This window comes from Benincasa hispida, chromosome 7, assembly GCF_009727055.1.
Source record: "Benincasa hispida cultivar B227 chromosome 7, ASM972705v1, whole genome shotgun sequence".
Taxonomy (NCBI): domain Eukaryota; kingdom Viridiplantae; phylum Streptophyta; class Magnoliopsida; order Cucurbitales; family Cucurbitaceae; genus Benincasa; species Benincasa hispida.
Genome location: NC_052355.1, coordinates 29,933,778 through 30,005,866, shown reverse-complemented (window position 1 = coordinate 30,005,866; position 72,089 = coordinate 29,933,778). Strand labels below are relative to the sequence as shown.

Below are 72,089 nucleotides of genomic sequence, written 5' to 3'. Positions count from 1 at the left end.
TAAAGTTCAAGTACTCATGTAATAGCCACGGATCTTTTAGTTTATCGGATTTATTTCTAAAACGAAATAAGCAATTCATATATTCAATAACAACTTATTGAATTTTCAGAAACAAGTTTATTGTTTACAAACAACGAGTTTTAGAACATAAAACCCAAAATTATTACTTTGCTAAAATCTGATTGGGTTTAAAAGCAATTCACTAGATAAATTTTTTTTTATAATTTTAGCATGTTGAATTCTTCAAATTTACTCGCTTCCAACACTTTTAACGACAAATCAATATGGAAATCGTAATATACTCGCAGTTGATGATTTAGACTATGTTTTAACAGAGGAATATCCTTTATCTCCCAATTCTGCTATTGACCTAAAGGCACAATAAAGTAAATATGATTTACTTGTCATTGAGATATGTTTGGTGGAAAATGATAAGTTAACATGGACAATGGATTTAGGAGCAGTTAATCATATTTATACTTTTGCTCAAAAAACTAGTTCCTGGAGACAACTTACAGAAGGCGAAGAAACCTTTAAGGTAGAGACTGGGGAGGTTGTTTCGGCTAAAGCAGTGGGAGATATAAAGTTATTTATTGGAGATAGACACATTGTAACTTTAAAATGTTTATTACATTCCTTTTATGAAAAGGAATTTAGTTTCTATTTCATGTTTGCTAGAACAAAATTACAATAATGAAATGTTCATTATCTCAAAAGGTAATATAGTATGTTCTACAAATCTAGAGAATAACTTATATGTGTTACAACTGACTGAGGTAAAAGTTATTTTGAATATAGAGATGTTTAAAACAGCTGAAACTCATCATAAGAAAAGAAAATTTTCTTCAAATGCCTATCTTTGGCATCTAAGACTAGGTCACATTAATCTCAATAGGATTGGGAGATTGGTTAAGAGTGGACTTCTAAACCAGTTAGAAGATAGCTCTTTACCGCCATGTGAATCTTGTCTTGAGGGTAAGATGACCAACAGATCTTTTACTAGAAAAGGTCTTAGAGCCAAAGAACCCTTAAAGCTAGTACATTCAAACCTTTGTGGTTCGATGAATGTTAAAGCAAAAGAAGGGTATGAATATTTCATCAGCTCCATCGATGATTATTCAAGGTATGGCTACATTTACTTAATGCATCATAAGTCCGATACACTTGAAAATTTCAAGGAATATAAGGCAGAGGTTGAGAACCAATCAGGTAAAAAGATTAAAACACTTTGATCAGATCGAGGTGGTGAGTACATGGAATTAAAATTCCAGGACCATTTAATAGAACATGGAATTCAGTCACAACTCACAGCATCTGGCACATCTCAACAAAATGGTGTTGTAAAAATGAGAAATAGAACCCTGTTGGATGGTTCGTTCTATGATGAGTTATGCTCAGTTCCCAAGTTCTTTTTGGGGTCACGCAGTAGGAACTGCAGTGTATATATTGAACATGATTCCCTCGAAAAGTGTTTTAGAAACACCTTACGAGTTATGGAGAGGACGTAAGGGTAGTTTACGTCACTTCAGGATTTGGAGATGCCCAGCACATGTGTTGGTGCAAAATCCAAAGAAGCTGGAATGCCCATTCACAGGTATGCCTATTTGTAGGCTATTTGAAATTGACAAAAGGTGGTTATTTTTATGATCCTCAGGAAGATAAAGTATTTGTGTTGAAAAATGCAACATTTCTAGAGGAAGACCACATTAAAAAGCATCAACCTCGCAGTAAGCTAGTATTAAGTAAGATAACCAGAGAAACGACAGATAGATCAACAAGAGTTGTTGATCGAGCAGGTCTTTCAAAAAGAATTGTTGATGGAACTGGTACTTCACATCCTTCTCAAGGGTTAAGAATTCCTTGACATAGTAGGAGGGTTGTGCAACAGCTTGACCGTTACATGGTGTAACCGAAACTCCGGTCATCATACCTGATGACGGCTTAGAGGATCTATTGACTTTTAAACAAGCAATGGGTGATGCGGATAAGGACCAGTGGATAAAAGTCATGGACCTCGAAATGGAGTCAATGTACTTCAATTCAGTTTGGGATCTTGTAGATCAACCAGAAGGGGTAAAACCCATTGGTTGTAAATGGATCTATAACAGAAAACAAGACCAAGTTGGTGAGATATAGACCTACAAAGCTAGATTCATGGCAAAAGGATTTACCCAAAGAGAGGGGTGGACTCTGAAGAAACCTTCTCTCCGATTGCCATGATCAAGTCGATTAGGATACTCTTGTCCATTACCACTTTTTATGATTATAAAATATGGAAAATGGATGTCAAGACAACTTTTTTGAATGACTATCTTGAAGAGAGTATCTTTATGTCCCAACCAGAGGGGTTTATTGCACAAGGTCAAGAGAAAAAAGTAAGCTCAATAGATCCATTTATGGGCTAAAATAAGCGTCTCAATTCTGGAACATGAAATTTGATACTGCGATCAAATCTTATGGCTTTGAATAGAATGTTGACGAACCTTGTGTTTACAAGAAGATTGTTAACAAAACTGTAGCCTTTCTGGTTCTATATGTTGATGATAGTCTACTCCTTAGGAATGATGTAGAATTTCTAACCGACATTAAGACATGCCTAGCCACACAATTCCAAATGAAGGATTTGTGAGGAACACAATATGTTCTTAGGATTCAAATTGTTCAGAATCGCAAGAATAGAATGATAGCCTTGTCTCAGGCATATTATATAGACAAAATGTTGTCTTGATATAAAATGCAAGATTCCAAGAAAGGTATGTTACCTTTTAGGCATGAAATTCATTTGTCTAAGGAACAATGTTCTAAGACACCTCAAGAGGTTGAGGTTATGAAACGAATTCCATATGCATCAACAGTAGGGAGTTTAGTGTATGCCATGTTGTGTACTCATCTCGACATATGTTATATAGTTGGAATTGTTAGGAGATATAAGTCTAATCCTGGATATGCTCATTGGACTACCATTAAAAACATCCTCAAGTATCTTCGGAGAACGAGGGACTATATGCTCGTGTATGGTGCTAAGGATCTGATCCTTACTGGATACACTAATTCTGACTTTCAAACCGATATAGATTCTAGGAAATCTACTTCGAGGCCAGTGTTCACTCTGAACGGAGGAGCTATAGTGTGGAGGAGTATCAAGCAAAGTTTTATTGCTGACTCCACCATGGAAGCTGAGTATGTAGCTGCTAGTGAAGCAGCTAAAGAAGTGGTATGGATTAAAAAGTTCTTGACTGATTTAGAAGTCATTCCAAATATGCATTTGCCTATCACTTTATATTGTGATAATAGTGGTGTAGTTGTTAATTCAAAGGAACTTAAAAGCCATAAGCGAGGAAAACACAGCGCAAGTATCATCTCATTAGAAAAATCGTGCTAAGAGGAGATGTTATTGCGAGACAAAGAGATTTCTCTCACAGTACTCAACTTTGTTGTAACCCACTAGGATCAAAGTGAGAGTTTGTTGGGTTGTATGTCCTAAAACTAGTAGTTTGTAAACAGTAAACATATATGAAGTTTATTCAGACGAATATTGTTGAATGAAATTAAATTGATAACTCTAAATCCAATAAACTATGATTCCTTGGCTATTGTAATGAATACTTGAACTTTATATGGAGACATAAACTGGATCAAGTTCGAGTAAAATAGTCTAAATAGTCTATAGTACTTGGATTAGGATGGGTACCTGTTTCTGGAGATACTATTAAATATGACTCGCTTTATGATTGTTACAAATGTTGTAAAGTGTCATAAATGATGTGATCAGGTCGTTCATGTAGAGACATTTGAGCGGAGGTGTTCTATATGATGAGATTATGTAAGACTGACCACAAAATAGTCACTGTTACGTATTAACACTGATTAATTTCACTTCTTGATGATCTAGATAAATTGATCTGAACCCTAAACTATCTATGAACTCCTGCTTATTTGGGATTGTTCCTTGATCTGCATAGGTGAGAGTAAGCTCAACATCGCTGCTCAATATGCCTCCCATTTCAGGGATAAGACCGAATAGATAGCTGGGGACATAGAATTTGCAAGATGGAATTCACTCCTACCCATTTTAGGGATAGTAGAAATGTTGTTCCCTTAAGGGCTGATCCCGGATCTTGAACAAGGGGCCCCATCCTTTCGTTGGCCTGAGAGGGAATAGATTTAGTGATTAAGATCCTAAATCAATTGTTCATTAGAGGGATAGTGGTACTTAAGGAGAAAAGATGTAACTCAAGGGTAGAACGGTAATTGATCTAGCTGAGGTTAAGAACAACCTATGAAGGATCAACTTATCAATGACGGTTATATTAAATGTACACATAATATATCTACAGTGAGGAGAGTGCAACTACAGGCTATAGTGGACAGTTTTGTTAGTTAACGAATATTGATTAACTACGTTAAAGAGTTTGATCGGTTAGTCTTGGATCATTGAAGCCCATGATCTATAGGTCTATCGAGTCTTCTTGCTAGCTCACTATAGACAAAATTGAAGAACTAGGTGAAGTGAGAATTTGAAATGTTCAAATTCAGTCTTTAGGAAAAATTGTATTTTATGTAAGATAATTTACAATTAATTAATTATTTTTGGAGAGTATGTTTTAAATAAAGTATTGGCATGAAAGTGTTTGAAATTTGATTAATATAATTAATCAAAATTAGATGTCAAAGTCAATTTAGTATGTGATATTAAATTTGTTTAATTTTTTTCAATTAAATAATTTCTAAAATATGAAAATAGTATTTCATATTTTTTCAAAATTTTGTTTTATTATACATTTATTTTAATAAAAAGTTAGTTAATGGAAAAATCCAATTGTTAGATTTTCCCACTAACTAAGTGGGTTGTGAAGTGGTTTATGCTAAGCTTGACACCTACATTATTCATGCTAATGGAGTTTGAGGTAGAAGCCATGGAAGAAAGGGTTTTGCATGTGTTTTGTTTAAATAGGTTTTGATTTTAAAAAATTAAAAACGAATGCTTCCTTAATTTTGGAAATTAATCTTTCTCAAATTCTCTTTGACTCTCCAAATTAATTAATGAAATTCCTTTTTTCACTAAAGTTTTGGCCCCACGATTGTGTTCTTCAGTCAGAGAATAGCGAGGATTTATCATTGGTGGTACCGATTGCTCGTGGAGACGAAGTTTATCGTAGAAACTACAAATGTTGTATCTCTAAATTTCTTTGCATGCTTAATGTAAAACCCGAGTTTTAATTACCTCACTTAAGTATGTTTAAAGATAAGAAAGCGAAGAGTTTAAGTATGAGAATCTTGGCTCTCGGGTGTTTAATAAGCTAGCCTTGCAAAAAAAGAAAATTTGGCTAAGTGTTAGTCGTGGAAATGGTGGTTGATCATCGAACAAGCACAAGGCAGGCAGCGAGTAAATGCTGTCGAGCATCGAGTATGAGCGATCGAAGAAGGGTCGAGCGTTGAGTATAAGCGATCGAGGAAGGATCGAGCATCAAGTATCACATTGAGCATCTAATTCTTCCCATCGAGTATTCAGTAGAGAACCATCAAAATTTCCATCGAGTAATGACCCTTTTCCATCGAGTTTTTCTATTAAGGATTGAATTTGCTCAAAATGTGCAACTTTAAACTTTCTTTTAGTTATCCAGACAGATGGCTTAATCTGGGCCCTTAATCTCCATTAATGGGTGAGGTGACTTAAGGAGATTTCATGCATAAGGACAAAGTGGTAGTATTAAAAGGGAAGAGCACTTCAAGAGCTCGTTTTGGACGATTCCTTTGAGAAAATCAGACGAACTTGGTACAGTTGGAAAGCCAGTCATTAGAAGGAATTCTCGCTGAAAGAAGGTTGGAGAATGAAGGAATTATTGATGGGTTTCATTTTTGGGCGGATCCGGGCCGTCGACGAAGATATCAAGATCTAGGCTGAACCACATGGCTTTTAAAGCTTAAAATTTAAGGTAATATTTTTATAACCTTCATGAGTAAGTTTGTAGAAGGAAATTTTGCAAGATAAGGTTCGGAGTTTGAGTTACATATTTTGGAAGCTAAACTTAGAAAGTGTTGAACAAGCAGGTAGCTTTGCGGTTTAGGGCCATTGGGAAATATTTAAAGCTCCAGATCAAACCACGAAAAGTTTCATGCTGAAATTTTGAGATCACATTGTTAACACAATCCTAAGCATGTTTGAAGAATGAATTTTCTTAAAATGAGTTATGGATTTAGAGTTATTGAAATTAGAAGCTGAATCAGGAATTTGTTGGGCGAACAGACAATTACTTGCTAAACGTGGGTTTGGCACCCCAAAAAATCATACTAAGTACTGGGTGTGGGCATCAGAAAGGAGGTGACCAGATGAAGTTTAAGCCCTTTTAAAATTGACTAAGTACCCGATGCCCTAAGGTAAGTTACGAAGAATTGAAAGCGAAAGGAATAAATGTGAGCTTAATTCTGAAAACGAGTTTAAAAAGGGAAACCATGGCTAGTAACTAAAGTATTTTTATATGTTCACAGGGTTGACATTAGTAGGAGAAGCTCATCAATTTTAAAAGGAGTTCCCAAAGATTGTGAGTGACTCTAATGTTAACAAATGTTTATGAATGATTTAGCAAGTCATGCTTTAATGAAAGTTACTTATTGATAGCCAGCCTCAAGCGTTTCCCAAGCTATTTCCTTTACTGATGTTTGCATATGCTTGATAGATTAATAACTTATAGAGTATGGATAGGTATGGTACAAACATGATGTTCTTAAGTAATTAATGTCTAGTGCTTATGAAGTATGTTGCCCTAGACAAAGCCTGAATGGTTAGTGCCTGCTATTAGGGAAATCTAAGTCTATAAGATAAAGCTAAGTGTAATGTTTATGTGAAGGACTCCTAGTAAAGTATGTTTAGCTCAATACCTTGAAGTGGTAACCGAGCTTAAAGGCGGTTGAAGATAGGATCCTAGCTACGTACACATAGGGCCAGTGGTACTGGGAAGGTGATGGACAGAGGAGCCACATCCTAGGAGATGAATTCAAATTTCAGTAAAACTTGTTAATGAAGAATGCTATGCATTGAGTTGGTTCCGCATTAGCAAGAAATATGAAGAGTGATAAACTATGTGATTTCAATGATAACTATTGATAAGTTTATATGTTTTCAAGTTATTAAGTTTCATGAGACTCCTTAGCATTTTCCTCAAGTATGTTTTATCGCATGCATAGGTGATATGTTAGCCTTATTTCAGATTAAGTATTCTATGTTGAAGCATGCGTTCTAAAGACTATAGCTAAGTTTCTACAAATGCTAAGCTTAAGGCTATATTCTGAAAGATTCATAATATATGATTTTAAAGCATGAGATGTTTTTAGTAAGCCAGATATTGAAAGCATGGAAGGTGTCCAGGAAGTACCTAAGGTGTTGATGGTACTTAGTAACTCCACATGCACGTAGAAAGTTCTGAAGAAAAGGCCAAAGTATGGGTCTCTTAGGCCATATTTAAAAGGCCGAAGTATGAGTTTCCTAGGAATATTTCAGTAACCTGAGGCCAAATATGGGTCTCTTGGCGTGATATAGACGTTGGGAGCTTGAGCGATGAATGCTCGTTCTCAACTAAGATTCAGGAAGTATTCAGAGAATGTTATTATGTTTTATACTTCAAGTGTTATGGAAGTTGTTCGATGAGTTATAGTTAAAGACATAAGTAATGGTCAGAAGTGACACACCTCGACTAAGACTATAGTGGAAATTGGGTTGGAGGGTCCCTCCCCCAACCAAGCTTTAGTTCAGTAAGGTTATGCTCAAGAGCAAACCCGAGGAGTCACTCTCTTGTAAAGTTATTTAATGTGGAAGCTGAGGCCTAAGAACCTCCCAGAGCTGACTTTTATGATGCCTATGTTATGTTTAATTACTAGTAGAGAAGTTTTGTTTGACTAATTTCTCAGTTTTCAGCTATGCTTTTCAGTTCATGATCTATTTGTTAAGCATGATTGATATGCATGTCTTTTACGTTTCAAAGGTTAGTCATTCACTGAGCTTCTAGCTCACCCTGTTTAAAATGTCTTCTCCACAGGTAGCGGTCACTCCCCAGAAGATGACTCTGCTGTTGCTTTGCCACTCAAGACCAAAATGTTAGGAAGTCTAAGCGTGGGTTATGTATAAAGTAATACACATGTATTATTTCATGTAGGGACTAGTTGAGTGTGTTGGGATCACTGCTTATGTAAAGTGTATATGTTGTATTATTGAAGAGTAATGTAGAACCCTGTAAATGATTGTCATTGTCTTAAGTTATGGTTGAGTATCTATGCATTTCAGGAATCTAAGTCGGGTTAAGCAGGTTAGTAGGTAGAAAGTGCTAGCAAAAGGGTTGGTAACTGCTACAGTCGCACCTCCTTATAGGTCATTTGGGAAATCTAGGGGGTGTGACACTTAATCCTTAGTTAATTATTTGTAATTAGAACGTTATGATCCATTGCTTCCGCTGTGAATGCTTCTTTTAATTCCATAAGTTGAGTGGTAAACTAGCAGAACAACTATCTTCGGGGGAGTTTACCACTACCTGAGGGAAAAAGAAAACATTGGAAAGAGTGAGCTACTAGCCTAGTGAATCTTACTTTTAAAACATTCTCATTAAGCACTAAATATAACATCAAATTCAGAAATAACATGCATCTCTAAAATTCAGGGTTTAGAAACAATTGAAACCATAAATATGTGTAACATGTAAAACATTTAAAACCCTGAAAACTCAAATATCAACAATCCATTGAAAATCATCATCATCCAGTCTTAGTTGAGAAAGATCCCTTTTGCTTGATCCCTCAATGTCGAATCCTTAGTTGATGTAGATTAATCTCAATACAATCAGTGTCGATAGTATAGTACTTACATGAACGTGGTAAAGCCTTGGATACCACCATACCTTAGGTATCAGAGGACCTGGATACCTTTATACCTTCAATATCGGGTTTCCTTATTATATTATCATGAAACTTCGTTTGAATAAGAAATTCAAGTTTTGAAACATCAAGCATTCCAGAAAAAATAAGTCATAAGTATATTCATCATGAGAAAATAACATAACTTTAGGAAAGCTAGCTAACGCATGTTTGCAATAATCAAAACTCAAGTATGCTTCATAAATTTCTTTTTAAAATTCATCAAACTCAGTCTTAAAGACTAGCCTCAAATACTAGAAAGCATACTTAAAGTTAATAATAGCACTTGCTCAAAACATGTTTTATTTCATGATAAACCTCAATGCTTTGGAAAATATTGGACTATGCGTCCATACATCAACCTTCAAACTAAAACATGCACTGGAGTAATACTTAAAGAAAACATGCTTCACATTGGAAAACTCATCATAAGGCTAATAGCTGATGCATGGAACATTGTTTAGAAAGCATCCTTAAAATTTATGAATTCAATCGTAAATCATGCTTTGAAAACTCTTAAGTCAAGCATTCATCAAACTTATGTGTTGAAACCACTTAAAAGAAATCATTCATAAACTTTATCACTCATTGTCTTAGGCCACTTCCTCAAAGGATGATAGACTTCCCCTATTTGCATTTACCCTGTGACATCGATAAATACCTTTAGTTAATGCCACTAGCTCCTTTTTAAGCTTAACTTTAACATTTAAGTTTAACATCAAACTTAGAAATCCCTCACAACTCATCATCGCATAGCCTATCTCAATGTATCATCATACTTGGTCAAAATTTACCTTGCGCTCAGCTGGTAGGTGACAACACGCTCACAATGCTCACTTAGGCGTTAAGATACACCCACCATATCTATGTGTTGAGTGCTTGCCTACGCTCCCTTTAGCGTGCCTCAGCTGATGGCCTCTTCCTCTACGCAACCTTGCGCTTACCTCACACACACCGCGGCCAGCGTTTGCACTTATCCTCGCAAGTCCCTGCGTGCTCGTCCTCGCACAGCCGCAACCGTTAGTTGCTTGCTTGTCCATTGGATGCAACTGCCTGCTTAGTCATCCAAATATTCATATTCAAATTCCAGTCTTAATAACTTTAATTCTAGGCATTATCTCATAAAATTTCCTTCTAAGAACTTGTTCCTAAACATCTTAAATCTCTTACCTTAAAATTTGAGCCTCTGATTCCTCTTAACAAGCTTAGAATTCTTTAATCCTCTTAACATGCTCGAGCAATTCGAGAGCTTCTATCACTTTGGAAAAATCTTCAATTTCCAGCTCCAATTTGTGGGAATTTCTTCTCGAAAGCCTAAGGTAGTCCTTAGCACTGATCAATCTCAAGTTTGGCAACAAATCCTCCCAATTAGCACGAGTGAAAATGCCAAACCGTGTTCTTCTTCTTAAACTTCTTTTTATACTAGTGTATGCATGATCAAAGGGATTAATAAAGTGTCACCTAGGCCATTAACTCTTGCTTAAGGCTCTAAACATGCCATATGATTCCATAACCGGGTGATTAACCTATGTACTTCAGCCTCACCCAACATATAGTTGGACACCATCGCATAGGGTGGTATTCATCGCTTAGACCCCTCTCTCTCGGCCATTGCCTCACCAACCATTGTCTCTTGCGCCTTGCCGTAGGCACTTACATTGAGACTTGTAGCTCATCAAAGCTTCAGTTGACTTCTATGGCACACCTCATTGCCCCTCAAGCTAACATCTATTCCTTTGATCATCCACATTAACCTCACCTCTTTGCCCCTAAGTCAGTACATACCTTGCACCTTGCGGCCCGCTTAGCCCTTACCTTAGCACCCCTCATGTGCTCTCCTAAGCAAGTTTGGTTGCACACATACCGCATGCCTTGGCCTTCACTAACCTCTGGTGAAGTCAACACATCCTTGATAGGCATTCCCTCGGTAGGCTTTGCTAACCTCTTCATGGCCCTCAATGCAAGCCTCACACTTAGTCTTTTTTCTCTTTGAAACCTTGAACACATGGCATGGCAAGACCATCCTTAATCTATTTTATTTCTTCTAAGTACCACTTATACCTACTTCACCGAAGAGCCTCACTTTCAGAATTAAGAAATTCCTCTCACTCTATTAGGCCTAGTCTACGCCTAACTCCCCTTTTGCCTTTTTTTACTCAAAATCTCACTAAGTGTGGATCTATACTCCTACTGCCCAAGAACATCCTTCCCCATACTTAGAATAATTTTTTTCTTCCAAGACCTTTTAAACTTTTAATCTACTAATATGCAATTAAATTATTCATACAACATCACATCTAACTTAAACATGCTTACATTGTAAAGTAGAATCTAGAGTTTACAACTATGCTATGAGAACAAGAAACCATGTTATGCTATGAGAATAAAGAACCATGTTATGAGAATGAAGAGTTATGCTATGAAAATAAGAAACCATGCTATTGTAGAAGTATATCAGCATGCAGCAGAAGGAACTAGGATCAATAAGCATTTTAATTAATAAATTTTGTCGGTAAATAAAGCATGTCCATACAATAACAAGAGGATTTCAAATCATACCTTTGTAGAAACTCTTGAATCACGAATTCAGCTGCAAATCTTCTCCAATTCTGCTATTCTGTTGGAGTTTTAGATTGAGTTGTGGGACTCAAAATAAGTTTGAATGAAGGAAATTTGGAGAAGAACTCACTGTTGCGCCCACTTGAAGAAAACCTTCTTCAACTCAAATTTTTCTGTAAAAATTCAACTGATGCATGCCTCAATTCTACTTTCATCTTCTCTATTTATTGTAGGACATTCATGCAAAGAAGAAGGGTGCATGAGATGTAACTCATGCTTGGTGAATTGAACCAAGAGCAAGTGGGTTTTGAGTGAGCTACTTCATGAAGGTGAGTGGAATTTTCCAACTTTTGATTTTCCAATCTTTTTGTGTTTTATCCAATTTTGCTAATTTCAAATTGATTTCTAAAATCAATTTGATTTCAAAAATTAAAAATATTATTAATCTTACAAAATTAATTTCATAAATTAATTTTCTAATTAATAATAAATAATTATTTAAATAATTTAATTAATTCTAATTAATTTAATATCAAATATTAAATTAATTTTACACAAATTCCACCTTTATGAATTTAATATTTAAATGATTTAAATATTAATTAATTCTCCAATTCCGTTTAATTCCAAAATTAAACGTGTAATTATATCTCATATAATTACTAATTCCCTTAATTCTAATTTGAACGTTTCAAATTAACTTATCATGCTACCCTAAAGTTAATCCATTTACCAACTAGTAAGGGGACCTTGTGGACCTACAGATCATGGGCTCCAACGACCAAAGATTAATTGGCTAAACTCTTTACACTGAATTAACCCTCATTCGTTAATTAATGGGTCACTCCACTAAAGCCCATAGTTTCACTCCCTTCACTGTAGATATATTATGTCCACTCGATATAACCATGATTAGTAAGTTAACCCTTCACAGGTTGTTCGTAATAATGGTTGGGTCAAATGTCTGTTTTACCCCCGAGATTACCTCTTGTTCCTTAAGTCCCACTGATACTCTAATGAACAATTGATTTGTGATCCAATCAACAAACCAAGTCCCTCTCGGGCCAATAAGAGGGTGGGGTCCCTTATTTAAGACTCAGAGTCAACACTTAAGGGAACAACCTCTCTACTTTCCTTGAAAGCGGGTAGGAGTGAATTCCATCTTGCACCATTTGTCTCCAACTATCTACCCAATCTTACCCCATAAATGGAGGTTTATTGAGCCGACACTGTGAGCCAAACCTCATCTATGCAAATCCAAGGATAATCTTGAATAAACAGGAGTTCATAGTTAGCTCAGGATTAAGATCAAGTTACCTAGGTCATCGCTTTGAAATAGTCAATCTTTAAACAGTAAACGACATTATAAAGTAAAAGTGACTGATTTCATGGTCAGATCTTGTACAAACCCATTGCACAGGACGGCCCTACTCCTCATGTCATAATATATACGAATTAGGATCACATCGTCTATAGCACTTTACAACTCTTTGTAACAACTACATACTGGGCCACATCCAATAGTGTTACCAGAATAAGACACTCAACCTCATTCATATACTATAGATCATTTTGACTATTTACTTGAACCTGATCCACTTTTATGTCTCCACATAAAGTTCAAGTACTCATGTAATAGTCATGGGTATTTTACTTTATTGGATTTATTTCTAAAACGAAATAAGCAATACATATTTTCAACAACAACTTATTGAATTTTCAGAATAAGTTTCATTGTTTACAAACCACCAGTTTTAGGACATAAAACCCAATAGTTATGAACATGAAGATCAATGCTATGGGAATAAGGAACCATGCTATGAGCATGAGAAGCCATGCTATGAGAATAAGGAACTATGTTATGAGCATGAGGAGCCATGCTATGAGCATGAGAAACCATGCTATGAGCATAAAAAACCATGCTATGAGCAAGAGGAGTAGGGGCCTAATGGATAAGTCATCTTAAGTTGAACACATTGTAGAAAGTGAAGGAGGCCTTCGAAGCATATTATTGTGGAAATGGACTTACTTGGGCGCATACTAGGAAAATTTGGACGCATAGAAGAATTATCTTGGGTTGTCTAGGGTTAAGTGAACACATAGGGAAAGGATTGGTTAAGTATTGAAAAACCATGCGTTTAATTATGCACAACCAAGTAAAGAAACTGTTTGATACATAGTCCTTGGAAGGTGGATGCATGGGGCAGTCTAGGGTAAGAATTTGGCTAAATGTTGGGCAACAAATGACACAACAAGTGATGAAACTCTAGAAGATTGTATACTGAACGCATAAGAGGAGAGGTGAACACATAGTTAGCTTATGTAAACACTTAGGATATAATCAAGTGAAGAAACCATACTACAAGAAGGAAGCTAGAACCAAGAATGGAGAGTTGAAGGGAGTTAAATGCATGGGAGAAGAAACCATGCGCCCAAAGTGACTTAAAGAGGAAGAACCATGCATTGACTTGGTTTACTTGGGAAGCAAGGTACGTGGCTCAACCAAATGAAGTCTTGGATAACTTAAGCAGGAGGTGGATGCTTAAGAGGCAAAGTTGAGCACGCAAAACATGGAATGGCCACTTCAAAGGAGGTGTGCGTTGGACGTTGTTAGGAGAAGACACATCATGCTTGCATGCAAGTAGGTGGTGACAAAGAGTATGTGTTGGCTCAACATGAAGAAGATATTTAGATTTTATGCAAGGTGGAGGTGGCATGCATTGAAGGTAGGAGAGGACGACGAGGATGGTTTTTTAAGGCCTATAAATACCCCAAGGGAGTTTCATTTCACCTAACAACTCAAAGTTCTCTCGAAAAAACTCAAAAAAGGAGTGTTTGAGGAAGAATTAGGGTTACAACGACGTCAGTCCCAGATTTCGAACATAAAGGTTTCGTGTTTCTTTCGGGATTCACCAAAATTTCGTGTTTTCTTCAGGATTCACCAGAGGTAGTGATCTCCTTTAGGACTTCAACAGAGGTTTGTGGGTACACCTACTATACGGTAGAGTGGGTTCGACTATTCACTAGTTAACCATCCTATGGAAAGCAGTGGTTTATACACGTCCCACTAGAGAGTGGCATCTAGAGGACATAGATGCTTAGCCTGACCCCGATAGTGGGGTTACTTACTGAGAATTTTATACTCATCATTTTTTATATTATGTTTTTCAGGTAAGTGCAAGGACGTACCGATGAATGGCAGAATGAATTCGTGATTGTGCCATTGAGACCAGGGAGGTGGTTTTGCTCATGTCTCCATGTTTTAGTGTTTTAAATTCCAATCTTGATGTTTGAACTTAGAGTTCCATTGTTGAATTTTTTATTTATAAAAATTCAAGAAATTTATTTTGAACTTATATTTTAGAGGGACCCCGATCAAATATTTTCAGTTATTTAGATTTTACAAAAGTTATTTATGTAATAAAATTCGTTTGATTTAGTTAAATTTGTGAGAGGGTCGTTTTAAGATTTATGTATGCATGTAGTAACGGCCTAATATAAGTCCTAAGGAGTCGGGCTGTTACATAATATAACCAATAAAATCTTACACTTGCCCTAACTTAGGTGACTCATATCTTGTAGACCCAGACCCTCTAGATGACCCTTAAAAAACTTTAGCCATGAGAGCCTTTGTAAATGGATTAGCAATATTATGCTCTGAGGCAATCTTTGTGACGACCACATCTCCCCATTGCATAATTTCTCTAATAAGATGATACATGCACTCTATATACTTTCCATGTTTGTGGCTATGAGGCTCCTTAGAGTTTGCCATAACACTACTATTATCACAATAAAGTGTGATGAACAGGACATATTTGGAACAATTTCCAAATCTGTGAGAAATTTTCTAAGCCAGACGGCTTCCTTAGTAGTTTCATAAGCAGCTACATACTCAGCCTCCATGGTGAAATCCACAATACAACCTTGCTTAATACTGCACCATACTATAGCTTCTCTATTTAGAGTGAACACCGATCCTGATGTGGCTTTCCTTGAATCCTTATCAGTATGAAAATCAGAGTTAGTGTATCCTGTAAGGATCAAATCCTTAGCACCATACATAAGCATATAGTTTCTTATTCTCTTAAGATACTTGAGAATAGTTTCAACTGTTGTCCAGTTATAAAATCCTGGAATGAATTGATATCTACTGACTACTCCCACTGCATGGCAGATGTTGGGTCTAGTACACAACATGGCATATATAAGGCTACCCACTGTAGATGCATAGGGAATCCGTCTCATCTTCTCAACCTCTTAAGGTGTCTTAGAACACCGTTCCTTAGACAAGATAATTTCATGCCTAAAATGTAACAACTTCTTGGAATTTTGCATCAAATATTTGACAAGCCCTTTGTCAATATAGGATGTCTGAGACAAGGCTAGTGATTTTTTCTTTTGATCTGTTATAATTTGGATCCCTAAAATAAATTGTGCTTCATCCAAATATTTCATTTGGAATTGAGCAGCTAGCCATTCTTCAATGATAGTTAGGTAACCTACATCATTCTCAATGAGCAGGATATTATCTACATACAACACGAGAAAAGCTACTGAACTGTTGATGGTCTTCTTGTAAACACAAGGCTCATCAACATTTTGATCAAAGCCATAAGATTTGACTACAACATCAAACCTTATATTCCAAGATCGCAATGCTTGTTTCAATCCATAAATGGATCGATTAAGCTTGCAAACATTTTGCTCTTAACCTTGTTCAATGAATCCCTCTGGTTAGATCACGTAGATGGCTTTGAAGATTATCATTTAAAAAGGCAGTCTTGACATCCATTTGTCATATTTCATAGTCTTAATAGGTGGCAATAATAAGATAATATGGCTTTGATCCATTCATCTTTGTCAACATCAACCGTTGCCTGATTGTAAGACAATGGATCCTTAACCTTATCATCTATTATGACAGTTTGAGTTTCTGTTAAACCCAAATAACGAGTAAGTTAGGTAACAATCCTCCCACTATGTCGAGGCTCTCTCAACACTTGAGAATGATGTGTTTGACTAGATGAAGCAACATCAACAACTCTTGTTGAGGTACTCGCCTCTTCAACAACTCTTGTTGAAGTTTCAATAGTTTCTCTGGAAATTTCATTTAATACGATTTGACTCCTTGGCTTATGTTCTCTAATGTGATTTTCTTCTAAGAAAGTAGCATTTGTCGATACAAATACTTTATTTTCTTTTGGATCGAAGAACAAACCACCTCTCGTTTCTTTAGAATAACCTACAAATAGGCATGATCTTGAATGTGGTTCCAATTTCTTTGGATTTGCCACAGGCACATGTGCTGGACATCCCCAAATTTTGAGATTTTGTAAACTACTTTTATGACCTCTCCATAATTCAAAAGGTGTTCCATAACACTCTTTGATGAAACAGTGTTCAAAAGATAAGTTGTGGTCTCTACTGCATAACCCTAGAACGAGATAGGTTGGAAGCATTACTCATCATAGAGTGAACCATATCCAACAGGGTTCTATTTCTTCTTTCTGATATACCATTTTGTTGAGGTGTACCAGGTGCTGAGAGTTGAGATATGATTCCATGTTCTATCATATAGTTCTAGAATTCAATATCCATGTACACTCCACCTCAATTTGATCGAAGTGTTTTAATCTTTTTACCAAACAAATTTTCAACTTCAGCCTTATACTCCTTGAACTTTTCAAGTGTGTCGACTTATGTTGGATTAGATAAATATACCCATATCTTGAATAATTTTTCGTAAAAGTGACAAAATGTTCAAATCCTCCTCTAGGTTTTATACTTATCAGACCACAAATGTTTGAATGTATAAGCTCCAAAGGTTCTTTGGCTCTATGACCTTTTCTAATAAAAGGTCGTATTGTCCTTTTTCCCTCTAGACAAGATTCACATACAAGTAAAGAATTTTCTTCTAACTAGAAGTCCATTCTTAACCAATCTATCAATCATATTGAGAATAATGTGACCCAGTCTTAGATACCAAAGATGAACATTATCTTTAGGAGAAAATTTTTGTTTCTTGGTTTTAGTAGTTACAGTGTTGAACATTTTGATATTGTGGAGCATTTTAGATACTAATGACCTTAGTACATAAGTTGCTTTCTTTTGTTGCAGAAAAAATATTAATATCATTTTTCGAGACAAACACTTTATCTCGAATAAACATCAAAAGAGTATTCTATCAAACATGAAACTGAAATCAAGTTCCTTTTAAAATTAGGAACATAGTAAACATTGTCTAATAACATATACTTTGATTCAAAAAACAACTCAACACTTCAAACTGCAACTGTCGAGACAACCTCTCCTGTTCCAACCCGTAGTGTCAACTCTCCTACTTCCAACTGTCTCCAGGAACTCACTTTTGTTGATTCCTCTAGCCTAGTTCTCCAAGAAAATCACCACCAACAAAATTACCTTGCTATTCTTTAGGATTCCAAAGAACTTGGAAGAGTAGTCTCCAAGAACTTTAGGAGGAAAAGGGAAGAGAATTTCTAGAAAGAAGTTAGAAAGAAAATGGAGGCTTGGAGGCTAGGATTTGTGTAATAATAATCCCTTGCCCTAAATGGGCTATAAGGATATATTTAATTAAATGACCATATATTAAATCATATTAAATATATACATTTAATTAATTATCATAAATATTATATATTTATACTAACCTCCAATCTCCATTAATTCTTAATCAATTAATTAACCATCAATTAATCAATTAAATAACAATATTAAATCATATTTAATATGGAGTTAATTAACATATAACTATCACATATCTATATGTATACATCTCTTTATGAATCCAATTCATACAAATCTGATATTTAAATATTGTTCAAATATATCTCTCTTACATAATTCGGATTAGATATCATATCTGTAATTAACCATTATATATTAATCTCATTAATAAAATTCCCCCATTTGATTTGAACAATTTAAATCATTCTTCATCATTATCCTTTAATGGGCTAATAAGGGGACCTTATGGACCTATAGATTAGAAGCTTCAATGATATGAGATTAATTGATTAAACTCTTTTAATCTAATTAATCAATATTCATTAACTACCGATCACTCCATTAAAGACCGATAGGTACACTCTTCATACTATAGATATATTTTTGTGTCCATGGATATAACCAATCAACAGAGCAATGACCCTTCACAAATGCCTATAACTAAAGTTGGGTCAAAATACTATTTTAGCCTTGCAGTTATATCTAACACTTTAAGTACTACTGATTTCTCTAATGAATAAACAGTTTATAGTCCAACTATAAACTAACACCTCTCGGGCCAGTAAGAGGTTGAGGCCTCATTATTCGAGACCAGGAACTAGCTATTAAAGGAGCAATTTATCTACTTTACTAAGGAATGGGAAAGAGTGAATTTCATCTTGTGTAGTTGTATTCCCAGCTCCCTACTCAGACAAATCTCCAAAATGGTAGGCTTATTGAGTCAGCTATCATGGCCACTCTCACCCATATAGATTAAAAAACTATTTTCATAAACAGGAGTTCACAACTCACTCAGGATTAAGGTCAAGTCTTCTATGGTCATTCTAGTGAAATGTAAGTCTCTTCTAGTAACAGTGTTATATAGAGAGTCTATTCATTTCGTGGTCCGGTCTATCTATAAACTCCTTTATACATGATACTCCCACTCACATGTCTTTACATGAACAATATGGTTCATATTTTTTGTAACACTTACATCTCATGTAACAATTACAAAGTGGGTTGTATCCGCAGTGTTACTAGGATAAAGCACCCAACATTCATCCATTTCCTGTAGACCTTTTAGGTTATTACTTGAACGTGAACCACCTGTATGTCAACCGTATACTGTTCAAGTGACATTATATAACATTGGATCTCAGTTTCTTGGATTGAATTAATGCTATCTAAATGTCAAATAAAACACCTCTGATTTTATTTGATAAATGGTTTGTGTTAAATTAACTACAAACCACAAGATACACTAGATTTAGGACATCAATCCCAACAAAAGGAACATGACACCATATTGGAGGGCTTGAAGATTTTTCTTCTTTTAAAATTGTAATCTTTGTAGTGCTAGTGGATGCCTCACTCTCTTCAGAGTTAAAGATAGCTACCTAGTCGCTTGCTTCTTCCCTTACATCTACTTGTGATCCTGGCTTGGGTTTACTTCCATCTTTTATCAAAGGGGTCTCTGTAGGCATAGCTTCGTTGATGCCATCATTCTTCAAGTAAAACTTCACATCTACGAAGTGAGACTCATCTTCTGAGAATGGATTGGAATCTTCTTCAACTTTCTTAATGACATTTTGGTAAAACTTGAAACATTGGTGTAGTGTTGAAGATATCACTCCACTTCTGTGAATCCAAGGACGGCCCAACAACAACTTATATGTGGTATTTGAATCTATGACATGGAATAATGTGTGGGCCTTCAGGTTGCTGATGATACTCTAAGCGTATCATGTCTACCGCCCTTTGGCTTCCTTGACTTAAGCCTTGAATTACTAGCTTGTTGTTTGATAGTTTTCCATCAGCATGTCTAATTGCTTCATAGTTGACTTAGGCATTATATTGACAACTGATCCATTATCAATGAGAATTCGACCAACCCTATATTCTCGAACGTATCCTAAGACATTCAATGGCCTATTATGAAGTTTTGATCCTAATAACAGTTCTTCATCTGAGAAGCCTATAGATGTACAGCAAGAGGCGCATGTACGCGTCATAGAGGTTGAAGCACTAGATGCGTTTGAACCTATCAATGCGTCAATGAGAACCACCTTAGTTGCCAGAGAAAGTAACAACAAGTAATTTACATTGAACAATGGTAAGTTATTTAATTCTTCCACCATCTCCAAAGAACCCAGAGAAGTATCCTCACTCTCTACTTTAGTGACAACATGACATGCGACGACTTTTAGCACTTTGTTCTAACATTCGTTGTAGAAGTTCTCCAGAAAGAAATCTGCTATTGTCACTTGTTGCCTAGGTCGAGAAAATTCTCCATCTTCCTCCTCAGCAAGTTTAAGCTTCCAAGCCTTCTTTTTTTCCTTTCTTTCTTTGAGTCTTGTTCCCTCTTATGTACCTTCGATAGGAGCGCAACTCTTTTTGGGTAGAACTTGACTTTCTTTTCTTTTGGCGAGTTACAAGGATTCATCCCTCATCGTCATCATCGTCAACATGCTCATCTTTGTTGTCAGGATCTGTCGTCAAGATCGCTTATTGAAACCAATAACTACATGTTCAAGGATCCCAAACTAGACCAAGCTTTCTCTTTCATTATAAAGCATACTTGATGTTGGAACACTTAGAGTCAATACAACTTCATCGTGATTTGCTTGAGCTACTTCGTTCAAATCTAGCTCAATTTTTTTTTTTTCACGAGCCAACCTTAGAATCAACTCCTTCAACACAAAGGTTTGTTCGACCGAGTGGCTAACAACCCTGTGATACTTTCAGTAGTTAGGATCGTCCATTTTTCCTGTTTGTTCCGGTTGTTTGCATTTCGATAGCTAGATAAGTTGCTTTTCCAGCAGTTACTCGAGCATATTTGCCACATAAGAATCAAGAAATGGATAAACCTTCTCTTGTCTTTCTTTATAGTTAAGCGACGCTTTTTACCTCCGTCATCCCTCTTCTCAATATTGTTCCCTTTTCCTATGGAACAAAATTTTAGTGGGGTCGTATTAACGATCATTGATTCCTTTATGGCACTTTTCGCAATCTTTTCGATGCCTTATCTTCTTACTTTTCTTCACTTCAGGGACTAGGGAATCTTTAATTCTTCTATTAGTAATGCTCAGCTTCATATCGTGAGCGCGAGTCGCCAACTCTTCAAATGTCATGAGTTTTATCCCCTATAGAATATAGAAGAGGCCCCAATGTATGCCTTGGGTGCACATCTCCACAGTGGACAATTCGGTGAGTCTGTCTTTGTAGTCCAGACTTAGAGCTTTCCATCAGTTGATATAGTCAATGGCCGACTCTCTCTTTCGTTGCTTGGTGTTTGTCAGCTCCATCATGCTAATAGTATGCCTAATGTTGTAAAAGCGGTTCAAGAACTCTTTTTCAAGTTGCTCCCAGTTGTCCATCACCTCGGGCTCCAGATCAGTGTACCAGTCAAAAGTGTTTCCCTTCACAGTTTGGACAAACTACTTGACTAGCAAATCTCCTTTGGTTCCTGCATTTTCACATGTTTCAATAAAGTGGGCGATGTGTTTCTTCAAGTTTTCCTTTCCATCGAATTGCTGGAACTTCGGGCTGGTACCTAGCACGCATCCTCAAGTTGTCAATTTTCTTAGTGTATGGCTTGCAATACATAAAAGAAGTATGAGACGGACCTCCATATTAAGCTCTGATGGAGTTGGTGATCATATCCTACAGTTGCTAGACCGACAATGAGGCAACGAATGTTGATTGTTGCGATAGATTTTCCTGCAACACGGTCTTCCCCTTGTCATTAGCTTTGACGGTAGAAGTTTGGCTCGACTCAACGATTTCACAAGCTTGCATCTGTTCTCTGAAGAAAGTGATTTCATGATTTCGCTTCTCTATAGCTTTCATCAGAAAATTTATCTCTTTCCATCTCTGCCATGGCCGCCTCGGCTATTATATCCACCATCATGATAGACATTACATCCGAGTGTGATTCTCTCTTGAACTTGCTGGAGGCAAAAGTAGAGTTGTCAAACAAAGGATTTTTCTTTATAACAATCCCACCTTTAAGGGACACTGTCATCTATTTCAAAATGTTATGTGCGATGACGGAACCTTGCTTTTGCTCCTGCATAACCTCCTTTGAACGACTGCAGGTGATAGGTCCCGTGTAGGAGTCACTTGCAGAATATGCTCTAGATGCGACTTTCTTAGGTGCCATTGATTTGCTTGAATGTTGAGAGAAAGATGAGAGGTAGAGAGGTCCCACTGAGCATGCCAATTTATTCAGACGAGATTTCTTGAAAAGTTTATTTCGTGGAGTTGAACTTGTGTTTATGCTGATTTTTTGCGATGTGATTCAATCTCTAGAACTTGATCCTCTGATTCTCTCTCGATTGGATGCGTACGCTAGGTTTGGGGAAGCGAGGCAAGTGAAGTTCTCGAAATTGAAGTCTTGGAAGAGTCTTTAGATCTTCAAGAAACTTAGTTTCAAGGAGTGATCCAGACTTCAGGAGTCAAGGGGTCTTTCTATTGTGGAGAATTCTCTCTAGGCTCTTTAAAGTGTTGAACTGTCGATCCTCGCAAACGAGGAGAGCTTCTTTATTTATAGAGCTCTCAGGTATTAACCCCCCCCCCCCCCCCCCCTTTTTTCAATAGTCATGATGAATACATGTGGCATCATTGGGATTCGTCAATTTTTAATTAGTCCCAAATTCAATTATTTATAATTTCATCATTAATTTGAGAAATAACATGGCAATTTGTGATTAGTCCAAAAATTTCTCATTCAACAAGCACGAAAAGACGTATGAAAATGAGTAATCATTTAGCTAAAACGAAATAACAGAGATATGACCAAAACAAAATTGCAAAGGGATCGTGCACCATGTAGTAAGTGATCGTGTACCATGATATCAGTGATCGCACATCTTTTCTGTGTGCACGATAATTTTGTTTTTGACATGCCTTCATCGATACAACTTCATTTTAGCTAAATGATCACTCTTTTTTTTTTCCATGTTATTTCTAACTATGCTTATAAATTGAGTAAAATGTTGAAGCATCTTTACTTTTAAATGACATTAAATTTTTCTATCTATTATTGGTGAAAGGAAAGCGCAAAAGATTAGCAAATAGAGGAAAATGTGAACTATTTAATATTGAGAATAAAAGTGATATTTCACATATCAAAAGGGTCAATAGCAAATAAGTTTTTAGAAAGAGATGAGTTATAGAATTTTTTTTTACTTTTTGGGTCATTTTGTATCATTTTTCGACGGGCGGCAACTTTGTACGGATGGTAGGTGAAAATACGTACGGATGGCGACGACCTGCTGAGACGGCTTCGGACGGTGTGAAATGAACTTGGTAATTTGGTAACCGTAATGTGCAGTCTGGGATTTCGGAGTTCCTACAAGTGGATCGAATTTTTTATAGATGAGGAAGAAGATGAGGTGAATGATGTAGTTTCATAAATTTGGTAACCGTAATTTTTTAACGATCTAGTTCATAAATTTTGAATTTTATAAAAATCTAGTCATGTAAAGTCTATGTAAAAATTTAGTTTCATTTGTACTTACATATATATATGTAAAATGAAATTTCATATTGATAATCTAATTAGGACTAAAGCTCATTTGTAGTTGTTGTAGCTTTAAAATAATTGCTAGCACTTTTTTTTTTTTTTTTTTTTGTAAAATTCACTTTCATATGAGGCTTTATATTTGAACAAGTTGATTCTATGCGTTTGGTAAATAAATACTAAATTAAAGATATAATAACGTAAAATAGGCTTAATATTATTTTTTATAATTTATAATTATTAAATAATTGCTTAAAATAGATATATAAAATATAATTTAATTCTAATAGATAAATTTAAAATTGAAATTTATTTATAAATATTATATCTACTTCTAGGAGAATCTAAAAACTAGTAAATAATATATTTTAGAAAGGATATGAAATGAAGTTTAAAAGTGATTTTAGTAGATTTAATCATAATTTGTTCTACCAAACAAAAAAATGGTTAAATTTTTATTATAATCACTTCTCTTTCTCTCAAAATCCAGCCTAAATATGTTAATAATTAAATATATATACATATATATATATATGTATATATATATGTGGGTTGTTACATGCTCAAAGTTAAATTAATACAACTTGCTCCACACAAGGGACATCAGCCATTATGGAAAATTCTCTCTTGTAAAGAAATATTCTAATAACCATACTATTGGCATCAGGTACCCCATACTTCTGTTGTTTGCCAAACAAATACATTACAAGTTTAAAGGATCATATGCCAATTCCCAATTGTAAATATTTACCTAACTGTAACATGCACAGGCCAGGTCAGCACCCAAAATTTCAACAAAATAAATGGCTGCCTACAAAAGTAGCATTGATGTATAAGTTACAGCAAAATCTACTGTTCGTGTAAATGAACATTCAGAGCAGGTGATTTGGGCAGAAGTGCTTCAAGCTCTTCATAGAACTTTCCTAAACGAACATAATCTGAAGTTTGTTTCAACAAATCGATTGATTCAGCATTTGTATTTGCATTGATACACTCTTCTTTCATGCGTTGTGTCGTAATTTCGTCATTGAATAGCCTAAGCGCATCTACTGTCGAAAGAGAGTTCACAGATTCATACAAGCTTTGGAATTTACTTCGGTTCTCTTCAATTCCTGCAAGCTTCTCTTTCAAGTCATCAGGAAGGGAAGCAAGCACACTTCAAAAGGAAAAAAAAAAACGAAAGTATTCAGTAGAAGGCAGTACAACTACCAAGAACAATGGGCTAATGGCCAATTGAGAGATGAGCAAATTTGAGAACAATGAAAGCATACATGAAGGCAATACGAAAAAGGGAGTCCCTGACCAAAATGAGACAAAAAAGCAACACAAACAGAAAAGAAAAAATTGCAAAAAGATGCATTCATAAGTCCATCTCTATAGTTCCTTAGTGGCACAAAAGCCCAAAAGAGATTAAGAGCCCATTTGGATTGACTTGGAAAAAAAGTGTTTTAAAAAATCTCATTTCTTGTTTAAACACTTTTAATAAAAACGGATTAAAATAGACTTGAAAAGCTATTTTGAGTGATTGCAAAACATTCCAATTTCTTCCAAAATGACTTATTTTTTTAAATTAAACACTTGAAAATGTATTCCAAATATGTCCAACTCCTCCAAGAAGTTCCTCTATTACTAAGGAGTCTCCTATTTCTGTCCAGCCAAATTTTCCATAAAGTCACAAAGAAAAAAGCCGGTCAAACAAATTATTATATTAAGAATACGCATTTTGAATCGCCACCTAAATTATGCTTCAACTTCTACTTGCAAAATTTTTCCCAACTTGACACTATTGCACAATGTACAAGGCTTATTTCAGACGGGTCCAGGAGAAAGGCCTACGACAGCTGTGCAGAGATTGGGAGAGAGATGAAGTTTCATAAATACTACTCTAGACCTCTTTGCATATCATACTTTGACCCGCTAAGCTTGTTTGGAACGATTTTTTAAGTGCTTAAAAAATGGCTGAAGTATTGAAAAAAAGTATTTTAAAGAACTTAAAAAGTTATTTGGACAGACTATTTGAAATGTCAACTGTACTCAAGTAACTCGTACTTTAGAAGACAGGAACAATGTAATATAAAATATAAAGTATAAACGGTTAAGTTACAAGAACCAATCATTCTTCGTGAAAAGAAAATTAATGCTGACACAAACTTCAAGAGATACACGTAAGAATTCGTGCATGTATAAAATAGTCGGGAGTTTATTCTCTCCTTACCTGCTAACACCTCTGACAAGACCAAACTTATACCCGATAGAGACCGACTGCTTGAAGCCAACATTAAATCCCTCTTGAGCTGCAGCTTCTTTCCCAGCAATTACACCATCACGGTATCCAATCTAAAAGATGTTCAAGAGTGAAAAAGGGACATGAAAACCATTTAAATCGTCTATGTGTGGAACCATTCATTAAAGAAAAAGATAAACTAAAATAGTCAACAGAAATCTGTTACCGTATGAAATTGGTGATGTCTTCTCTGCCACTCCCTGTCCAAATCAGTTGTTCCCTCCAAGCCTTCATCAGAACCTCCCCATAAAGATCCATCATCTTCGCATGAGTCATCCACACCAGAACCTGCAACCAGACCCTGATTCATATTATCCTACAAACTTTGGTCCAAGTTATAGCAGCATTTTTAGGCGTAATTTGTGGTGTGTGGTCCCTTGCAGGGTCATATTTCTCTTGTGGGTATCGGTGACACGGTTTAGCTTGTAATTATTCTTTTGAGTATCATTTTACTTTATTAGAGCCCCTACCTCTAGTGGGGTTCTGTAAGACCTCCAATCATCCACACCTACAAGAGGAGGGCAAAATAGGAAGAGCAGGGCTGAAAGGGACGTGAGTTAGTTGCACCAGATGGTGATCACAGCCGATGGGTGGTTATTTAGGAAGCTTGAGGGAATTTTTGAGGGATACGTTGAATTTGGAGCTTGCTGAAGCTTGGGAGAGGGAGGCACTCTCGAATCCAGTCCTTATCCTTTTCTTTCTTTAATTTCTTCCTTTACTTAGATCTTTATCTTCATATTCTGTCTGTTCCTTTATTTGACTCTGGTATTTGTTGGCTTATTTCTGGAAATAATATAGTTGGGGTTTCCTTTCTGCCTAATCTGACTCTTGTTAGGTATTTTTCCGGGCGTAAGATTATTAGGATACCTAACAAATTGGTATTAAAGCCTACTACATCCAGGGAAAAACTAGAAGTATGGTGATGGAGGTTGAGGACAAGCTGGAAGCTCACGACAAGGACCACGCAGGGCTTAAGGAGATGGCCTTTGCGATGTGTCAGAATGTCGATCGGCTCATGGGGGAAATGAGGGAAATCAATCTGAATAGAGGAAAAGAAGAGACGCTCGTGACTGATGGAACTCAGAGGAAAGAGAAATTGACGGAAACAGAGGAGAGAGAATCATCACAGAGATCGGGTGGAGATAAATGCAAGTACAAACGATTAGAGATGCCCATCTTCAAAGGAGATCACCCGGATTCTTGGTTATATCCAACAGAGCATTATTTTGACATCCATGAGTTAACTGAGGAAGAGAAGATTAAGGTCGCGGTTGTGAGCTTCGACCGAGAGGTTGATTGGTATCGATGGACCCATAACTGAGATCCTATTCGAACATGGGGAGAATTGAAGAAGAGGATGTTAGAACGTTTTTGAACCACCTAAGAAAGAAACCTAACTCAACGTTTCCAAGGAGTACCGGAAGAAATTCGAGAAGTTTTCTGCACCACTGCCCTCACTATCCGTGGAGGTGTTATTGGAACTTTCATTAATTGGGTTAGAACCTAAACTAAAGGCCGAAGTGGAGAGTCATCACCCACAAGGATTAGAGGCAGCGATGAAGGTAGCTCAGACTCGGGACGAGAAGGTACAGACCTTGCAAGGGATCAAAGGTAACGCTGGTGGGAATGGCTGGGGAAAAGAGACAAAGTCTCATGGACCGAGTAAATTGGGCCAAGGGCAATATAATAAGCCCAACACTTTACGAGTTCAAGTACCGAAGAAAACGGAGACCCAACGAAGAGAAGGTCCGACCCGAAGACTTACAAATGCTGAAATTAGAGAAAAACGAAACATGGGCCTGTGTTTTAAATGTGACGAAAAGTATTCACCTGATCACCGTTGCAAGGTGAGAGAATCCAGGGAATTAGGCTTACTCATCGCCAACAAAGGACAAGAGATCGAAGAGATTGAGGAATGTCCGGAAGAAAATAACGAAGCAGAAGATACAGAAAAAGTCGAGCTCATGTTACATTCTATCTTGGGATTCTCTACTCCAGGTACGATGAAACTAAAGGGGAAGTTAGGGGAAACCAAGGTGGTCGTAATAATCGATTGCGGGGCAACTCACAATTTCGTACACCAAAAGCTAGTTGACGAAATGAAACTACCAGTGTCGAACACCACTAGTTACAGAATCGTGATTGGAAATAGGAAGGCAGTACAAGGTAAAAAGGTGTGTAAAGAGGTAATCGTAGAATTGCAAGGGGTGACGATTTTGGAGAATTTTTTGTTGTTCGATATAAGGAATTTGGATGTCATATTAGGAATGACTTGGTTGTACACGATGGGATACATGAGTGTGGACTGGAATACTTGGACAATGACCTTCACACGGGGGAATCTCAAGTGATTTTAAAGGGAGATCAACCGCTAACTAAAGTCGAAGTATCCATGAAGATGTTGGTGAGCAATTGGGAAGAGGAGGATCTAGGGTTCATCGTGGAACTACAAAAGATGGAACTCGAGAAGCATAAAGAGGAAACACTTGATCCATTCACTCAATCAGAAAAAGAAATACCTCCGGTGGTAACACAATTACTGAATCAGAATGAGAGTGTGTTCAAAACACCAAATCGACTCCCACCTACACGAGAAATAGATCATCAAATTCCAATGATGAAGGGTCAGACACCAATCAATGTCAGACCATATAAATATGGCTATGTGCATAAGGATGAGATAGAGAGAATGGTAAAAGAGATGTTATCAGTAGGCATTATCCGACCGAGTAGGAGCCCCTTTTTGAGCTCGGTGCTATTAGTTCGAAAAAAGATGGAGGATGGCGATTTTGTGTCTATTACCGGAAGGTCAATCAAGCCACGAATGGGGACAAATTCCCAAGCCCAGTGATTGAAGAATTGTTGGATGAGTTACATGGTTCAACTTATTTTTCTAAATTAGATCTACGATCCGGTTATCATCAGATTCGGATGAAGGAGGAGGACATTAAAAAGACAGCATTTCGGACACACGAGGAACATTATGAATTCGTGGTGATGCCGTTTGGTCTTACTAATGCGCCAGCAACATTCCAATCTTTAATGAACCAGGTATTTTGCTCTTTTCTTCGTCCATTCATACTAGTCTTTTTTTATAATATATTGGTGTATAGCCCAGATCTCAATTCTCATAAAGAGCATTTAACGACTGTCTTTGAGATATTGAGGGACTATCAACTATATGCAAACAAAAAGAAATGTGTGTTTGGGCAGACCTCCACTCATTACCTAGGCCATTGGGTTTCCGAAGCTGGGGTACAGGCGGACGGGGAGAAGATTCGGGCTATGGTCAATTGGCCTATTCAGCAAAATGTATCTGAATTGAGGGGTTGACCAGTTATTATCAAAGGTTTGTGAAGAATTATGGGGAAATTATTGCACCTTTGACACAACTCTTGCAAAAGAACGCATTTGGGTGGAACGAATTAGCCACTTCGGCCTTCCATGACTTGAAGGATGCCATGGCAAAAATACCAGTATTAGCTCTCTCAGACTTCACGAAAACGTTCGTGGTTGAAACGGACACTTTAGGTATAGGGCTCGAGGCCGAGCTAATGCAAGATAAACATCTGATAGCCTATTTCAGCCAGAAACTTTCCGAAAAGCTCGAGCAAAGTCTATTTATGAGAGAGAACTGATGGCAGTCGTCCTATCCGTTCAAAAGTGGCACCACTATTTGTTGGGACAAAAGTTCACCGTTGTGTCGGATCAGAAAGCTCTAAAATTTCTACTAGAACAGAGAGGTGCAACCTCAATTTCAGAAATGGTTGGTAAAATTACTGGATTACAACTTCGAAATCCTATACCAGCCAGGCTCAAGTAACAAAGTAGCATATGCCTTATCAAGATGGCCATATGGAGCAGAATTACGAACCTTATCCGCCCCTACCTGTTTGGACCTAACGGTCATCCAAAACGAGGTTTTAAAAGATAAGGATTTGAAGTTGATCATTGAGAGACTAAAGGAGGATCCGGATAGTGTACCTAGGTTTTCTTGGCAGCACGGTAGACTCTTGTAAAAGGGCAGACTAGTGATCTCGGCCACTTCTTCCCTTATTCCATCGATACTTCATACATACCACGATTCAGTAGTTGGGGTCCATTCCGGATTTATTCGTACTTATAAGAGAATGACTGGGGAACTGTACTGGAAAGGAATGAAGAAGGCAATCCAGTCATATGTCGACCAGTGTATGATTTGCCAACAAAACAAAACGGAATCTCTCTCTCCAGCTGACTTACTTCTACCCCTACCAATTCCAGATCAAGTGTGGGACTATGTAACAATGGACTTCGTTGAAGGACTTCCACGATCCAAGGGGTATGACACCATCATGGTTGTGGTAGATAGGCTGAGTAAGTACAACAATTTCATTCTTCTAACACACCCATTCACGGGAAAACAAGTGGCAACGACTTTCATTAAAGAGGTGGTTAAGCATCACGGATTTCCAAAGTCTATTGTGTCGGACAGAGATGGAATATTTCTGAGTAACTTTTGGGTGTATTTACCTTGCAAGACACGATCCTCAAGCGCAGTACCACATTTCATCCACAAACGGATGGTCAAACTAAAAGAGTTAATCGATGCTTGGAGACCTATTTGAGGTGCTTTTGTAATGAAAGACCTAAGAAATGGAGTAACTGGATTCCTTGGGCAGAACACTCGTATAATACCACCTTCCATGTATCGACCAAGACTACACCCTTCAAAATATTATTTGGTTGCATCCTCCCCCACTAATATCGTATGGCGAACGGAAAACTTTCAATAATACTTTGGAACAACAATTGATGGAGAGGGATCGAGCTCTTTTGGCTCTGAAGGAACAATTAAATAAGGCCTAAGAAATAATGAAGAAATAAGCGGACCAGCATCGTCGAGAAGTAGAGCTCGAAGTTGGGGATGAGGTACTCCTTAAACTTCGACCATACAGACAAAGATCTCTAGCTCAAGGAAGGAACAAAAAACTTGCTCCGAGATATTATGGTCCTTTTAAGGTGATAGAGAAATCGGAGCAGTGGCTTATCGTTTACAATTTCCCCCCAATACATCGATTCACAACGTCTTTCACATATCCCAATTAAAGGGAAAAAAAGGAGGGTAGAACCCAATTTATCCACATCCCCCACAATTCTTAGAAGATTTTGAATTAAATGCCCAACCAGATGTGTTATTAGGTAGACGATGGAATTCCACCACGGGGAAGGAAGAGGTTTTAGTTAAATGGAAGGACCAACCAGAATCCGAAGCTACATGGGTAGAAATAAATAAAATGAAGTCACAGTACCCCGACTTTCACCTTGAGAACAAGGTGAGTTTCGCAGAAGGGGGTATTGTAAGACCTCCAATCATCCACACCTACAAGAGGAGGGGCAAAATAGGGAGAGTAATGCTGAACGGGACGTGAGTTAGTTACACCATATGGGGACCACAGCCGACAGGTGGTTATTTAGGAAGCTTGAGGGAATTTTTTAGGGATACATTGTATTTGGAGTTTGCTGAAGCTTGGGAGAGGGAGGTGCTCTCGAATCCAGCCCTTATCCTTTTCTTTCTTTAATTTCTTCCTGTACTTAGATTTTTATTTTCATATTTTGTCTGTTCCTTTATTTTTGATGGCTTATTTCTGGAAATAATATAGCTGGGATTTCCTTTCTGCCTAATCTGACTCTTGTTAGGTATTTTTCTGGGTGTAAGATTATTAGGATACCTAACAGGTTCCCTATTGTGGGTTTTCTTTTTTTATAATCTCGCATATTCTTTCATTCTTTTTCTCAATAAAAACTTGGTTCTTTATATATATATATATATATATATATATATATATATATATATATATATATATATATTTATATTAAAAACAAAAATCATATACAATGTGCATCATCGATAGAGAATATATTACATAGAAATGTAATGCTAAATGCATAATTAAGCATAAATTTTCATTTTTTTGCCCCAACAATACACCATAGAAGAGAATATTTCAGCCAAATGCAATATAGACGTAAATGATTTGGCATAAACAGAGATATTTCTTCATGATGAATTCTAGAGCTGCATATACCAACTAATATGCGCAGTGAAAATAGGAAAAAATGCATAGAACTTTAGATAAGATGTGGTTGTCTAAAGACTTGGACATAACCAGTCATTCCCCCATAATAAAACTTCTCAGACTATTAGCTAACGTGTTAATCATAAATTCCTCAGTGGATGGTACGTTTGGCATAGAACATTCATGTCCAAAGTTCCCAACATATTAAAAACTTAAAAATATGTTCGAATGCATCATTGAAAAGATAACAATTACCTGATGGCCGATTTTGTCTGTGATTAGATAATGACATATCGCCCAATTTTGATTTTGCTGACTGTAAACTTTGGGAATAAAGCTCTTCAGCAATGGTACCCTCCATCTAACAAAATTAGGCCGATTTTATTCTTCAGCAATGAATAAAAGAAAACTTTATAGTTATAGTGAAGTCAACTTCAAAGAACAATGACTTACTATCTCAAAAAAAAAAAAAAAAAAAAAACAACAACAACACAATTGTACGAAGCATTGGTTGGGCCTATAAGCTCAATTCCACAAAATGATAAGCATTTCCTACTAAATGATTTGCAAATTCTATCCGCTCAACTCCATAACAAAATTCCAAAAGATGATAAATACGAGAGTCTATTACAACCTCTGTCAGGAAATCAACAATTCCCCATATCTTTTCATAAAACTAGAACTAGAACAAAAATTTTGCTAAAAGATAGCTCATACACACGGGATTTAAGGCAAGAAATCAATTGTACGATGAGACGGAGAGGAAGAGCGTGGGACACCCAAAACAAAATTATGAACATCGACGGATTCACTTTTCTGGGTAAACTCGTTTCCAAAACCCGAGCTAATCGCAACTCATTTCCATCAAATTCCAGTTTAATTCACATCTTGTAATTTCTAAGGGAGAGAACTCAACACAGTGTCATATTAAATCAAAATAACCAACCACATAATATCATTTTCTAAACATCAACAATCCATGTCCAGAGTATCTTAGGATCAAAGCGGCATTATCCTTTTACAGAGGTTCCATTCAATCCTTAAATGAATTAAAATGTACATAGGGAGAGAAATAAAAAATCAACAAACTAATTACCGAAAGAGAAGGGAATGAATGTGTTGGAAGAAAACCCGACCGTGCCGTCAGCCGTGCGTGCGGATACTGATCGCTGAGAGATGGTGCGAACGGCAAGTAGGCGAGTAGGATAGATTGCGACTGGTGGAGAAGAGGGGCACCGCAACAGAGAGAGAAAACGGAGTTGGCGTGGCGGCGTGAGTTTGCAGCAGAGAGAGTGAGAGTGAGATAAGAAGAGGAGAAAGAAAAGTGGCGGTCGGGGCGTGGCCGTGATCGGCGACGGCGACGTCGACGGCAACGAGTGGAAAAATAAAAAATGGGATTGGTATGTGGTGGCTGCCGTAGGAGCAAGCAGAAGCAAGGAATATCAGAAAGATTAGGAAAAAGAAAAAAAATGGTTAAAATAACATTTTCGATCAATTTGTTCCATTTTAATCCTTTCATTTAGTAAATTCTTAAATATCTGAAAAATTATTTGAAAGGATAAAACAATTGAAAATATTTATAAAATATAGTGAAATTTTAAATTTAAAATTTTGTTATATCTCATAAATATTTTGATTTATTTTTCTATATTTAAAAACAACCCTAAATATTATTGATTTTCTAAAAAGCTTTTTTAATCCATTTTAATTATAAATTTTAAAAAACATACTCACATAATTTATATCTTTTTCATAAAAATTATTATTATTTAATCAAAATCGAGTAATTTTGAAGGACTGATTTTAAGATTTAATTGAAAGTATGAGATTAAAATCGGACAATTGAAAGTATATGGACAAAAATTGAACAAAGTTCATAATATGAAGATCAAAATGGTGTTTTAACCTTTTTTTTCAACAATTATGTGGGTGGAAGATTGAGCCTCCAAACTCATGTCAATAGTATTAAGCTAAGTTAACTTTAGTAATTTAAATACTATTTTAATAAACTTACTCTCGTAGTTTAAATACTATTTTGATAAACTTACTCTCAAAATGTTCGTTTCTTTTTATAATAAATTATTTCATTTTTTATAATAAATTACTCTCAAAATATTCTCAAGATATTCATTTTTTATAATAAATTATTTCTTTGATGGATGATATATCTAAAGGTATACATACATACAAAAGAGTTCCCATTAAAAAAATACAAAAAGTGTTTCTAAATGTCGATATCAACATAAATATCAAGGTCTTAATTTTACAAAAAGATTAATGAAAATATCGATTTTGATAGATATTTCTGAAAAAATTACAAAAACAAAAAATTCAAAAAATAAATTGAAATTAGTAAATAAACATTTTATGATTTTTAACAAGTGAATATGTCTATTATGTTAAATTTGCATTAGTGATATTTTGTAACTTAACTATTATGTTTCGTCGGTTAAAGAAAAAACTATTATGTTTCGTGGATTATTATTCTAAAGTATAATTGAACATCAATTCACTTCTCATGTCGATATCGAACCCATGAAAACGTGAAAATATCAACATGTCGATAAAAATTTAATACTATGATTGTAATAAGGTAAGAGAATCTATAGCTCCTAAGATATTCATTATGATATTGCTATTTTGAAAATGGCCAATTTGGCTCCTCGTTCTCTCTTCTTTTCATTCATAATTTTAGTGTTGATACTTCATTACTAAATTTCACAAAATGTAACAAAAAAAAAAGTATTAGAATTTCCGTTTTGTGTAAAATTTTTATGCTTAAATTTTTTAACATAGACCAAATTGGTCCCTTTTAAAAAGTAAATGGGTTAAAATGAACATTTTGAATAATTTTAGTTCAAGAACGTGTGGATGAGAAATTCGAATTTCTAAGCTCTAAAAACGCACTTTTTCCAACATCAAAGACAACAAGATTTTTTTTCCTTCTTTTAACGTGAATGCAAATTAAACTTGATTGCTTCAAACATCTACTCTTTAGGGGAAACATTTAGATAACAAAAACCTGAACCTCGACTATTAATGCTGTATGTACAACAACGATGAGCTCAAAAAAGAAAACTTCGAGAGAATAAATAAAACCAAATGCCTAAAAAAAAAAAAGGAAAAGAGAAACTGAAGAACCTTGTTACAATATGCATTTGCTGAGGAAGTGAAGTTTTGAGCACCATTTATGCCAATAAAAATTGATTACAAAAAGAAGAAGAAAGTTAAAAGGCATTCAAATCCTCCTTTGCAGTGAAATTATATCTATCATCATCATCAGCTTTGCCTATGAAACCCCCAAGCTGAAACTGAAAAAAGAGGCCTATCTTGCCAGCAGATATACAAAAATCCATTCTCTTCTTTGATTTTATACCCATCATATCCATAGCTCTGCAACAATCTACTTCCCAATAACATACTATGATAACTCAATGGAACCTTTCCGAACCCCACAGATTCGAGCCTCAACATCCATTTCTCGAGCTTTTCGTGCCTCTCCGTCCTCTCCGCTCCCTCACAAGCAATGATGTTTTTTATTTCCTCTCCTAAAAGCATCTTCTCAACCCTTTGTCGCTCTATAGATGATCGCGACACCGTTGACTCTAAGCAATCAAACAATGCAGCATAGAAGTTTAGTGCTTCTAGTACTCTCTCCATGAAAGCAGATCCATTCAGGTTTGATTCTTGTTCAGTTATTACCATAACTTTAGGAGAAAGGCCCCATAGTGCAGTCAAAAAACTGTTCATCTTTTGGGAAGGATTCAATCCTGATGGGGAAGATACTGAGGCTGAATCCGGGCTACTAAAAACTTGCAATGAATCCGTCTCGAGCCACTCTCCAAGTGTTCGCTGCTTCATACGTAGGAGTTTTTGCAAGTTCTTCGATGCAGATGGGGACGTTTTCTTGTCGTCATCTGTAGCCAAAACCGAGTGAAGTTCAAGTACAGAGCTAACTGCAAGTGCTTCACCTGTCTTGACCCTTAAACTTTCAAGGTCAAGGTTTTCTAATTTGCTAACAACTGGGGTGAATTGAAATGGTATATCCCATTTTTCAGCCTCTTCAGTAAGCCGAAGAGCCATTTGTTCCAACACTTCCTTCTGTTCATGAATACCAGTTATTCTCAAGTGGGGTGGACCATCTGGCCTATCCTTCAATGTCTGAAGAAGGTTTATCCACTGAGCAGGTTCACAAGATTTGAAATCAATAATATGAATCATCCTTTCTCCTTCCATGGCTTCTATAATAGCCTGATTAGTTATCACATATGCAAGCTTCAGGAAAGGACACAATTCAAAGAACAATCTCTGGGCAAGAATCTCTTCAGGGACCGACAATATTTTGGTAGAGTTCAAGGCTTTGTGTAAGCCAGGCCAGGATTTAAGTATTCGATCGGCGAGTGCCTCAGTGAAGTAAGCAGCAATCCGCTGCATTGTGTCCCCGTCGGGCGAAGCAAGGTGGGAAATTTGCTCAAGGCCAACATTAGCATTTTCAATGTTACCAATAGCAACTTGGTTGGCACAGGCAAGAAGAAGGTGAATCAGACACAAGCCCCTCTCTTCAGATTTGAGCTCCCTTAGAAAAGGGTAAGGTGATCCTATACCGGGCGATAACGACCACGGAAAGAGCTGCAAAGGCGACGAAGTTACCGACGAGGATCCCTCCCCATTAAACATTCCTGCCATTAAAGTACCTGGATAAAGATCAATACACAATTTCAACAAAAGCCAGAAACAAACAGGGATGGAGGAGAATGAAGCAACAGTGCAGAAAGCATTACAAATCCTTATTGTTGATTCAGGAAAGAGCAAAAGAATACAGAGTTCATGATTTCCATAGAACAAAACCTCTCTAAACTAAGAAAAACAGCTAAAAAACTCCCACATGCTCACTTTATCTTGCCAACTTCTATCAAGGCAAACAAATCATACTCATGCTGCAACCTGCTTTCAACTCAAAAAAAGTTCAAACAGCAAAAAACCCAGTTCAACAGAACACTCCAAAAGAAACTAAACTCATCAGCCAGCAAAAGACTTCACAGATTAAGGGAAGAAAGCAGCAAAAAAAAAAAAAGTAGCAGAAAGCAACATAAATCCTTCACTTCAATCCATCCAAAGTTTCAAACCACTTCCCCCAGAAGCCAACAAACAACACCCATTAATCCAAATCATCAACAGTCGCACAAAAAACTTCAAAACAAAAACGAACAACAAAGAGAAATAATCACCAGAAGATGAACAAAACGATCTGGTGGGTAGTTGGTAGAGAAAAAGCTGAATTTCCCTCAAACCCAGAAAGGAACAAAGAAGAAGAAATGGTCTATCTCAGCTAAACGAAACAGAGATTCAATTTCATAGAAGAAGGGAGAGTGTTGGGTTGAAAGAAAAGCGTGGAGGGGTTTTGATGAAGAAACAGAGCACCCTGGAATCAAAGGGTTTGTCCGGAACGACTTTTCCATGGCTGCGTTAGAGACAGACAATACAAGGGTATGTTTTTGTCGCCATTGATTTGTCCTTGTTTGGTAGGATCAGAAGAATAAGGAATTTCAACTTCAAAACTACAGAGACCAAGAAAGAAAAAACTTCATATTTTGCTTCTTTCTTTAATTTCTCTGAAAACCCACCTAGATTTTCCCTCTCCACATTCATAATCCTCTCTCTAAATTGATGGGGTTTTGTCAATATATGAAGTGGATGCGAATAAGAGCTGGCCAGAATTTGGAGGGACTTGCCAATTTACCTTCAAGCCAAACATGCCCTAACATAACAAAACAACCACCTTCCCTTGTTGCTTAGTGGGTAATAGTGGGAAATGCAAGGAAAGAAGCATTTTTTTTTTTCTTTTTGTTTTTCCAAATGAATCCAAAACCCAAACACCTCCCCACTTTCTTAGCACTTTGGGACAAAGAGACAACTGAATTTTGCAAAACCCCAAAACTAAATAGAACATTCAACTTTACCTCACACCCCCTCTTTCCTTTACCTGCCCTACCTTCTCTAAGAAGGGACTAAAATATTTGTCAATGTGTAGATATACTTATAATTTAAAGGTTCAAAATCTACATCTTCGATATCTATTATAAATACACAAAACGTACAAAGATATCATTTATCAACCTCAACATATATCTAAACACTAATAGCAATATCTATAATTCTGGTATATTTGGTTAAATTTTAAAACTTTTTTCTTATCATTCCAAACAAATCCTTAAGTTAATTTATATAACTTTTAGAATTTCTTTTATTTACAACACATTTGCTGATATTATTTGTATATTAATATATTCATAAAATTGAAATATTAATATCGAAATTGGTATTTTAATCGTATTTTTTGGTTAAATTTTTAAAGGTGGGGTTTTTTCCACCTTGCTTTTAAAAGTTTTCCTAGCGAAAAAAGTTGGTTGCAAAATTCTAAAAGGGCATAGTTGTCATAACTTTTGTAAAAATCAGTTTAGAGGTTTGCAAGTCAAATAATAATAACAATAACAAAAACATGTTAAATTCATACTAGTTTGGTTTTCATATTTAATTAGAAAAAAGTTTATTTGTTTGTTTTTCTTTATTTTTCTTTTTCGGTTGTTGTGGGTGCATTTGACAAAGTTTGTGAAATTACACTATTTGTACTGTCTCAAGAATATGTTCAAACTTCAAAGCATCAAATTTAAAAAATAAAATAAAAGGAAAAAAAGAAAAGCCCTTCAAAGTATCAAATTGCTAAAATTGATATGTTATTATTTCTTTTATACTCCTCTTAACGACAAATGTTCAAATTATCATTCTTCACGTTTGTTGTACTAAAATAAAGTATTGAATATGAACCTAAAAAATTTTATTTTCTTGTTAACGGTTATTTAACTACTATGTTAAGATTTGTAAGTTTAATTAAAATATGAATCTTGAGTGAAAAATGAACTCTAAACTAGTGAGTACATTTTAGGAAATAAGACACAAAGTATCATCTTAAAAGCTGAACGTTTGTCTTGCAATTGTTGAACTAAAAAAATATTTTATTTGAAAAAAATTCCTACAATATAACTTGGTAAATTTCTTAATGAATCCTTGACCCACTAAAATTTGTTAAAGAACGCCTTAGATTAAGTCACATGTGTCAATTTGAGCATAGTACTAAACATTATTATTCAATAAAAAGATAAGAAATTTGATTTTTTTTTTTAGGAAACAACCAATAACTAAATCGACTATATAATTACAATAACAAGAGAAACAAGAGTCCAAACCATTCGAGATAAAGAGAAAAGAGAAGAGAAGAAACTTGTAATCCCAACGTGTTGGAAGTAAACGAATGAGCCAGAACATTATTCAAAATTTTGAACTACGAACATGGTTAAAAGAAACATCTCCCAATTCGCATGCAGAAATATTAGCCTCAACGATGAAAAAAATAGACTTCTATAGAAGTTTGAATTTTTGTGGCTGGTCTTGAAAAAGAGTATATGGTAAATAAATATGCCATATGAATAATATGCATATGGATAAAATGGAAGTTAGATGGAGTCTTTGAAGTGCCTTTAAATTGATTTTTAGTCACTGTTATTATTCTCAACTTGACGTTGAAAATGAAGGCTTTGAATGGTAGTGAGTTTTGTTTCCATAACTTTGTGTTGACAAAGAGCTACAAATTACACCCCGTACCAAAAATAAAAGGAAAAATAAAACAAAAACGTTATACACATTATATTGGGTCCTCGTAAATTTCATCAATTCTAGTGGTTTTGTTGCTATTGTAAAGTAACACACATTTATAACAAGAAATTAATAAATTGTAAATGTGTAAGATTGTGTATATATATATATCATACATTTACATCCAAACCATTTTGACCATTAACACATAAATCTATTGAAACATGGATGATTATTTTAAATCAATTTATTAAATTAATAAATGAACAAATAAATAAAACATTTATTTGGGGTCCCCTACAAAAATTTACAAAGAAAACATTCAAAATAATAAAATATACATATAAATCGTGATGATTTCGAAGGGTCACATATTAGTCATAAACGTGATCCCAAAGGAACACATATCAGTCAAAGGCGTGTAATCCAATGGTACACAAAATAGTCGTAGGTGTATCCCAAATGTACACATATCAGTCAAGATGCAGTCCATCAGTCGTAGGTATGTACTCGAAAGTACACAAACAGTCATAAATGTGCACATAAATAGTCATGGGTGTGAATCTCGAAGGAACACACAAACAGTCGTAAAGTGTACATCTGCCTAGATACTGAGCACGCATTAGTACAGACACACCTACAACTTTTTCAAAAACAGTCCATATCATTAAATAAAATAGTTCAATCATCATCATATGGTTAGGACGAATAGTTTGAAGGCGAACTAGTAGCAAGATACGTATCTCAAGTTTTAGCCCAAACAAGTTCAATCAACCTTAACTTTTGTTTGTCCAAAAAGACCATGAATCAAGTCCTATGCCATAAACCAAACATAGAATTTACAAATAATGCCAAAATTCCCAATAACCCAATTTACATCATCCAATAATGCTCCCAACATAGATCAAAGGTCCAATTACTTACCCAAACTTTCTCAAAAGTGGTCTCAAATTGATGGACAGCACCTCAAAATCCTCCAAATCTTGAATCTAAAAATTTCAAATATAATAGGTATTAAATTTTTTTACCAAAATTAACAAGTAGACAAGAACTTTCAAGAATCGTCCAAGACTTTAACCAAACTGGCCGAAACTTACCCAAATTTCACTCAATTCCAAGATCTGGCGAAAATCCAAAGGAGCGACGACGGTGGAGGACTAAACCGACAAATCTGGCGTCTATGTGAGGGTCGGTCGATGGCTGAAAGTGGGGGAAAGTAGAGGTTGGGCGTAATTCGATGGCGTTGACTCGAATCTGGACAATGGCTTCAATCGGCAACGTGAGGGACTTGGCTACGACGACACGACAGATCTAGGCAGTGGGTGAAGGATGCAGTGATGCGGTTGGGCTGAAGAATATGAACGTCATCTGGCTGAGAAGATGTGACCGACGATTGGAAGAGGGAGGGGAAAGGACAACAACAACAATGAATTTGTGGTCGACAGCGGCGTTGAGTCCTAGCGTCTAAAACGGAAAAACAAATGGAGACTTTTAGAGGGGGGCTTCATGCATGCGCTTGAGGAATATAAAGAACACATGCAATAGCAGATGCGAAGATCGATAACGTTCTAATTACATAAAAACATGCATAAAGGGTTAGAAATTACAACCTTTGTAGAATCTACCGTCTACCGCAATCTTCCTCTCCGTGCTCGATCGACACCTCCAACGATAAATCCTCGCTATTCTCCGATTGAAGAACACGGTGGTGTGACCATTTTGTTAGTGAACTATAGGGAAATTCACTTTAGAAAGATGGAGAGTAAAGGAGATTTTGTGGAAGAATTTAGGTCAAAGGTCAAATAAGCATTAATTCTTACAAAATTCAAAAACCAAACTATTTATAGACAAATTACATGTAAAATCCTATCTTGCATGTCTTCCCCCTCAAACTCCACTAGCATGTAATCTTTAGGTGTCAAGTTGGGAAGTGTCACTTCAAAGTCCACTTAGTTAGTGGAAAAATCTAATAATTAGATTTTTCTACTAACTAATTTTAAAAATCAATAATTCAATTTTTTTTTATGAAAAACATTTTCATAATTTAGAAAATATTTTTTAAAAAATAATATCACATTTTAAATTGTTTTTTACACCTAATTTTGATTAATCATATTAATCAAGTTTAAAAAACACTTTCATGCTAATGTTCAAGAATACTCTAAAAATTAATTAATTGATTGATTGATTATTTAATTATAAATTATACCTCATATAAAATACAATTTTTCTCTAAAACCCAAATTTGAACATTTGAATTCTTACTTCACCTAGTTCTTCAATTTTGTCCGCAGTGTGCTAGCAAGGAGACCCGATGGACTTACAGATCATGGGCTCCAACGATTCGAGACTAACCGGTCAAACTCTTTAACTTAGTTAATCAACATTCGTTAACTAACAGGACTATCCACTATAGCTTGTAATTGCACTGCCCTCACTGTAGATATTATGTGTCCATTTATATAACCGTCATCGATAAGTTGATCCTTCACAGGTTGTTCGTAACCTCAGCTAGGTTAATTACCGTTTTATGCCTGAGTTTCATCTTTTCTCCTAAAGTACCATTGTCCCTCTAATGAACAATTGATTTAGGATCTTAATCACTAAATCCATTCTCTCTCAAGCCAACGAGAGGATGGAGCTCCTTATTCAAGACTTGGGATCGACCCTTAAGGGAACAATCTTTTTACTATCCCTAAAATGAGTAGGAATGAATTCCATCTTGTAAATTCTATGTCCCCATCTATCTACCCATTCTTATCCCTGAAATGAAAGGCATATTGAGCAGCGCTGTTGAGCTTACCCTCACCTATGCAGATAAGAGGATAATCCCAAATAAACAGGAGTTCATAGGCAGCTCAAGATTCAAGTCAAGTTATCTAAGTCATCAAGAAGTGAAATTAATCAATGTTAACCGTAAACGATGTTAATACGTAACAATGATTATTTCGTGGTCAGTCTTACACAATCTCATCGTATAGAATACCCCTACTCACATGTCTCTACATGAATAAACGGATCACATCGTTTATGACACTTACAACATTTGTAACAATCATAAAGTGGGTTGTATTCAATAGTATCTCTAGAAATAGGTACCTAACCTAATCCAAGTACTATAGAAGGTTTAGGTTATTTTACTCGAACTTGATCTAGTTTGTGTCTCCACATAAAGTCCAAGTATTCATAACAATAGCCAAGGGTTCGAAGTTTATTAGATTTAGAGTTATTAAACAATCAACAACATTTGTCTGAATAAAATTCATATATGTTTACTGTTTACAAACTACGAGTTTTAGGACATACAACCCAACAATACTAACCGAGGGAGGAAGAAAGACTTAATTTTCTTTTCTTTTCTTTTCTTTTCTTTTTAATCTCTCTTTATACTTTTAACTCAAATAAAACCCTAACCCTTATATATATGTGTAATTATTCTCCTTTCTTTTCCTTATTTAATTCCAAATCCCTTCCCTCTTTAATTCCAATTTCCTTTCTCTCTTAAATTCCAAAAATATTTTAAATCTTCCATCTCTTAGTAAAAATCGAATTATCTTATTAAAATAATTCAATTTGACCACAAGCCAAAAGTAACTCCAATTAATTTAAAAATAATTAAATTAGAGTTAATTTAGCAAATTAATTAAATCTTGAATTCCAATCCATCTATCCAAACAATTTAAATAATTTAATGGAAATTACATGAAAATTCAGGGTGTTACATTCTTCCCTCCTTAATAAACTTTCATTCTCGAAAGTTTTAATCCTGAAAGAGCTTTGGATATTGTGATCTCATCTCGTTCTTTCATTCTCATGTTGCTTTCTCAAACTGGTGATTCCGTCATAGAACCTTTACTAATATTATCTCCTTATTGTGCAATGTTTTCACTTTCCTGGTCAAGATTTGAATAAGCTTCTCTTCGTAACTCGGGTTCTCATTCAATTGCAAAGGCCCATAGTCAACAATATGAGACGGGTTTGCTGTGTACTTCCTCACCATGGAAACATGAAAAACGTTATGGACAGCAGAAAAAGAAGGTGGCAAGGCTAATCGATAGGCCATCGGGTCAACATGCTCCAAGATCTCAAATGGCCTAATGAAACGAGGACTAATATTTCTTTTTCTGCCAAACCTCAACACTCTCTTCATAGGTGCCACTTTCAAAAACACCTTATCACCTACCTCAAACTCCATATCTTTTTGCCTAACATCAGCATAACTCTTTTGTCTACTTTGAGCTGTCAACATCCGAGCTCTAATTGATAGTTTGCACCAGCTTTGGTCCTAACAATATACGTTGACCGACCTCGTCCAATAAACAGGGGACCTACAACTCACCCATACAAGGCCTCGAGTGGCACAATATTAATGGTAGCTTGGTAGCTGTTATTGTATGCGAACTTCATCAAGTGCAAATGAGAATATCAACTCCCTGAAAAACATCTATACACTTGCACGTAACATATCCTCAAAGGTTTTCAGTTTGAGTATCAGTATATGGGTGAAAAGTTGTACTAAAATCCAACCGAGTACCTAACGCTGACTAGAGACTCTTCCAAAAACTAGATGTAAAGCGAGGGTCCCTGTCAGACACGATGGACATGGGCACCCCCATTTAATCTCACCATATCTTTCATATATAACTGTGCCCACCTATTCACTGAATACGTGGACTTTCTTGGGACGAAATGCGCTAGCTAGTGAGTCTAACCACTATAACCCACTGTATAGCCTTTAGTTGCCTTTGGCAAACCCAAGAGAAATTTCATAGACACATTCTCCCACTTCCATTCCAGTACACTCAGGGGCTGTAATGAGCCTGCTAGCTTCTATCTCGGGGCTTTCTCTTGTTGGCACACCAAACACTTCCTGACAAGCTCGGCTATTTCTCTTTTCATGTCATACCACCAATAACATCGTTTCAGGTCCTGATACATCTTGGTGCTGCCAAAATGTATAAAAAATGGGAAACTATAGGCTTTTGTCAATATCTAATTCTAAGGTCACTATCTGCAGGTACACAATGGTGTCCCTAATAAAGAAGACCATGATCTAGGGATACCAAGAACTCACTGTATCAGCCTAACTCTATATGAAGAAATCTCTAAACAAGGTAAGGATCACCTTGTTGTGCATCAATAATCCTTTGTCTCAAAGTCGGTTGTACCATCAATTGTGCCAACTGTGAGGTGACTGTTGGGACTGGTGTTCTAATTCTCCCAGAGTCTCGTAATTTGTAAACTTTGTACACATTGTTATTAATAAAATAAGAGTTATTTTATTTGTATTTACTCATATCCAATAAACTAAGATCGTGGTTATTTTATGTAAACTTAAGCATGTATATAAGATATACAAGTAGATCATGCCTTAAGTAATAACCTAAATGGTCTATAGTATAAGGATAAAGGAGGGATACCTTATCCTGGTGACACTACGAATACGACCCGCTTTATAGAGATTTACAAGTGTTGTAAACTACTACAAATGGTCTGATCCCGACCATTCATGTGGAGACATGCGAGTGGGGGTGTCCTATACAAAGAGTTTGTATAATACCGGACCACGAGATGATTCATCTCATTATATAACGTCATTGATAATTGAGACTTACATCTCACTAAAACGACCATAGGTGACATGACCTTAATCCTGAGTATTTTGGGAACTCCTGCCTATAAGGGCGGTCCTTTGATTAGTATGGGTGAAAGTGGTCGAATTACCAACTCAACAAGCCTAACTTTTTGGAGATTTATCTGATTGGGGAGCTGAGAACTCAGTTACACAAGACGAAATTCACTCCTTCCTCGAAGCAGGGGTAAGTAGATAGATTGCTCCCTTAAAGGCTGATTCTGGGTCCTGAACATAGTGGCCACACCCTCTCTTTGGAAGAGAGGACCCAATCATAGTAAGACTATGACTTATTGTTCATTAGAGGAATCAGTGGTACTTAAGGAGTTAGATGTAACTACAGAAGTAAAACGGTAAATTGGCCCAACTGTATTTACGAGCGTATTATGAAGGGTTATCGCACTGTTGATTGGTTGATATGGACATAAAAATATATCTGTAGTGAAAAGAGTGCAGCTGTCGATCTTTAGTGGAGTGCCTGGTTGTTAACGGATGGTGGATTCCGTGACTAAAGAGTTCGGCCAATTATTCATGTACCGTTGGAGCTTCAAGATACAGGATTATAAGGTTCCATTGGTAGCTCAATGGGTTCAAGTTAAGAATCATATTTTGGTGTTGATTTGAAGTGTTCAAATTAACAAGAGAAAATTCAATTATATGTGATATAATTGGTATGATGTATGAGATACATTATTTGGATGAATTAATGTAAATATGATTTACATTAAGTACCATAAAATAGAAAAAGAACTATGGTTTATATGTTTCATGAGATGAAATACTAAAACTATAGGTTATAAATATAATATGGTAAGTTGGTTATCATATTTATTTATAATATATTAATTATATGATAATTAATTCTTTTTCTCTAATAACTGATTGAGTGAGAGGTTATTGGAAGTTTTATGATAATCGTGAGATAAAAGAAAAATTGTTTTCCTAAATTTAGGAGTTGCCTCATTCAGAAATTACTCACGGTGATAAGCTATCAAGTAAAAGAGTTTTACTAAGCGATAGTTGTAGAGAGAGTAAATGATCGTGTAGAGTTAACTATACGATAGTCATTCAGCTGATTGTTGCTACACGATCGAGTAGCAAAGTCTATGCGATAGGCTTAATTTACTAAACAATCGAGCACATCGTCTATGCGATAGATTGTGTTCTTATCTCCCACTTGTTCGATCGTCTACTCGATTGTAGACCTCCAGTCTCTTCCTCAAGCCAAGATCAGACAGAGCCCACAACTCCTAGATTCTCACACCGAGAATACCAAGGTAACCATTGTGGTGGTTTCCTCACTCAGTTCGTGGATCGAGTTAGACTCGATTGGGTTCGATGAGTTATTGGTTGTTCGTGTTGTTCGTGTGGTGATTGTTGCGTTCGTGTGCTGCTGTCTTTGGACGCATTGTAGATTGTTCGAGGGATTCTTGAAGAATGGTTCTTCAAAGGTATGCATCCTCTATCCCTTGTATCATCGTTTAGCATGTTGTAATTTCTGTATATGTTTGACATGTTAGTTTCCGTTTTAGACTGTAATTGTTTTGTGTTCAATCTGAATGGAATTTGGAACATTCCCTTCCGTTACTCATGGAAATCCTCGTGCTTGATTTCCTTCAGTGACCTTTCCCACAGTTATTTCAATTTCAGCTTGCTCAAAATCATTGCATAAAGGTATCTGTCTGGTAATCAAAGTCGTTGAATATGTTGTCTTTCTACTAAGAGCATCTGCTACTACGTTCGTCTTACCTAGATGATACAAGATTTCATAGTCTTAGTCTTTTACTAAATCCAACCATCTGCGCTGTCTCATATTTAACTCCTTCTAAGTGAAAAAATATTTTCAAGCTCTTGTGGCCTGTGAAAATCTGTATTTTATCCCATACAAGTAATATCTCCAAATTTTCAAGGCAAAAACCACCTGATTCATCACTGTAGATCACAAAACTACCAGATTCATCTAGCACTTAAGGATTGAGGCAGTAACAATTTTCTGCTTAAGGTCTTGAAAACTTTTCTCACGAGCTTTACTCCAAATAAAAGGGGGTTCCCTTTTTGGTCAACTGGGTCAAAGATGTAGATATGCGAGAAAAATCCTTAACAAACCAACGGTAATAGTCAGCTAATCCTAGAAAACTACGCACCTCACTAACTCTAATAGGTCGAGACCAATTGGTAACCACTTCGATCTTTGCCAGATCCACGAAACTTCCTTTCTAGACACCACATGCCCTAGAAAGGTCTACCGTTGGTGTTAAAGGGAGAACTGCGAGGAGCCAACCCTAGTACTTGCTTCAAATAGAACTCACATTTGAAAATTTTAGCATATAACTTGTTCAACCACAGGATATCCAAGACTTTAAGTGCTCCTCTTGTTTTGCCTTCATCCTAGAATAAACCAAGATGTCATCAATAAAGACTATAACAAAAGTGTCTAGGAACTTCTTGAACACTCTGTTCATCAGATCCCTAAATACTGCTGGAGCATTTGTCAAACCAAACGACATTACAATAAACTCATATTGTATCTAGAGTGGAATATTGTCTTGGGAATATCACTGCCTTTAATCCTCAACTGGGGATATCCTGAGCGCAAATCGATTTTGGAAAACATCGTGGCTCCTTGTAACTAATCAAACAAATCCTCAACTCTATGGAGTAGATACTTATTCTTAATGGTTACCATGTTCATTTCTCTTTAATCTATATATAGACGTAACAAGCCATCTTTCTTCTTTACAAACAACACTAGTGCATCCCATGGGGACACACTGGGTCATATGAAACATTTATGAAGCAATTCTTGCAACTGGATCTTAAGTTCTTTCAATTCTACTAAAGCCATTTTGTACGAAGTTTTAGATATAGGAATGGTGTTTGGCCCTAACTCGATTGTAAAATTAATCTCCCTGTGCAGTGGAAAACCTAGAAGTTCCTCAAGAACCACATTAGGGTATTCTCTCACAATTGGTTCAGATGCCAAAGAAACCTCATTTTCTTGAGCATCAACATGACTAAGATACTCTAGGTACCTTGGTTAAACAACTTTTTGGCCTTCATGGCGGAGATTACTTTGGGCAAGACCACGAACCCGACCCTTTTGAATTTAAAGCTAGCTTCCATAAGAGGGTTAAAACTTACCTTCTTACGAGAATAGTCTATACTGGCATGGTTAGAAGCCAACCAATCCATACCCAGTATCACATCAAAATCATGCATGTCCAAAACCATTAAAGTCATATCTAAGGCATGGTCTGCTATATCTATCTGACATGCTTTTATTCTTTTATTTGCTATCATAATTTCTCTAGACGAAGTAGAAACTGATAAAACATAATTCAAAGGTTCTACTTCTAACACATCATGTCTCACAAACAAAAATGATATAAATGAATGAGATGACTCAGAATCAGATAATACCAATGCATAGTGTCCCAAGATTGGGAGTGTACCTGTCATTGTTGTTCCTGACTGCTCGGCCTCTCGTCAAATTAGTGGCATAGACCTGACCATGTTGTTGATGTCTGTTTGCATTATTTTGAGCATTTGATGGCTAATTCTAACCACCTTCTACAGGGACACAAGGGCACCTGTTTGCCATATATCCCTTTCACTTGCATTTAAAGCATATCCTCGTGCCAAACAGACAACGCCCCACATGAGACTTCCCACACGACATGGATAAGGGCTTATCTCTCCCAAACTCTCACAAGTCTGAGATTAGTTGTTGGTAATGTTGTAATGATTTGACCGAACTCGAACTCTTCTGAAAGAACTTGGGTGAGGAGAACCTTGAGCGGAAGCAGATCAACTAAATTCCATTAATTATCAAATACAAAGTTTACAGTAAACATACAAATAGATATGCATTTAAATTAAACTACAACAAGCTTTACAAGAAACAGGGTTTCAAGAATTTCACCTTTGAAGAACCATTCTTCGCGTTTTCCTCTCTCGAACAGTCACGTACAACTTGAAGGCCTTCTTTAAGAAATAACTCCAACCAAAATCGGACACTACCATAATATAATCCTCAGTATTCTCAGGGTGAGAACCCGGAGTGGTGGGCTCTGACTATTTTGGTTTAAAGGGAAAGTTTAGGTGGAGGACGAAGATTGAGGGCTTTCTCACAAAAAAAACTCATAGAACTTTTCTGTAACACTCTCTCAATCGTTTAACAACAACATAAAAGAAGAAGAAAAACTGTTTTTCTTTTATTCTCCTCTTGCCAAATTGAATAACCACCCCACTAAAGTGGATGGAGAGAAAAGATGGGGAAGGGATTTATAACTCTCTTCCTTCTAATTAAAAGTAATAATAATAATATAAATATAAATATGATAACTAACTTATCATATAATATATAATATATTATATGTTATATCAAATATAACATATAACCTATAGTTTTAATATTATATCACATACAATATAAAATATAGTTTCTTTTCTCTATTTATATGACATTTAATAAACCTCATTTATATTAAATTTAACAACTATGAATCACATTCAAAGAAAATATATTTCAATCTTATTCAAATATTTATTTCCTCCAATTAATCTATAATGTATCAAATACATTATGATAATTATATCATATATAATAGAAACAATTTAATTATATCATATATAATTAAATCCCTCTATTAATTTGAACAATTCAAATTAATCCAAAAACTGATTCTCAGCTAAATCCTTTTGAGCTACCAAGGGGACCTCATGGACCTGTAGCTTGAAACTCCAATGGTACATGAGTAATTAATTAAACTCTTTAATTACATTATTCACCATCCATTAACTGTCGGGCAGTCCACTAAAGACCGATAGTTGCATTCTTCGCACTACAGATATATTTTTGTGTCTATTGGACATAACCAATCAATAGTACGATGACCTTTCACAAATTGCTCGTAAGTATAGTTGGGCAAAATTACTATTTTCCCCCTATAGTTACATCTAACTCTTGAAGTATCACTGATCCCTCTAATGAATAATAGATCATAGTCTCATTATGACTAAACCCTTCTTGGGCCAGGAGGGGGTGTGATGCCACAATGTTCAAGACCCGAAATCAGCCCTTAAGGGAGCAATTTATCTACTTACCCCTGCTTTGAGGAAGAAGTGAATTCCATCTTGTGTAGTTGTGTTCCCATCTCCCTAATCAGACGAATCCCCAAAATGGTAAGCTTGTTGAGTCGGCAATCTAGCCACTCTCACCCATATAAATCAAAGGACCACCCTCAAATGCAGAAGTTCACAACTCACTCAAGATTTAGGTCATATTACCTATGGTCATCTTGGTGAAATGTAAGTCTCTATTATGAATGATGTTATATAATGAGACTAAACATTTTGTGGTCCAGCCTTATACAAACTCCTTCGTATAGAATATCTTCGCTCGCATGTCTATATATGAATGATCAGATCAGATCGCTTGTAGCATTTTACAACAATTGTAACACCTACAAAGTGGTTCATACTCGTAGTATCACCAGAATAAGGTACCCAGCCTTATACATCTACTACAGACCATTTAGGTTATCACTTAAACATGATCCACCCGTATGTCTCCACATATATGTTTAAGTAACAAAGATAACCTTGGATGTTAGTTTATTGGTTTGTGGTTAATACAACTAAAATATCACATATTTTATAGACAATGAATAAAATATCAAATATTTTATTAATCACATAATGAGTTTGTTCATACAGTGTTTACAAACTATAGAACCCTATGAGATTTAGGGTATCAACCTCAACACCTTCTGTGAGGGCTCGAGGATTTTCTACTCTGCCTTTCTCTTCTATCCTGCGGAGGGTCCTAATCCTTAAGGCTTTAGGTGTTCCCCTTCTGTCTGAGAGTCTATCTCTACCTCCAAACGGAGTGCCTTTGCATGAGTAGTCAGCTTGAAGGCCTGCACAAACTTGCTTATCTCACCCTTCAGACCCTGAATAAATCTTCCTGCTCTCTTAACCTCTGTGGCAACCAATTCAAAGCAAAACAGAACAGCCTGTCAAACTCGTGGTTATATTCCTCGACCATCATATGGCATTTTTTTAGATCTAGGAAATTCTATTGTTTAAAATTCATCAAGCTGACGAAGTAGTATTTTGTGTAAAACCATTCCTTGAACTGCTCTCAGGTTATTGCTCCAGCTTCAGGCATCAATCATCATTTCAGCGGACTAACATGAGGTGACAGCATATCTGTAAGTAAGAAACCACAATCTGTAACTTCTGGTCATCCAAACATTTCATATATCGAAAAATCATTTATATGGAAGATACAACTCTGCCTTTGTAGGGTTCTTTAGTGACCCATTAAACGCGCGGGGATTATACTTCATGCAATCCTTCAGATGTTTGGCCTTGACGAACAGATCCTGCATATCCTGTTGTGAAATAGGGCATTGTGGGTAGCAGCCTCCTGAGGTGATGCTCGTCGAACTAATACCTCCTTCACCATACTCTTAAATTTTTTCTCTAGCTAAATTGTCAATGCATCAAGATCAGCCAGGGTGACGGGTGCATTAGGTGGTGGGTGTACTGGGGTTTGTTTCTCATTCTCTACAAAGTTTTTGACGGATGGCTGATGTCCATCCCTTCCACCAGTTCTACCCCCACGACAACGCCTTCTTGCACTTCAACATGGCGGCATTTCCTAACATTCACAATCGACCTCTTTTAGTCCTCTATCAAAGAAACAGTCTAATATTATTATTATTTTTTTTTAAAGGCAAGGTCATGCATATATACTTCTAGAAAATTTTAATAAGAAACATACTTGGCGAGGACGAAGAATCTATAACAATCATAAGAGACACATAATCTAGACTTAGTTCGTAAGTCAGTCTATAGAACTTAAAACTTAGTCTCTGATACCAACTGTAACGACCCAACCTTACAAGTACTCTAACAATGGGTTGTTACTCTTACTTACACGTTTACATTCAAACCATTTTAACCATTAAAGCGTTAATCTACTGAAATGAGGATGACTATTTCAAATCAATTTATTAAATAAATAAATAAATAAATAATTTATCAGAGTCCTCTAAAAACATTTGGAAAGAAAACATTCAAACAAGAAAATATTCTTTCTGACATTAAAACCTAATTTCGAAACATTTAAATAACTAGAGACATAGACTGAGTGAAAGTGATTTCTATTGTCCCCATATGGCTCTGTGTTTGGAGCTAAGTAGGTGTCATTAGTTCTACCTAACTCAAAACAAACAATATTTATAAAGCTCAAAAAACAACCTAACTAACTCGTAATTAACGTGGAAGTAAGAGATCGATCCACAGGGAAATGTTATTTAATCCTTTCTTTAACCAAGCTTAACTATGAAAGCTATAAAATGAGGGGTTTTGATTAAAACAAGAAACATGCTAAAGAATCAAAAGATAAAGGATAGTTGTAACCAAGTTCAAAAAAATCTTGCTTCCAATCTAAGTTAGACGTTCATTGCAATTTTTATCATTAAATTCTACAAATTTAATTCACAATCGGATTAAGCACGCAACTACGTACTTAATATAGATTAAACTAGTCTCTACAAAGGCAGACAACAAGCATAACCTAGTCAAGAAAGCGTCCTAATCAATGATTAAAGTATGATAGCCCTAACCCTAATCTATCTACATGCTTCTGCCTCTATTGGGTTCCTTAGTGGACATATAGAAGAGAAAACACGCGCATTAAGTTCTAGGATTAAATTGCGTCGATTAATTGTTAAGATAACTTACTCAATTAACCGAATTTTCTCCAAATCTAGTAAGTATTGTGTCATAGGATAGCCATTCAACATTCAGTTACTATTGTCTCTTGGAGATCTTGGCTAGACATTCTATCGAACCTATTAACAGCAACGTATTCAATCATGAGTGATGTGACAAAACCAAGCATCTAGGCTAAACATGCTCAAGATATAGATCATTCAACATGTTGCAAGAATTTAAATCAAATTCAAGAATGCTCGAATTCAGATTGCTAATGATAAAGAAAACTAGAAAACTTAAAAGAATTTTCAAGAACTCTTGAAATAGAAACAAAATTGAATTACTTCATAAATCCATAGATAAATTCATGAAGAATTATAAGTTATTGAAAATAAATCAAAATCCAACCTAAGTAGGAAACAAAATTTCCATAGAGACTAATTGATACAGAGAGAAATTCCAACCTCTATGAAATCGTGCTTCCTCTCCTCAACCAAAAATGAAAGAGAACTATCCTCTCTTTTTTCATCAAAAGTGAAAGAAATCTATTTATAGTTGCAGAGATAGCATTGAGACACATCGTTGACGCTTGGTTGCACGAGGCGTGCGAGGGGATGAATCGCGTCAAAATCTGGAAAAAAAAATGAACGCATCGAGTTTTCTGTTTCACACTCGATCCTCGATGCTCGACACTGGATGTCTCATACTTGATAGGTCATACTCGATGGAAAATAAATAAGAAGAAACTCGATGACTCGATGGTTGAATACTCGATAGCCTTTATTCGATGGTATTTGAAAGTATTCTGCTAAATACTCAATGGCACTTGATTAATCGATGGTATTTTGGTGTTTACTTGATTCTCTTCAATTTGATGTTTTTCTTGGTTATTGTGGATCCTTTTGGCATAATTTTCTTGTAATGGCTTCTAAACGCCTTGAGGATTGTTTTGCCTACAAAATTAACATTAAAAGCAAATAATCAACACAATTTTGGGGGAAATTAACATAGAAAATATACATCCTTGAAAGACCTAACAAAACACCCTGACAATGGCACCATTTTGTTTGGAGCTAAGTAGGTGTCGTCTATCACTCGCAGGCCTATTCCCATCATTGCCTGAAAAATATAAACAAAGAAAGGATAAGTATAAAATACTCAGTAAGTGACCCATTACTGGGCCGTCTAGGTAACATGTTAACCATTCTATCTAGGCATCGGTGTACAACCATAACATATCAGTCATGATCCTAAAGGTCACATATCAGTCATAAACGTGATCCCAAAGGAACACATATTAGTCAAAGGCTTGTAACTCGAAGGTACACAAAACAATCATAGGTGTATCTTGAAGGTACACATATCAGTCGTAGGTACGTTCCCGAAGGAGCACACATCAGGCATATGTATGTACTCGAAGGTGCACAAACAGTCATAAATGTGCACATAAATAGTTATGGGTGTCAATCCCAAAGGAAAACACAAGCAGTCGTAAAGTGTACACCTGCCTGGATAAAAAAGGTTAACAGTCACCATAAATATTAAGCACGCATAAGTCCTATATATATATATATATATATATCCTTCATCATAATCACATCCACTTAACTCAAGAAAAATTTATCAGAACGCCCATAGTCATCATATGATGACATTCCAGTCAAAACAATCCATATCATTAAATAAAACAGTCCAATCATCATCATACAGTTAGGACGACTGGTTCGACAACAAACTAGTAGTAAGACACTTACCTCAAGTTTTAACCTAGACAAGTTCAACCAACCTTAACTCTCGTTTACCTAAAAAAATCACGAACGTAGTCCTATGTCATAAACCAAATTTAAAATTTACAAATAAAGGCAAAGTTCTCAATCACCTAATTTACATCATCCAATAATGCTCCCAACATAGATCCAAGGTCCAATTACTTACCCAAACTTTGTCAAAACTGGTCTCAAATTGACGGGCAACACCTTAAAATCCTCCAAATCTTGAATCTAAAAATTTCAAACATAATGGGTATCAACAATTTTAAACAAAATTAACGGGTAGACAAGAATCTTAAAAAGTTGTCCAAGACTTTAACCAAACTGGCCACAACTTACCCAAATTTCACCTAATTCCAAGATCCGGCGAAAATCCAAAGGAATGGCGATGTTGGAGGACGAAACTAGTAGATCTGGTGTCATCATGACTGTTGGTCAATGGTTGGAAGCAACAGAAAGCAGAGGTTGGGCATAATCCGACAGCGGAAATCAGATCTAGACAATGGCTTTAGTCGGACGTGTGAGGGACTTGGTTACGACAGTGTGGCAAATTTTGGCAGTGGGTGAAGGATGCAGCGAGTTGAGAAGATGCGACCGGCGACTGGAAGAGAGAGAGGGAAGGACGACGACGATAATGAATTTATGGTCAACAGCAATGCTGAGTGCCTGCATCTAAAAACATTCAGAGTCTACAAAGCACATGCGGAAGTAATTAGGATTTTAAGCACTCTAACTATATTAATTTTAGGATTAAAGCATGCATGCTCATAACTTGGAGAAATAGGATTTTGAAAGACAACATTTGAAAAACATCTAAATTCCAGCAGTCCTTGTTTTGAATCTAGTCATGAACTTGTCGTGGACCACTACTAGAGTCTTCTCTACTATTCTCCGACCTTAGAACGGATTGTGAGATCCAATTTAGGGTGAGATTGAAGGAAATTTTTAGATTGGAAGATCTTATGGTGTAAAAACCTTGAAAGAATTAATTCTTTTCAAAATTAAAAATTGCATGGGGAAGAAATTCAACTAAATTTTCTTCTATTTATAGAAGAGAACACATGCAATCAAATTGCGAGTGAATTTGACACCAAATAAACTACTAAATAAAAGGATTAAGTGTTAGGGTTAGTGGGAAATCTAACCCTATTTTTCATTCAAATTTTTTTTATTTTCCAAAAAATAAATAAAATTTCTTTATAATCAATTTTAAATAATTAACTAAACCATTTAATTAATAAAATTAATTTAATATCTAATATTAAATTAATAAAACACCAATCCCAAACATAAATCCCTATTCACATGTAATATTTAAATCATATTTAAATACTTTCCAACCTCCAATTTGTTTAATTCGACAATTAAATTATATACAATTACGTCAATTATATTGCATATAATTCAACGCTTATTCCCTTAACCGAATTTGAATGTTTCAAATTCTCATCATATTGTCCTAAGGTTTAGTCCGATTTGAGCTAATAGTGGGATCTAATGGATCTACAAATTACGAGTTCCAACGATCTGAGATTAACCGGTTAAACTTTTTAATCTAATTAACCAACTCGTTAACTACCGAGACACTCCACTAAAGCTCAGTAGCAACACTCTCCTCACTGTAGATATATTTCTGTCCACTTAATTTAACCATGATTAGTAAGTCAATCCTTCACAAGTTGTTTGTAATTATAGTTGGGTCAAAATTACCGTTTACCCATGTAATTACATCTTGCTCCTTCAGTCTCACTAATCCTTTAATGAACAATTAGTTTGTGGTCCAATCACCAAACCGAGACCTTCTCGAACCAATGAGAGGGTAGGGCCCCTTGTTCAAGATCCAGTGTCAGCACTTAGAATAACCTATCTATTATCCCTAAAGTCAGGTATGAGCAAATTCCATCTTGCAAGACTATGTCCCCATCTATCTACCCGATTTTACCCCTAAAATGAGAGGCTTAATGAGTCAACAATATTAAACCACTCTCACCCATGTAGATTAAATGATAATCTCGAATAAATAAGAGTTTATACTTAACTCAAAATTAAGATCGAGTTACCTAGGTTATTGAATTGAAATAGTCAGTCTTAACAGTAAACGACATTATAAAGTAAAAGTGACCATTTCGTGGTCCGGTCTTATGCAAACTCATTGCATAGGATGCCCCCATTCGCATGTCTCCACATGAAAGATTCAGGATCACATCGTTTTTATTAAATACAAAGTGGACTTCATCCATAGTGTCCTCAGGTTAAGGTACCCAGTCTTATCCCTATATTATGGACCATCTTGGCTATATACTCGAATTTGATCCACTTTTATGTCTCCATATAAAGTTCAAGTATTCATGCTATAGCCAAGGGTTCTTAGTTTATTGGATTTATGATCAAAAGGTGCAATTCACATATCCAATAACATTTTTACTAAATAACCTCAATAAAATTTCATTGTAAAATAGAATATGTTTAATGTTTACAAACCACGAGTTTTAGGACATACAACCCAATAGTTCATACGTTTACTAATCGAGGGAGGAAGAGAGAAATAATTTTCTTTTATTTTTTTTTTAAAATCTCTCTTTATGCTTTTAACTTAAATAAAATCCTAGCCCTATACGTACGTACGTACATATATATATATATAATCATTCTCCTTCCTTTCCCTCCTTTAATTCCAAATTCCTTTCCCCCTTCAATTCCAACTTCCTTTATTAACTAACCCTAATTAACAATATCCCAAATCTTTTTTCTAAAACTTTCCTTCAAAAATATTTTAAATCTTCCATCTTAATAAAAAAACGAATTAGTTTATTAAAATCCAATTTTGTCCACAAGCCAAAAGTAACTCCAATTAATTCAAAATATTTAAATTAGAGTTAATTTAGCAAATTAATTAATCTTGAATTCCAATCCATCTATCCAAACAATTTGAAATATTTAATGGAAATAACATAAAAATTTAGGTTGCCGCTTTCATAGAAAAAGAAGACGTTCATATATTTTTTTTAAATTCTCGATGCATGTGTATCAAGGGTATTAAATGTATCAAATGTATCAAATATATCATGTGTAACGTATCAAGTGTTTATCAAGTGTATTAGGTGTATTTGTACATTTTTTACATTTTAATTTTTAAATCTTGGGTTGGGCTTGTTTTTTGCTTCTATTTTTAGAAAACTAAAAAGTTTGGGATACATAACTAATATTAAGAACTTGTTTTGTCCATTTTGCAACTAGCCCTTTTTTTTTTTTATTAACATATTGAAATTGTAGATGTTAGATTGATTGGTCGTTAAATTCAAATAATTATGGTTTATATTAATTTTTAATTTACATTATTTCATATAGTATTTTAAGGATAAAAATTTATCCCTCCCTCCGCCTCGCCTCCTCCCCCCATTTGCGCTCTTCCCAACAATATTTAAAAATAAATAATAATTTTATGAAATTAAGTGTAATAAATGTTCATGCTTAGTGTCTATTGGTCATGTATCTTACTCTTATTACCCCATATGTTGTCCATGTATCTCTACACACCATTATGTCCATCTAATCCATCTCCTACTTACAAATTTACCTATAAATAGTGGCATTTGGCAGATCATGAAAAATGTACATTGGTGAGAATTCCACTTCATATTCCCATTTTCCATATTTTCCTATTTATATTAAATTCTAATATTTTTTTATTTTATTTAATTAATTTATTATTATGTTATATTTTCTCCATATTCGTATTCCCGTTATGCTATTCAATTTTAAAACACGTTATCAGCACGACCTTCTTTCATTTTTCCCATTGAAGGTAGGTTCTAAAGGTCTTTCATTTGTTCCCTCTCTGTTACAATTGATAAATTAAATGTTATTTTGCATAGTTAGTACATATTAAATTTCTAATATAAATACAATATTTTGTGATAGTGTTGCCATGACAATCCTCACGAAATTAAAAATCGCAGCCCTTGATATTAATGGTAATAATTATTTAGTGTGGGTGCTCGATGCCAAAATCCACTTAGATGTTATGAACCTTGGGGAAACAATTAAAGGAGGAAACACGACATCCAATCAAGACAAAACAAAAGCTATGACTTTCCTTTGTCATCATCTTCACGAGGGATTGAAAATGGAGTATCTTATAATAAAATATCCATGTATCTTGTGGAAACATTTGAAAGAGAGATATGATCATTAAAAAACAATTAGTCTTCCTAAAGCTTGTTATAAGTGGATACATTTAAGGCTACAAGATTTTAAATCAGTACGTGATTACAATTCCGCATTATTTAAAATCAGTTCGAAATTGTTGTTATACAGAGAGAAATTTACTGATGTTGATATGTTAGAGAAGACATTTTCTACATTTCATGTCTCGAATATGCTCCTGCACAGCAATATATAGAAAATGGTTTAAAACAATATTTTGAACTAATTTCATGGTTTCTCGTGGTCAAACAAAATAACGAGTTATTCATGAAAAATCATGAATCTCGACCAACCAGAACGACACCATTTTCTGAATTTTAATAATAATCGTGGTCAAGGTTGTTGTCATAGTCGAGGTCGTGACCACGGTAGAGGAAGAAATAATTTTCCTTTTTGTGGTGGATGTTATAATCATCCAAATTTCAAGAGAACGACACGAAATGATGATCATAAAGAAAAAAACTCCACAAGATAAGAATTCAAAAGGTGATGAACAAAAATGCTTTTGATGTGGTACGACTAGGCATTGGTCACGTATTTGTTGAGATACAATTAATATAATGTATGTGATACATTATAATATAAAGTTTAATGAGAGAAATAAATATTTAAATATGATTCAAATATATATATATATATATTGCAAAGGTATTGTAATTACAGTGTGGGGTGGGAGAATCGAACCTCAAATCTCGAGGTCGTAGTACAAGCACTATGCTAGTTGAGCTACGCGCTTGTTGGCACAATTTTAGCTTTTTAAATAAAATTAAAAACCATAAGTCAAATATAATTCTTGTAATTAATATGATTCAAATATTAATTATATGAATATGATTCATATAAAAACTATAGGTTAACATTAATGAATAGCATATTAAAACTATAGATTATATGAGAGAAATTAAACTATATGTTATATTATATGTGATATAATACAAACTATAGATTATATATTATATAGGATATAATATATGGTTAGATTTACTTATATTAATGTATGTAATTCAATTTAATTTTTGAATTTTTGAATTTCAAAATTTATCTTTCAGGGAGTTAATTTCACATAGTGGAGGGAGTTATTTTGATAGCTCCCTCACACTTCTCTCACAAGGAAGAAGGCAGAGGAATAGTTCAATTGATTGATTACATGAAACTAAATTCAAATAAGACCTCTCTGCAATTTATCTCCTGTCTCTACCAAAACTCTCTCAAGAAGAAATCTCTCTCTTTCACCAAAATTAACCAAGGAAGCCCACCAAACTCTCATTGATTCTCACCTTTAAAATAACAAGGTAACACTTGTGGTGGTGTCCAAGGAGTTTCATTGTTGTCTTTGTTGTGAAGCTATGTTCGGGAGAAGTGATAGAGATCTTGTTCGTGATCACCCAGGGAGAGGATTTCGTGAAGAACGGTTCTTCAATGATAAGTCCAATTCTATACCTTCCCTCTCTGAATTTTTTGTGGAAAGCATGCTTAGGATTTATATTGTTTATCCTTGTTTTTGTTCTCTATTTTCTTAAGTTCTATAAAAACAAAAAACTAAGACATGAATGCGTTCATACGCTTCCATTGTGAGATGTCCAATCGAAATACTTAGTTGATCTGTATCAAGCTTCTTTGAAGAAAAATGAGAAAACATGAAAGCAAATTTTGCATACCAGGATAATGATATATTTGACCCATCCCAAATGATAAATTTGAATGTGGTGGACTTCTTTGAATTTCTTGAAGAGAAGATTAGCACAGTTGATGGAATATCAAGTGTTTCTTTTGACTTTGAAAATATATAGACTTAATGTTGTTGTGTTTTTTATACATCTTCATGTTTCTCCCTCTTAGTAAATATTAACTTTAATATATTTCAAATGTTGTTTTTCTTATTGTAAGTATTTTCTTTTAATGAAGAAATATGGATCATTTTCATATGTTGGGTGATTAACAAATGAGCAAAGAAGATCTATGTCTGGCAAATAGTGCAACTACACACACAATACTTACAAGTAAAGAATACTTTTCCAAATTGACAATTGATTCATATCATAATGCATGAATTTTAGCTTTTATTTGGGCACTTTTACTATGAAAAAATGGATTTGTGCACAAGTTTTCCTCGAATTTTTGTCATATTTTGTTAAACTAAGTTTTCTGGAAGGTAATTATGTTAAACATTATTATTTACTGATTTGGAGCTAATCTGTTAAATTTTGACAGGTTTTGAGGTTGTTTCTGCAAAATTTACATCTGATGCGTCTGCAGTAGAAGTGATGTGTTCGCATCAGTTAGCCCTAAAACTTCAGAAATGAACCAGTCAAAGGCAGTTCTTATTCTCACAATTTCATCAGTTATTTAGCTCCGATTTCGCTTGGAAATCTTCCAAATCTTGAAATCCGACCTTCCCCAACCATTTATGTGCCTATAAAAGGGTTGGAAACTCTTTCCCTCAAAGATGAAACTCACCATAGCCCCTCTCCCTTGTCTTCTTCTTTATCGATTATGCCATCTTTTATAGCAATCCCTTTGGTTCCTTTTCAATATTTCAAGTTAGTAGCCTTAAAAACGGAAGTTCCTCTGAGGTGTAGGGACTCTAAGATATCTCTTCCCATGGAAGTGTGTATTAAGGAATGATTTCATCTTGGAAAAGGGGAAATCATCTTAGGAAAATACTTGAAGTTTGAGCTCCTTCCTAAGTTCTTTAGAGTTGTTATTTTCTAGCTTTTTTTTCCATTTAGTTCTTGTAATTATTTTTTTTTTCCATCTTTTCATCAATCGAACTACATTGTAGCAATGATTCTTAATTTAATAAAAATGTTTATTTTTTTCATCTATCATGAGCTAAATTCCTCAAGGGGTTCAACAATGTGGATGCCCTAGGGTCATTATTGCTTAAGTAATATTACACTTCACACCAACTTGATTTATGCATTCTCTTGTTGAAATTAAAGTTAATATTGATAAATTAAATTGGTCATTTAATTTAACAATTCAGTGGAACTTTAGTGCTAAGAAGGCTAGAGTGTAAAAGGATCTCACAAAGGGATATGGGACAATGGTTTAGGAATAGGAGGGTCACGTCACCTTAGGAATAAGGGACACCATAACGTAAAAAAAAACTGAATTTAAATTAATATAGGGTTCAGATACCCATGAAAACATTCATAGTAGCTACTTAGAACTCCTAAAGGAACTACACACCAAACCGAATAGGTATAGATTTCTGCCCATGCATATTTCAATACCTTAGTGTGATGCGGTCACATCACTTTTGACATAGAGTCCAAAAGACTGAAGTATTGTTAGCCCTGTTCAATTACCATTATTTATTGTTTTTAACTTCAATTCCCACTCATTCATATCGCACTTCATTTTGGTTACTTTCAGTTGCATTAGAATTACTGTCTTGATCAAATTAAAACTACTGCTAGTCTTGTGGGTTCGTTACTCAGAATAGTCTGAGATTAGTACTTCTCCATAATTATTACTTCTTTGATTGTGTCTACTAACACTTAGACATTACTAATCTGAAATATTTTACCTTTCATGCATTTGGTCGATCGACAATGCTAGAAGTAAAAGTAAATACAATATCAGATCTGCAAACCTGATTGCAGAATTTGGAAAAACAAATATTATTTTTTCTAGAGTAACAAAATTTACCATTGATAACACATTGTTTTCTAGTCAATCAAAGAGAAGTCTACTAAGTTTAAAGTTATACATTGCAATGGTTATCATATTGAGACTGATAATAAGAATAACGTGGAATATCTATATATTATCTCTATTCATTCAAATGAACAATGTAAATGGCAAAAGTTGTATGCTTTACTGCATAATTTATTGATTGTCATTTTAATGAAACAAATTTTTCAACATTGAGGGGAGGAATTAAGAAGTTAGAGACTGCCTCCATTATGTTGTTGCTAGCAAATACCACTATTTTTTGTTTTGGATCTTCCAAAAAGAAATTGCATGGAATGCATCGCTATTGTCTCATTTAGATTCCCACAGATCAATGTGAACTTGAAGATCAGAAATTAATTCATTTGCAAACTATAGCAAATTAATTACCAGATGCATTTATAGATGCAAAAAAAGTAACTAAGTCACACATACCAGTTGTAAATGTTCCATAAAAAATTGATATCCCAGCACAACAAGTTGTCACTAATGAGTCTGGAACACGCCAGAAGCGTGGTAGAAGTCTAGTTCCAAAGATAAAAATACTCAGAAAAATTAAATAACAGTAAAAAAAAAGACTTGGTTGAGGATGTAAATACCCATGAGGAAATCTTTGACATGACTAGTGAGGAAGGTGAAATACCTAAAGATAATATTGAGATTTCAATAAACTATGTCATGACAGGAAAAAGATGGAATTGAAATAATGTAGTTATTGACAACATTTTTCCATATAATATTGCTCTTGATATATCTGAAAATGAGGATCCTGAACTAAAATCTGTTGAAGACTGTCGACATAGAAAAGATTTTCTTCAATGTAAACAAGCAATCAAGGTAGAATTAAACTCACTTTCAAAACGTCAGGTTTTTGGACCAGTAGTCCGAACACCAGAGATGTCAAACCTGTGGGATACAAATGGGTTTGTGAGAAAAAGAAATGAAAATAATGAGGTCACAAGATATAAATCAAGACTTCTTGCACAAGGTTTTTCACAATGACTCGACATTGATTATACAGAAAAATATTCTCCGGTGGTGGATGCAATTATACTAAGATATTTATTTGGCCCGACTGTGCATGGAAGTCTAGATATGCATCTTATTGATGTATTCACAACATATTTGTATGGATCTCTTGATAATGATATTTATATGAGAATCCCATAAAGATTTAAGGTACTTGAAACATTTAAATCAAATTCTCAGGAATTGTATACAATAAAGTTACAGAGATCGTTAAATGGATTGAAACAATCAAGACGAATGTAATACAATCGCCTGAGTGGATATTGTTGAAAGAAGGATATCAAAATAATCTAATATGTCCGTTTGTTTTTATAAAGAATTCACAATCAAGATTTGTAATCATAACTATATATGATGATGACTTAAATATAATTGGAACTTCTAAAGAGCTTTCAAAAGCAATAGAATATCTTAAGAAATAATTTGAGATGAAAGATCTTGGAAATCAAAATTGTGCCTTGGCTTGCAAATTGAGCATTTAGCAGATGAGATATTTGTTCATCAATCATCTTATACAGGAAAATTTTGAAAAGATTTTTGTTGGAACGTGCACATGCACAATAGAAGTAAAACAGATCTTTAGTACTCTAATTATGCTAATTTATAAGGAATAAGCATGCAAATAAATATAAAAGAAAATTTATAGAATACAATCTTTGTAGCTCCAAATTGATCACCAATTCCGCTCCAAACTCCTCACGAACCGGTGAACCACTACGAAAGTCTTCCGACTATTCTCCAGCCTTAGAACGAGATGGTGGGATCTCGTGAGTGACTAAAATAGGGATGAATTTAGTAAAGAAATTGAGGACTTAATTTCTAAAACTCTTTTAGAATCTCTAAGTTGCGAAGAAGATTTTATTTTTCAACTAACTTGAAATTCACCAAATGGCCAAGAAGCTTTAATATCTATCAAAGCATCATATTTATAGAGCAATTACATGTAATTCATGCAAATTTGAGTTAACCAAATTTTGACACTTTAAAATGCATTCAATTTAGTGGGATAAGTGGCATTTTGTGGAATCAACACTTTCCCAAATGAATTATTCACTAATTCTCTAAACGTTGGATCTTTCCACTAAGTGAAGTCAACATTTTGACTTTTGACTATTTTGAAATCAACATTTGATTCTAATCAAATTTTAATTCAAAATTAATTCAAAACTAATTTTGGAATTTTTCACTCAGTGAAGTCAATTTTTTACCTTTGATATTCAAAGCTTGGTGAAGTCAACATTTAACTTTGACCAACTTTGATTAATTCCATTTAATTCAAAATTAATTCAAATAATTAATTTTAAATTAAATTAATATTAAATAATTAATTAGATAATTTAATTAATTTAATATTTAATTATTAATCTAACACTAATCCCAATGAATTCTTTTTCATAGTTTTGATATTTAAATCTTATTTAAATATCTCCAACTTTCTCTTTATCATTCAATTCCTAATTGAATGATATGTCATTTAATATATCGGATATATTTAATGCTTATTCCCTAATTCAAATATGAACACTTCAAACTCACTCGTCACATTGTTCAAAGGTTTAGTCTGATATGAGCAAGCAGGGAAACCTTATGGACCTACAAATCATGTGCTCCAGCGATTCGAGATTAACCAACTAAACTCTTTAACCAAATTAACAAACATTCATTAACTACCAGGACACTCCACTAAAGCGCAATAGCTGCACTCTTCTCACTATAGATATATTTTTGTCCACATTATTTAACCATGATTAGTAAGTTGATCCTTCACAAGTTGTTCGTAATTATAGCTGGGTAAAAATTACCATTTTATCCTTGTAATACATCTTGCTTCTTAAGTCTCTACTAATCCACTAATGAACAATTGGTTCGTGGTCCTACCACTAAACCAAGTCTCTCTCAATCATAGAAAGGGAAGGGCCTCTTGTTCAAGACTAGGAGTCAATACTTAAGGGGAATAACCTATCTACTAACCCTGAAATCGGGTAGGAGAGAATTCCATCTTGCGGGACTATGTCCCTAGCTATCTAGCTGGTCTTACCCTAAAATGGGAGGCTTATTGAGTCGGCACTGTCGAGCCACTCTGACCCATGCAAATTAAAGGATAATCTTGAGTAAATAGAATTTCCTAGTTAGCTTAGGATTCAGATTGAGTTACCTTAGGTCATCGAATTGAAACAGTCAGTTTCAACAGTAAACGGTATTATAAAGAAAAGTGACTATTTCATGGTCCGGTTTTATGCAAACATCTTTTGCATAGGACACCCTCACTCGCATGTCTCTACATGAACGATTTAGGATCATATCGTTTGTATTATATACAAAGTGGGTCACATCCATAATGTTTCCAGGATAAGGTACCCAACCCTACCCCAATACTTATAGACCGTTTTGGCTATATACTCAAACTTGATCCACTTTTATGTCTCTACATAAAGTTCAAGTATTCATACTATAGTCAGGGGTTCGTTAGTTTATTGGATTTAGGTTTTATAAGTGCAATTTACATATTTAATAACAACTTTACTAAATATACCTCAACAACGTATTTATTGCAAAATAGAATATATATATAATGTGTACAAACTGCGAGTTTTATGACATACAACCCAACAATTTTATATGGAAAAAGCATATCTATTGAACATTCCAATGGAAATTATTTCACTAGATGTGAAGAAAGATAATAACGAAAAACTTCTTGGTCCTGAAGTACCATATCTTAGTGCAATTGATGCACTCATGTATCTTGCTAATAATACAAGAGAAAATATTACATTTTTAGTGAATTTATTAGCTAGATATATTTCTTTTCCAAAAAATATATATTGGAATGAAATTAAACATATATTCCGTTATCTTCGAGGAACGATCGATATGGGTTTGCTTTATTCAAATAAATCAAATTGTGATCTAGTTGGTTATGAAAATTCTGGATATTTATCTTATCCACATAAATCTAGATCTCAAATAGATTATCTATTCATATGTGAAGAAACTATTGTATCATGACAGTCAATGAAACAGACTATAACAGCTACTTTCTTAAATCATGCTGAAATTCTTGCAATTCATAAGGCTAGTCGGGAATGTATATGGCTAAGATCAATGACTCAGCACATTCATGGAATGTGCGGCTTATCTTCTAATAAACAACTTCCAACAATACTATACGAGGACAACATAGCCTGCATAGCCCAAATCAAAAGATGATATATTAAAGGAGATAGAACAAAACATATTTCACTGAAGTTTTTTTACACTCATAATCTTGAAGAAAATGGCAACATCACTGTATAATAAATTTGTTCAAAGGATAACCTGGTAGATGTTGCGTCGTATGTCCTAAAACTCGCATTTTATAAATATAAATACAATCTATTTGCAATAAAGATGTTATTGAGGTTTATTCAATAAAGTTGTTATTGAATGTACGAATTTCTCATTTCGTTTTAGAAATAACCTAAATCCAAAAAACTAAGGTCCATGGCTATTACATGAGTGCTTAGACTTTATGCAGAGACATAAGAGTGAATCAAGTTCAAGTAGATAGTCAAAACGGTTTATAGTATACGGATAAGGTTGGGTATCTTATTCTAGGGACACTATCGGATGCGACCCATCTTGTATTTAGTACAAACGATGTGATCCTAAATTGTTCACGTGGAGACATGCAAGTGGATTCTTCCTATGCAAAGAGTTTAAACCGAACCAAGAAATAAGTTACTCTTACTTTATAACATTATTTACTGTTTAAGTCTATTTCAAAGCGAGGACCTAAGTAACTTGATCTTAATTCTAAGCTAACTTTGAACTCCTGTTTATTTGGGATTATCCTTAGATTTATATGGGTGAGGGTTGGCCCAATAGCATCGACTCAATAAGCCTTCCATTTCAGGGGTAAGACCGAGTAGATACTTAAGGACATAGGGTACAAGATGGAATTCACTCCTACCCGCTTTTAGGGATAGCAGAGAGGTTGTTCCCTTAAGTGCTAACTCCGGGTCTTAAACAAAGGGCTCCACCCTTCTCATTAGCCCGAGAAGGACTCGGTTTGGTGATTGGATCACAAACCAATTGTTCATTAGAGGATTAATGGGCTTAAGAAGCAAGATATAATCTCAAGAGTAAAACAGCCTGTGACTCAACCATTATTACGAACAACTTGTGAATGGTTGACTTACTGATTATGATTGTATCAAATGGATATAAATATATCTACAGTGAGGGGAGTGCAACTATTGGGTTTTAGTGGAGTGACCCGGTAGTTAACGAATATTAGTTAATTGAGTTAAAGAGTTAAAGAGTTTAGCCAGTTAATCTCGGATCGTTGGAGCCCATGACCTGTAGGTCCATCAGGTTCCCCTACTAGCTCACAAACATATTAAACTTTAGAATAGAGTGATGAGCAAATTTGAAACGTTCAAATTCGAATTATGGGAACTACTAATTGTATACAATATAATTAAATGTTTAATTATCGAATTAAACGAAATTGAAAAATTAGATAGTATTTAAATATGATTTAAATATTAATAGGGATTAATATTTTGAGAAATTGGTGTTCAATTAATTTAATATTTGATATTAAATTAATATAATTAATTAAAATTTTTAATTAATTATTAAGAATTAAATTTATACACAAAATTAATTGTAGAATTAATTTTGTTTTAAAAATTAATGAATTTTATATATATTAATTTATTGAATTTGATATTTTATATAAAATTATAATTTCATTTTAAATTTTGAAACTTTGATTTCAAAATTTTGAAATTTGAATTTTGAATTCAATTTATAAAATAAAAATAAAAATACTTGGTGGATTTTTCCCAGTTTAAATGTCTGTTATTCCACTTAAAATATTGAGGTTATGGTGTCAATTTCTCATCAAATTAGGTTGCATATTGTTGATGAAAAAAATGAATCAATTTTGCTAAGAAAGGGGATTCGTGCAATTTTGAGTTTTGTGAGAGAAAAGTTCTCTCTACCACTTTACACCAAAACTAGAAAAATCCTCCAAATCTCTCCTTAATTCAACCTCATTTTGGTTCCACCACCCAATCTAAGGTCCTAGAGAATAGTAGGAAAGATCAAGTGGTAGTCTGGAAGCCATTGGAGAGGAATTCAAGCTGGAGTTGAAGAAATTTGAAGAGATCTTTAAAGGTACATTTATGAAACCCTGTTTCTTTAATATGAACATGCTTGCTTGATTGCTAAAATTAATGGAATTGGAGTGCTGAAGATCCAAATTGTTTATGCATGTTGATTGTCAACACCAACAATTTGTATCAGAGCATGATTTAAGCACTCAATTCATGTAACTTTAGCTTGGTGAGTGTTTTTCATAAGTTGTATGAAAGTGTGTTTTTCATAAGTTGTATGAAAGTGGGTAATTTTAGTTTTGGCATTAGATTTCTCTTTAGTTTAGTAATAAATACTGTAATTGGCTCTTTGTTTATGGGCCTTAATGTGTTCTTAAGTGTATGTAAATTTATTAGAGTCAATAAAGTTACAATTAGGTTGTAATTGAAGAAAGAAGAAAACAAGCTCAGCAGTAGATTTGGAGATTTGAAGCTTCCGCCTCGCAGCGTTGCAATGCTGCCCTTGGAGCATTGCAACGTCGTTCATCAGACAGCCCAGCAGAAGAACGTAACTCCTCGAAGCATTGCAACACTATGCTTCAATTGTCCCGTGAAGCTCCAACCATCTTTGAGCTTCAACCGTCTCGTGAAGTTGCTTCTATCGTACCATAAGCGCTAGTCGTCTCGTGAAGTTGTGCTTCCGCCGTCCTATAAAGCTTTAGTCATCTCGTGAAGTTATAGTCAGCTCGTGAATTTGTGCTTTAATCGTTGCGTGAAGTTCCATCCGTCTCGTGACCTGTAAGCTCGCGTGCGTCAGCTACTCCGTCCTATTTGCTCACTCGGCTAAAGTTGATTAGCCAGTCTAGATGGTCTAGACTGATTCGGTTCAACTGGTTTGACTAGTTTTGGCCATTTTTGGAGTTTTTGGAGTCGGTTCAAGGCGTTTTCAAGCGGTTCGATCCAGTTCGAAGTGTCTAGTGGTGGTTCAAAGTTTTTTTAATTATTATTGTAATAATTTAGATTGTTTGCTTGCTTAGGATGCCAAAATTGGTCCACATAAGTGTGTGTTTAATTATTTATGCATTATAAATGTATGTTATAATTAAATAAATCTTGTATGTGCATATTGTATGTCATGTATATTTTAAATCCCACCATAGGAAGCATGTAGCATGCATTGAAAGTATGTTATAGATGGTTATAATACTTAGTATGCATGTGTTAGGGTTTCATGTTTTAATATAAAATGTTATATTAATCTGTGAAATGTTTAATGAATGTTATGAATTGAAAGCATGTCTATATTTTATAAAGTGTTATAAAATGAATTAGACATTTAAAATTCATAACAAAGATAAGATACATGCTCACCTAGGGTTAACAAATAATAACTTGTTTAAAGTAGTTAAAATAGGTCATTATCTTGTAAAACTATGGTTACAAACTCACTAGGACTATAATCCTGTCGCTGGAGGTACTTAAGTTGACAATTTATGGAACATCTAGTACCTGAGATTTTAGCCAATTCTTAAGCATTGTTAACCCGATTTGAGCATGTATGAGTGATGTGAGGTAATAAAATGGTTTATCACTTAAACATCGTAGGTTAAATCCAAATATAAACATCATACTTGGATACACACCTAGACTTAGGTTGTTTATTAGTCGAAATATACCTAAGTAAATATTTACCCAAAACAAATAGAACACTTCAGTGGGAGATTAATAATATATATAATATATTGTTCTTAGCTCTCACATCCCTATGAGTTCACACCGTGAGATCCATGCTCAGTTTCATGTCACTTTTATCACGATTGCTCCATTCAGAAAGTGTATGTATGGGTCAATAGCAAGGTGAATAGGAGAAGTAGTTCATAGTAAGTGGGTGAAGGATGTGTGTCAATGTATCCTGCGGTCTCTTCCATTGGGTTGCACCGTGAGATTTCTATGTTATGCATACTTGTCTTTTTTAGGCAACATAAGCTAGTTGTCTTTTCAGCAGCTATCCCCTTAGAGGGTTGTAATATGGGGTTCGGAACACCGCAAACTTAAAAAATGAATAGAGTTTCATAGTTTCATCTTCAGCATTGCCTTCCAATTCAAGAGCTTGTTGATATCGTTCTATGAAATCTGAAAATGGAGGGTTCACTTACAAGAGTTACTAAGTGTTAGTAAGTTCTTGACCAAGTAACTGAATTACTATAGGAATACAGAGTTATTGTGGTATTAGTATTTAGTCAAGAATGTCTTGCTTCAGTGATGGAGTATTTGACTGCCCCTCGGTAGTATCTGTTCTGACTCACTAAAGTATCATTACAAATAAATAATGAAATTTGGGCACATTATTACTTTGCTAAACTAGCATGTCGAATTCTTCTTAAAATAATTACTCGCTTCCGATAAGTTTAACAGTTTTAGATATTCAACATGGAAATCAAATGTAATACTAGCAAATGATTATCTAAAAGTTAATTTTAACAAGAGGAATGTCCTCTAACTCCCAATTCATATGTAAACCAAATTATTTGGATTGATTATGACAAATGGATTAAGGCAAATGAAAAGACCGGAATCCATATCTTAGCAAATATATCTGATGTACTAGCTAAGAAATTCGAGAACATGGTTTATGCTAAAGAAATCATGTATTCGTTACAGACACTGTTTGGATAATTTGTCAGGATCGATATTCTCGAAGAAGTTTATAACTATAACATATAGGATAGAACCTCTGTTAAAGAACATGTTCTAGATATGTTAAAAGTAATAAACACAAATTTCATAGATGAGGAAACTAAGAAAGCACAACAAAGTAAATATGATCTACTTATCATTGAGACGTGTTTAGTGGAAAATGATAAATTAACCTGGATATTAGATTCAGGTGTCGCTAATCATATTTACGACTTTCGCTCAGGAAATTAGTTCCTGGAAGCAGTTTGCAGAAGGTGACATAACCTTTAAGGTAGAGACCAGGAGAGGTTGTCTCAGCTAAAGCAGTGGGAGATATAAAGTTATTTATTGAAGATAGATTCATTTTACTTGAAAATGTTTATTAAATTCCTACCATGAAAAGGAATTTAATATCTATTTCATGTTTGCTAGAACAAAAGTATAAAGTCTCTTTTGAAGTTAATAAAGTGTTTATTATTTCAAAAGGTATTAAAATACGTTCTGCAAAATTGGGAAATAACTTATATGTGTTAAAACCAACTGAGGTAAAAGCTATTTTGAATATAGAGGTGTTTAAAATA

General features: G+C 35.0%; 3 protein-coding genes and 1 long non-coding RNA gene across 8 annotated transcripts; all 4 read right to left on the bottom strand.

The window, feature by feature from the left end:
- Positions 1-24,316: 24,316 nt before the first annotated feature.
- On the bottom strand, positions 24,317-33,529 carry LOC120080922 (protein YAE1-like). 2 transcript variants are annotated; one of them, XM_039035603.1, is made up of 5 exons: positions 33,153-33,529; positions 32,312-32,417; positions 26,164-26,285; positions 25,929-26,050; positions 24,317-24,869 (listed from the first exon to the last, which is right to left on the bottom strand). In XM_039035603.1, exons 2-5 carry the CDS (start codon positions 32,415-32,417, stop codon positions 24,563-24,565), a joined length of 657 nt encoding a protein of 218 aa, XP_038891531.1. In that variant the 5' UTR covers positions 33,153-33,529; the 3' UTR covers positions 24,317-24,562. The 2 variants fall into 2 exon arrangements, with proteins under 2 accessions (XP_038891531.1, XP_038891532.1); XM_039035604.1 differs by having other exon boundaries at positions 33,193-33,529.
- A 1,533-nt stretch (positions 33,530-35,062) lies between these two features.
- On the bottom strand, positions 35,063-37,937 carry LOC120081749 (scarecrow-like protein 3). 4 transcript variants are annotated; one of them, XM_039036866.1, is made up of 2 exons: positions 37,797-37,937; positions 35,063-36,750 (listed from the first exon to the last, which is right to left on the bottom strand). In XM_039036866.1, exons 1-2 carry the CDS (start codon positions 37,819-37,821, stop codon positions 35,336-35,338), a joined length of 1,440 nt encoding a protein of 479 aa, XP_038892794.1. In that variant the 5' UTR covers positions 37,822-37,937; the 3' UTR covers positions 35,063-35,335. The 4 variants fall into 4 exon arrangements, with proteins under 4 accessions (XP_038892794.1, XP_038892796.1, XP_038892795.1 ...); XM_039036868.1 differs by lacking the exon at positions 37,797-37,937 and adding an exon at positions 37,285-37,751 and having other exon boundaries at positions 35,063-36,735; XM_039036867.1 differs by lacking the exon at positions 37,797-37,937 and adding an exon at positions 37,285-37,750.
- A 2,090-nt stretch (positions 37,938-40,027) lies between these two features.
- Positions 40,028-41,528, bottom strand: LOC120081947. The gene is made up of 3 exons (XR_005482993.1): positions 41,317-41,528; positions 40,804-41,170; positions 40,028-40,695 (listed from the first exon to the last, which is right to left on the bottom strand). It is a non-coding gene; the product is annotated as an uncharacterized LOC120081947 (long non-coding RNA).
- A 2,019-nt stretch (positions 41,529-43,547) lies between these two features.
- LOC120081050 lies at positions 43,548-43,955 on the bottom strand. Its single transcript, XM_039035729.1, has one exon. The coding sequence runs from the start codon at positions 43,953-43,955 to the stop codon at positions 43,548-43,550; it is 408 nt and encodes a 135-aa protein (XP_038891657.1).
- Between the last annotated feature and the right edge of the window lie 28,134 nt (positions 43,956-72,089).

Excerpts from the sequence above, each read along its gene's own strand:
- LOC120081050 (XM_039035729.1), bottom strand. The coding sequence starts at position 43,955 with ATGTTGACAGCTCAAAGTAGACAAAAGAGTTATGCTGATGTTAGGCAA.
- LOC120080922 (XM_039035603.1), bottom strand. The coding sequence starts at position 32,417 with ATGGAGGGTACCATTGCTGAAGAGCTTTATTCCCAAAGTTTACAGTCA. Across the intron at positions 26,286-32,311 it reads CAGACAAAATCGGCCATCAG|GTTCTGGTGTGGATGACTCA; the intron begins GTAATTGTTATC and ends GTCTGGTTGCAG. Across the intron at positions 26,051-26,163 it reads GACATCACCAATTTCATACG|ATTGGATACCGTGATGGTGT; the intron begins GTAACAGATTTC and ends AACATCTTTTAG.
- LOC120081749 (XM_039036866.1), bottom strand. The coding sequence starts at position 37,821 with ATGTTAGGGCATGTTTGGCTTGAAG. Across the intron at positions 36,751-37,796 it reads AGGGCATGTTTGGCTTGAAG|GTACTTTAATGGCAGGAATG; the intron begins GTAAATTGGCAA and ends ATCTTTATCCAG.